Source organism: Solanum lycopersicum, chromosome 10 (genome assembly GCF_036512215.1).
Source record: "Solanum lycopersicum chromosome 10, SLM_r2.1".
In the NCBI taxonomy this organism is placed as follows: Eukaryota; Viridiplantae; Streptophyta; class Magnoliopsida; order Solanales; family Solanaceae; genus Solanum; species Solanum lycopersicum.
In genome coordinates, this window is record NC_090809.1 from 9,017,558 (window position 1) to 9,089,646 (window position 72,089).

The window sequence follows — 72,089 nt, forward strand, 5'->3', positions numbered from 1 at the left end:
ACTCTCTGTTACTTTTTACTTGTCCACTTTTGAATTGACACACCTACTAACAAAAATAATTAATGATAGTTGGATGATATTTTGATACTAAATGAAACATAAATGATACTCTCTGTTACTTTTTACTTGTCCACTTTTGAATTGACACACCTACTAAGAAAATAATTAATGATATTCTGAACTTATTATTTTACCACTATTATAATAATTAATGACATACCAAACTTATCATTTTATCACTATTAATTATGAATTATGAATTGGATGAAAAAGTTTTACATTCTTAAAATAATAGTCATTTAACTGTGGGTAACACGATTTGTGAAACTGAATCATGTGGCTCAGTCATTTAGCATTGGTTTGATCCTAATGTAAGCACTTATTGTTGACGATGATTAAGAGAGAATCCGAAATTCAAATATGAGTACTTGGGAACGCTCTGAATCTTCTTCCTCACCTTCGGCACCGTCATGGTTTTCTCACTTCTGGTCGTCGGCGCTACGGTCCAAACCACTAGCTTCGCCGTCGGAGACCGCAATCCATGCTTCCTCCGGCGAAGGTCTTGTCCGCCGTCTCAGTCTCTTTGATCTCCTTCTTCTCGGCATTGGAGCTTCTATCGGCGCCGGAATCTTTGTTGTTACCGGCACCGTCGCCCACGATACCGGTCCAGGTCAGCTTGCTATATAGAAAGTTAATTTGAATAACTGTGGCCCTAAAATGGACTAGATTAATGTATTTTTAATTAAAAATTAATATTGAATCGTGGAGATATGAAGGAAATTAGAATAATAAATGTATGATCAAGTATAACTAGTGCTTGAGTCCGCTGGATTAATTTTCTCTATAAGAAGAGCTGGAACTATAAAATTTAAATAATACAAAACTAACAAGTTAAATAACACTATGATGAGGTAATAATCACTCAAGTGATTGATATGTCTTATGAAAACATTATTTCTTCAATTTAAGAATGTGAGAGGCGGTGTAGAATTTAGAAAGTAAGAGCAAATGAGCATGTGTCATGACATATGATTAAATTTTATCAAAGGGAGTGTATACATTAGTAATGTGTAAATGACCTTCACTTCAGTATTATTTGCATGTCACTTGCAATTCGCAAAGTAGGATTCCTTGTGAAAAAACTGGAAAAATACCTTACGAGTTGTGGAATGATTATAAACCTAACTTTGAAATATTGGGAAGTGTGGCGTGAATTGTGGAAAAAATATTATAGGCCATTGCTTGGTTAGATCATATTATTTTGCTAAAAGTATTGCTTCAGGATGAATACGGCCTTTTCATTTTTTTTTAAAAGAAATATTCAGACGTTCTTGTAGCTATGTGATGAGTTGCTTCATATCAAGTATGTGGAGATAATTTTTTAGATCTTGTTTTGAATGGGAAGTTCAGTTTCATAGATAATTTTTACATTTATGACATAGAAGTTGCTAGTAAAAACTTTACTACTCCCGCCGTCTCATTTTATGTGATGGTTTTTGCCTGGGCACACCAACTTGTGAGTAAGAAAGAAAGATTTTTGAAAGTTGTGATTTGAAATAGCCAATAGACATTAATGTGGTTATAAAAATCATCTCCTTTATTTAAAATGAAAAGTTTTAAAGTTGAATTATTTTTAGATATAGAAAAGTTTGTTCTTTTGAGACAAACTAAAAGAGAAGACTGTCACATAAAATGGGACAAAAGGTACTACTACCTAGCTTGAGTAAGCATATTTTTAGTTAAGTTCTTCAATGAAATAAAAGCCCATCATGGCACTTGTATCCTTTCTATTTCAAGTATGCATATATTATTATAGTAACAACCACTATGCCTCAATTTTTAAGTAAGTTCGAGTCGAGTTTTTGAATTCTCAGGCTATGCCGTTCCATTTAATTTCATGTTAGACCCAACTACTACTGCTACTACAACAACTATACATCAATTCCAAGTAAGTTCGAGTTGACTATATGAATCCTCTGATTGTCGTTCCATTTAAGTACATCTTAAACTCATATTACAAAATACTTAAGGCTAAGAATTTTATCAGAAACAAAGCAGCACGAAAATTGTGCTTTTGAAAGAGCTTTACAGTTTGTGCAATGCACTAATGTTGATTATGTCAGCAACATCTTGTAAATAGATCTGATTACTCCAAAAATTTAGAAACGAAAAGAGCTATTCTCTAGGCTAATTACATTTCCTTTTTGTCTTAATAAAATCCTAAGGTTACTACCTTTGTTCACCATATGGCAGATGGAATAGAGTTCCAAAAGTTGGTTGCCTTTTTACAGAGTCTTTTCCAGCTCCTACTTTGCAAAAATTTCAGTTTTTTTTTTTGGCATATCCAGGTAGTTTCATAATGTTGAAAACGTGGTCCAAATTTGATGAGCGACTTTGCAATTAACCTATTACTGACAGTCCATATATTAGGACTACTACTACTAACTATTATAATGATAGTAAGTGCTAGATGTTTTTACATTTTCCATTGGCATATAATCTTAAATAGGGCTAAGAGGACTCCTAAAAGCATAAGATTTATGGTAAACATACCAACATCACTAAAACATAGTCCTAACTAATAGGTAGCCTATATAGATCCTTTTCTTCCATTTTCGCTATTTTTTTCCATAGTATGCATGTGTATTAATTTTTCATTAATGAGGGTTTATTTTTTTCTAGTACAGGAGTTACTGTCAGCTTCATAATTGCAGGAGGATCTTGCGTGCTCAATGCTCTCTGTTATGCTGAGTTAGCTTCACGCTTTCCAGCTGTTGTTGGGGGAGCATACTTATATGCTTATACAGCTTTCAATGAGATTATTGCTTTCCTTGTATTTTCACAGTTGATGCTTGATTATCATATTGGTGCAGCTAGCATAGCTCGCAGTTTAGCAAGTTATGTGATTACTGCACTAGAGCTCATTCCCTTCCTCAATAACAACATCCCAAGTTGGGTTGGACATGGCAGTGAAGAAATATATGGTGCATTTTCTTTTAATTTATTAGCTCCAATTCTCCTAGTGCTTCTGACAATTGTTCTATGTCGAGGTGTTGGAGAATCTTCAATATTAAATTCAGTGATGACAGTGACTAAGGTGATCTTTCCATCTACTCTTTGTTATTTGTCATAATAGGTAAGCTTGTTCTTCTTGGTGATTGAATACCATTTAGGGTAAAAGGTCCTTCTGATATCGAAGTGTAACTCCTTAAATTAGTGTAAACATTTTTGCGAATGCAATTTCAGAAATTAGTTAACTTAAGGTAAGGAGATTTAAGTTCTCCCATAATCTGAAGAAGAGGACAGCTACATATATCTGCTTGTGTTTTATGTATAGATTCTTAGAAAAAGATGTGGATCACTTCTTATTACACTGCGAAGTGACTTCATGCCTGTGGTGGTTTGTTTTGAACTAATTCAGTTTGTAGCTGGTGATGCTGCATTCAACTGAATGATGAGTTGCATAGTTGGTCCTTTAGAAGAAGGAAAAGGAAAAACAGGGCATGGGATGTTACCACGCTGGCCATCATGTGGGTCCTATGGAAAGGAAGAAATAGGAAAGCTTTCGAGGGGATGAAAAATGATTGTTTATAAAAAATAGATAGCTTTTATTGTAAGATAATTTTTACTGCCCGATAAAGTTTATCTCTGTATAGAAGGTTGGGTATCATTTGTAAAGGGCCATGTTTTTGTATAGGTCCTACCTTTATGTATACAGTTTGTATACAAGAGTTTTGCTTGGATTAATAAATTGTTTATCTTATGTAGAACTTATTTTTTGAATTCCACTACAATCAGATAAGTTGCTGTCATATAGGAGGAAATGGCATCAGAACTGATACTCTATGTTTCAGTTGTAGTTCTAATTTGTTGAGTCTTAGAGTAGCAATCAGTGTACTTCTTATATTAGGAAGAGAACTGTAGTATACTCGGCCACATGAAAATATGATTTTGGAGTGGGAGAGAGGGGAAGGGGGGATTTGATAGTAAGGAGAGTGGGCAGTCTTAAATAATCAACAATGATAGGAAGCCAGTCAACATTGATTTTCTGTCACGACCCAAGACTACCCCTTGTTTTAACGTGGTGCTTAGAGTCCCATGTGACCCCAAGCTAACCCAAAACCTGGCATGACACTGAGATTTATATAATTATCCACTGAAGATAACTAATGCAGAAGCTGAATCTAAATAGTTTAATAAATCCACAATGCTATATGGAACATCTGAGTAAAACATATGTGGAGCTACTATTTGAATGTGTGAAAGCCTCTACTAAGATGAGTTGCTGGGACAAGCCCCTAGCTTAATTCTAACTGTCTGAATATTGAAAGATATAAACAACTGAAATAAAACACAAGGGTTGTCCTCGCAAGTTGAGGTCTCTCCAAAGTGCTACTTAGCTAGTCGGGAGTCGTACTAATCGCGAACTGAATGCTGAATGTCCAAACCTATTATAAAACAATATAGTGTAGAGAGTATGTGGTCAGTGTTTTGAAATGTACTGAGTATGTGAGACATGCATCACTAGTATACTAAACTGAACCTGATAAATCTGGAAGACTTGATGTACATGAACAATTGCAATGACCAAGTAAAACAACATGCAACTAATAAGTACTGTGGGAGATGCTAAAATCGACATATAACCATGTGAGCTAGACATGGAGTTCGATGCATAATTCCCATAAAAAAAGATCCAATATACTTTGCCAAGGTATAGAGGCTGATTTGATCTAACATGGTACCACTAAGCTGATAATATGTGCCTACAGGGGCTACATAGACCTATGGTGGAACTTGAATCTGGGAATTAGGGGTTGCTACTAAAGGTTTCAGCTAACGATAGTGAGTTTCATCCAAATATCCACCTAGTGCTAAGTGACTCTCCCAACTGAGTTTATGCTGATATACTGAATAGCTCATGAATACTGATTACATGATACTAAAAACTTGATCCGAAAACATCTCATGCATTTTAACTGAAAAAATAGAGTATGTGCTGATAATGAGAACTTCTATATTTTGTTTGAATCATGCATTGTGCCTGCAATATGGACTTCCTTAATAAGGAATGCCATTGTCATGATATTATTTTCCTTTGTTTTGAAATAGTTGTTGAATGATTCCTTCTTTTAGGATTGACATGAAAATTACATGCTGATCTCTGATTGAGAGACAATTTTTCTGCAGGTAGTCATTGTTATTTTTATAATCATTGTTGGAGTTTTTGAGGTTGATGTTTCAAATTGGAGTCCTTTTGCTCCTAATGGATTTGAATCTGTACTGACTGGAGCAACTGTAGTATTCTTTGCGTATGTTGGGTTTGATGCAGTTGCTAATTCTGCGGAAGAGTCTAAAAGCCCACAAGTAAGACTGATTGATATGATGCCCTTTTTGCGACCCGTCTTTTAACAAGTATCTAGTGATTTTGATCATTCCCTTTTTTCTGTACTTAATGATATCTTTGATGATGAACCCGGTTACCAGAGAGACTTGCCGTTGGGCATAATCGGGAGCCTGCTTATTTGTATTGCATTATATGTTGGAGTCTGCTTGGTGCTCACTGGGATGCTTCCATACAAGTCACTTGGTGGGGATGCTCCCCTGGCTGATGCTTTTACATCAAAGGGCTTGCAATATGTGTCTGTATTAATTAGCATTGGCGCTATTGCTGGACTTACTACCACTCTCCTGGTTGGGCTTTATGTACAGGTATACTGCTTTTATGTCAAGATGCTGATGTCATTGAACAAGCTAAGAATTTGGTCCATAAGAGTTGAATTTTCTTTATGAGCAGTCCCGTCTATATCTTGGCCTTGGAAGAGACGGTTTGTTACCATCACTGTTTGGTGAAGTACATCAAACTCGACACACTCCTGTTCATTCACAAATTTGGGTTGGAATTGTTGCCAGTGTCTTAGCAGGATGCTTTAATGTGCACATTCTCTCGCACATTCTCTCAGTAGGAACCCTGGTATATTCTTTTTCTTCTTCTGCATGTTTTGTACTGGAGGTCCTCATGTGTATGTTAAATGACTATATGGGTCGAGGTGAATGAATCATATAATGATTACTAAGTTTATACTTAACAAGAGTTTCATTCCCAAAAATTTTTTTTTGCACTCTTGCTCACAGTTCTTTCGAAAAGGAAATGCGCAAGAATATACATGCTTTACTCAAGAGGGTGCTGTGATAAATGAATAGAGTACTTTACATATTAAATAAGAGAAAGCAAAAGCATAAAAAGGTGAGAAGGTTCCTTGGGCTTTTAGAAAGAAGCAAGAAACACACATTATGAAAAGAAGACCAAAATATAACATCACAGTACACTAAAATAAATAGGAAATCATCGTAAATTTGATAACTATGCTGACTCAGAACAGGTCTCAGGTTTGCATCACTTTTTCTAAAACTCCTATAATCAATCACAAAACTTAAAGCACCTAGACAAATTGGAAGAAGACTAAAATATAATATCACACACTAAAATAAATAGGAAATCATCGTAAATTTGATAACTATGGTGACTCAGAATAGGTCTCAGGTTTGCATCACTTTTTCTGTAGCTCCTATAAATCAGTCACAAAAATTAAAGCACCTAAACAGATTGGATGAAGACCTTGTTGCTGGATCAATTCTTGTAACGAGATCTCATTTAACTCCCAAATATTAGCGGCTATGTTTTCCTTTCCTTCTTGTCAATGGTAAAAAGAAGAAGAAAAGGAAGTGATGGAGCACTCACTTTCCTTACCTCATCTGTTAAAATAAGGCACCATTGTGTCACATTAAATGGTCTCTCTAAGTGATGCAGCAATGACTTTCAAATCTCTGTGTGTTGCATGGAGAGAGGGGAGAGAAAACTTACTCAAGTCAAAAAAACATTTCTGTTTTCACTCAGCAAACCCCCCAAAAAACCCTTTCAATGTATAATGAGTCATACTTTTTTCCTTTGGAGGTTACTTTAGGATGAATGATGTTATTAGGTTACACTTGATTTTAGAAGAAAAAAGGTAGTTCGATTAATAGATGGTTAGCATGACCTGTTTCTTGAATGTCTACATACTATATCTTGCTAATATAATATTTCATATTACTTATGTGGATGCTGGTCTGTTTCAGACAGGATATTCTGTTGTTTCAGCATGTGTTGTGACTCTTCGCTGGAAGGATAAGACTGCCTGTCAGGTGTTTGGCAAGTCTATTTCTAGCAGGGCAGAAGGCCTCATGTGCCTCATTACAGTTGTCTGTTGCGGGTTTGCTGCAGGAGTCTTTTACCGTTTTGGAGCTTCACTTATATTCGTGATCATAGCTGTATTTATTGCAATCTTGGCAGCTGCTGCTCTTCATTTCCGTCAAGTAAGTTGTTCCAGTCTTTTGCATTGAGAATCCTTAGACCATATACCAGGACGTTTACTTGCACCCGTAATTAAGGTATCCTTAAAGTAAGAAAACTGAAAGTGAACATTTTATGGCAGCATGAAATCATTCTCTGACGCAGATATCTCAGGATCTAATTAGTGGAAAGTTAGACATATACTCTGGATTAATTCTTGGCTAATGTCCAATTTTACAGCATGCTGCTTTTTATGATTTGAATCAACAATGACTTTTAAATGGATAAAATAAAATATTTTGGATTCAATCTTTGTTAAAAAGTTGCCGTGTAAAACCTTTTTTTGTCTATTGGATCCAGCAATGTTCAACTGCTGACTTCTGATCAGTAAATACATGCTGGTCTTCTATAAACATATGCTTAATATGTCTGGTGGGAGATAATATGACTTTTGAGTATGTTAGTCCAAGCTATTCCTTCTCAATCTGTTTGACGGAGCACTTATAGCTTATTCAGCACGATCTCAAAGTCGTCGAATTTTGAATAACTAAAATGTTAGTAGTCTCGTTATCAATATTTTCACAGCTGCAGTGTTCTTTTTATGGCGTTTTAAATTTTTATGCTCAAGTTGTGTTTCTAAATTTTGTTTGTTTACAGAAAATGCACATCAAGTTCCCCTCCAGAGTATCAAAGTTACTTTAAAATCGGCTATCTCACCAAATTCAAATCATTATAAATTCCCTGGGAAAACAGAATTGGAAGGAAATATGAAATGTATATGATTAAGCTCTCAGAAATGGGAGATGTAGATGCTTTGTATACATCACAAAAGGGATGTCAGTGGGGCGGAGTGGGTTAAGTCTTCCCCTGCTAAACTTTTCCCCTGCCCTACCCTGTTTAGTTGTCTTCCCTGTTTAGATTCAACTCCGCCCTGACCTGTTTAGCCTCTATTTACATATTCTTTGTTTTCCTTGTCAAAAATTAAATTTCTTGTGATTTATAATCATTTTAACATCATCTTCAATTTTATTTTTTGCTTTAGTAATTTTCTTATATGTTATTTGTCCTCGAGGAGGTAGTGGTAAGGTTTGCATACACTCTATCCTCCCCAGACTCAACTTTGTGGAATTTCACTAGGTTTGTTATTGTTGATTATTTTGTGATGGTACTTTTATAAAGTTAAAATTTTTGGATTATGCAAAATTCTCACATGGATTATTTTACTAAATGAGTCTTTGTTTTATTTAAGCTTCTTTTTTGTAAAAAAAGAAATTGGGGATAGGAGAAGGGGGAAAAATAGAAGAGGGGGGGGGGGGTGTTACAAGATGGGGAATCGAACCCTCACCAACTAGGTGAATGTTCAAGTGGTCAACCAACTGTAGTCATACTTAATGTGTAAATAGAACATAACTAGCAACCATTCCCTAACTTTTAGCTATGTTTGTAACTGCAATTGCAAAAAAGTTACATAAAACAACTAAAGAAGCATGAGCCATAGTCTCCGTGCTGTTAATGTTCTTAAATGCATAGATTATCCTATAGCAACCATTGACATTTATGTTTTAGCCAAGAAATTTGGTGACTTGCCATTTTAGATTGCAAACTATACTCTCCCTACCATCCACTTTGCCATCTTGAATGAACTCATATCTAAAACCATAATAATATCCTTTTAAGATTACTTTATTGTACTCTCAGTGTCACTTAAAATTAATACATCATTGGGGAACGAAGTTGGTTTTATCCATTTCAGGGCCTAATAGTAAAATAATGACATTGCAACCTAATACATATATCATACTGGGAAGAACAAAAACTACTTAAGCCCATCAATAGAAAATATTTACCTATATGCATTGCTTTCCAACTTTAGGCTATATTTTGTCAAACTGAATATACCATTGTTTCTAAATTTTAGGTTATATTTTTCCTAACAGTATATAGCATTGTTTTCTAAATTTGAGGTTCTCGTTTGTTCTTCACAGGTTAATACTAGTACACCAGGATTTTCTTGCCCAGGAGTCCCCATTCTGCCTACGGTTTGCATCTTCATCAATATTTTTCTGTTTGCCCAGGTTTGTTTCGTAAACATAGTACAAATACAAATCATCGGATACAATAAGCTAAAAAGATTGGAACTCGAGCTCATTTTTCCATTTCTTTTTCTTGCAGTTGCATTATGAAGCATGGGTGAGATTTGTTGTTCTCAGCATTGTTACAGTTGGGATGTATGCAGTATACGGGCAATATCATGCCAATCCTCTAAGTTCAAACACATTAATCATTTACCAAAAAGCACCTACAGAAGCTGATTAATGAAACCTCCTAATGGTTCTTACTGAACCTAGACTATAATTTTATCAACTGTAAGTATCTTGACGCTTTTCTTTCCAATAAAAGCTACACACAATTGTATTCGTCAGGAGTTGTTGTATCATGGTGCGTATATATGTAAAGTTATTTTGTAATCTTACAACTTAGTGTTGTAGTTGAAAGCCTGGTGCTGTTTTGAATAACTACACTGTAATTGTACAACACCATTTCCCTGGTGGATTTCAATAGAACTTTGTTGTTTACTCATAAAAAAAGTACATGTGATCTTATTGACATGGAACAATCACAACTTTGTGGACTCACATATAACTTGCTTATGGTTTTCATATCACATTTCTAGATCAGCAGCAATAATTTTTTGGATTAGTTGCAGATTTTGAGGACCATGGTCAGGAAGTTGCTTATTTATGTCCGTTCAACCATCTAATTTAGATTCCAATATGAAGTTTAGATTTGAAATTCGTGTTTGTTTATGTCATTTGAACAAAAATTGAACTTCAACTTGAAATTGTGATTTGAAATCCCAAATTCACCTAAAAGGAAGAATTTGAATTCTAAGTAAGTGATTTTTTTTTAGAAGTTGGCTTATAACTTTACACTTTATAAAACTTATAAGAAGGAATGATAAAATTAAGAGAAGAAAAGTAACCTTAAGATAAGAAGCCCTCTTATAGTTGCTTTATGCTCCACTATATATGTGATGACCCGCCATGTCATAACACTACAAAGTGCCACATAAGTTTCACATGGCACAAAGTTTTCCATGTGAAGGGCTTACATAGGAAGAATGCTGGTCCATAGTGGAAGGTTCTAGAGAAATATGAGAATTTATTATGTAGAACCTAGAATATCATAGAAGATCCTTACAAATTTCTAGATATGTAGAGAATTCTATAAAAAAAAAGACACCATTTTGCAAATATATAGGGATTTATGCAATAATTTTGATTTACACTTTACCTCCTAAGTTAGTAGTATAAATAGAGAGATATCCATTTATAAATTCATCAAGCAAAAAATAGTTAAAATTTTCTACACAAATTCTTCCCAATAATTCTCTTGTGTTCTCTCTCCCATTCTCTTAGCGATTGCTAGAGAATGTGAACAACTTGTCAAGTGCTGCATATTTGCTTAGTAGAATACTAAGGATGTGGCAACGTGGTACCAGAGCAAGATTGTGAGCAAGAACCTGAGCAAGTTGTCAAATGCTGCTCATGTACTTCGTATAAGACTAAGGAGGTGATAACTATTTCAATTATAACTCAAAAATGTTCAAGGATAGATTTTATTGTATGAAAAATAACTAAAAGGGCACGTTTGAACCAGTGAGCTATCATCTTTTATCCTTGATTTTAACCCCCGTCGTACCCTCTACAACGCTTCCTTTCGGGCCAGAACGGCCAAACCCGGCCCCAAAGCGGGATTTCCGAACCGGTGAGCAAATCACCTTTAACCCACGACATTCAGAAAATACCCTTTACGTTAAGTTTGATTTTGAGAGTTCTACTCACCCAAATCAATTCCGTAAGGTCTTACGGATTCCTTAACGAGTTATATAACACCTGATGTAATCAAATTCATAATTACTCTACCGGATTGTTACCAGATTTCCCTACATCTTGGTGACTCCGATTTCTCCGAATCTGAACAAGATTAGGAAAAATCCAAGTACTACAAAATAAAATTCCAACCCTTGATTTTCCTCCTTTGGCATTTCAATAACGACGAAATCCGATCGTTACCATATATCTTTTCTAAATCACAAAATAGAAAATATATTTACCCCTTGCCCATTTTAAAAAAGATGTTAATCAAATGACAGTTGCTATATTAATCTTTTAGTTGTGCTCAAACTCTTCTTAAAAGTAGAAATAATTATTATATCAAATTTAATAGTAATTAATAATCACATTAAAAAGAAGGATGACTATGAAAAACTAATATTAATAAAATTATTTTAGACTTTATGTTGAACCATAAAAGAATATCAACGACATATTTATATTAGACTATCAAAGAGAGTAATACTCCCTTTTCAATTGTCATGATTATTTTAAGAGTCAAATAAATAAAAACTTTGACTAACACTTTACGATATATTTTTAATCATATTGATATGTAAAAAGTAACAACTTATAATAATTTTTATATAATTTTTAAATATCTAATTTTTTTAATTTAAAATATCAAATTGATGTAGTTTAATTTAATTTTGAAAGTTAATTAAATTAACTTTTTTTAAAAGCATAACAGAGTGATTTAAGTGGACGAAGGGAGTATAAAATAATAAGAAAGATTTTGTTGGATATGTTGTAAATGTTTGATGGACAAAAATGGTCGTGATCGTTGTTGCCCAAGCAATTACTCATAATAATGTCGTAGACACTGGACACTAAGAATTGAACACAACTTTATCTCCCCTGAACGTTGAAATAAATAAAAAGATCATTTTAATCTTTTCTTAATATTTTATACATCCATTTTATGTTAATACACTTATTGTTTACGCAAGTTTTTTCATTCATATGACTTTATACATATTGTTGTAACACTACATTATTTTGATAATTTGATGAGACCGTCAAGTTCTAGTGAATCCAACAAAAATCAAATCTAATTTTTTAGCCGTTTAGTTTAGGAACGACAGAATGTAGACAAATTTTACGCTTATTAATTCTAGCGATGTATTTAGTTTCAAAATTTAAAATCGAGTCAATTCACCTAATTCTATGAACCAAATGACTTACACTCTTACCACTCCTCTACAAAACTCCCTAAATTACTTGAAATCATATTCCAAGCAGATAAACACAGTAGGTTACTCATCATTAGTATGAACAACCAAACATAAACATAAATCGTACAAATGAATTAACAAATATATGTTTATTAGATTCTTTGTAACATTAACAAATGTTTACGTACAATTTCATATTTTTTTCTTTTGTGCTATATATACTAAACTATCGTACATGTTTTCGGTACCTAGGATATGCAATGTGAGCTATGTCTGCTAGAAGAAGTTGGTGCATGAAATGTGGCGGACAATGTAATATTACTGTTAAAGAATGACAAAAGTCCCACATCAGTGATTAATGAGATGGGTGGACTCTTTATAAGGTATGAACAATCCTCCTTTTCACATGGTATCAGAGCAGGGTCCGTCTCACCCGATGTTGAGGTCCCCAAAATTAAAATTGCCCACGCACCAGATGCGAAGCACTGGACGTGAGGTGGGATGTTAAAGAATGACAAAAGTCCCACATCGATAAAAAATAAAAAACTAGGTGATCTGCACAACTATTCCCTTCCCTTAGAGTATCCATCATGGAGTTCCCAAGTTCGGACATAAGACGCTGACACTCTTCAATCACGTCACGGTCGGGGTGATTGTCGACAATGCATCCCTTTCTCATGAGCATCAATGCTTCATGAGAGTCAGTCTCGATGATGACGTTCTTTAGGTTGAACTTCTTCCCCAGGGTCAGCCCGTCATGTATGGCCCACAATTCTGCCGTGAGACACAACGTTGTTACCACACCTAATCGCCCCACAAATCATCGTAACCATCTACCCCTGTCATCTCTTGCAATGCCTTCATACCCCGCTAACCTAAATTCTGCATGAGCATTAGATACGTGTCCAATAATGGGGGGTCGAACACGATGAACATTATTGACGTATCCAAAAAGGGGAAAATGGAGGACATAGTGCCAATTATTGGGGGTAGGAACATATATAGTCATTTTTTTAAAAAAAAACTAATAGTATAATCACTTGTATGAGAAAGAAAAAAAAGTTAAAAGTAAGAATTTGAGAAAAGAAAAAAGTACTTAGAAGTAAGAACGTTTTAATTTTTGCATATTAGAAACCTAATGGTAGAGTAGTGTATATATAGGTTGTCTTTTTTAGTCTAATCCTTATCTAGTAGAAACAGAAATTCCATTTTGTTTGGTAGTTATAAGTTACCAAAATTAGTGTTAGATTGATCTGTGTTGTATTTATGGTAATATTGTGATTATTTATATTATATTTTGATAAGTATTATTCTAATTAATTACACACTATCTGAAATAATTAGCCCAAGAAAGTTTAGTTTAAGTATGAATTCATTTTAATTTTTAGAGTTGTAGTTGATTATGCCGTGTTGCCATTTTTATGGCAACTTTGTTAATAGTTATTATAATTAGTTATGATTTAATGTAGGTAGACAATTTCCTCACCGTTCCTCACCGCCAATTGAGTATGCCTTGGCACGATCCTGCAAAATAACAAACACAAAAAGAAAAAAACTCATTATTTTATCTAACTATAGCAAGTTCTAGCAATTGATTTATACAAAATTTATTAATTTTAACAATATGAATTAACCAAAAATTTAATAATAATAATAATAATAATAATAATAAACAAAAAAAAAAGTGTCCATCCTTTTTTGTCAAAAATAACAAACAACAGGAAAACCAAATTAGGAAATATTTAATAAATAAATAGAAACTAAGAAAGTATATTTCATGACCCAAATTCACTAGTTGTGATAGTACCTATGTTCCCAACCTATAACATATTTACCAAATTTAACTAACTAATGAGTAAAAAAGTTAAACACTTGGCAAAAATTTTCAATATTGAGTTTCTTATAAGTACGAAATGCGGAAAACTGAAATACCACCCAAGAATTTGGTGTCATAAGTACAAGAGATTCTAAAATACGATGCAAGTCTGAAACTAAAATGACAAATCCAACATAAGGCATATCTTGTCTGAATACTGAAATAACAAAATAAGTGAAAGATATAGGGAGGTGTGGGTCACCGAACAGCCAAGCAGCTTACCACAATTTCAAGACACTCCAAGCTCGAATTCAAATTGCTTCACGAGATGTGCTCGTACGCGAAATCGAATCTACATCACAAAGAGTGCGACAAGTGTAGTATGAGTATGAAACCACGTGTACTCAATATATCTCATTGACCGACAACAAAGAAGTAGTAACGGAAGTTTATATAAGAAAAATCAATTCTTTAATTATACAAGTATATATTACACTTACTGGTCAAGTTGCATCAAATATAGGTAATCAAATATCAAGTATTTTGCAATCACCAATACAAACACATATTTAATCAAGAAAGAAGGATGTCATGAGATGCAATGCAATAGGACACCATGAAATGATATGCCTCAAAATACCCAGTATTCTCTCAATCATATATACATGATACTCCTTGGAAATACATCGAGTGTTCATGACCCATTGGGAGCTCGCGAGGTCCATATACCGACACGAACGATCTCCACGTGTCTGTGTAGACGATCTCAACGCACCATCATAAAATCAAAATAATTTCCGCATGAACAATCTCCACGTACTTATATTATAATCTTAGCATCTGATCATCCCAGCACGGACGATCTTCACGTGCCCAACTTATACTCAATCTCATGTCAATGCATGTGCACAATATTATTTCAAATAAGGGAATGATAATGCATCTCAATCACTCAAATATTAACAAAAGACATAACCACCTCAATTATCACAACTATACAGGTGTAATAAAGAAAACACAATTACACAAGGAATTCTAGTCAATAATATATCAACTAATGCCCATATGCTTTGACATTCTCAAATTACAATCCACATTCTATAGTAATAACTTTCCTTTTATAACACCTGTACTCGTATCAATGCCCGTCACACCATTGGTACGGGACCCCCATCTTTCACCCTTATTTATTATCTATTTCTCTTTAGTCTTTAATTAGAAAAATGTCCTTCAACAAGTCTGAAAAACCTTAACATACCTAAAATGCCTAACTCGTTCCACGAATCCTCAAGATAGTTCTTTCCGTTTTTGCAATGTTTTGAAACGTTCCCAATCTACCATTGATGCAACATTCGTATGTAAGCGAGTTTGTAGACATTCAATTATTATACATCTATCATAGACCCTAAAACTCACTCATATCTCTAATCAAGCTTCAAATCTTGATATAATTTATATGCCAAAATTATCATATTTGCTAAATTTCAAGCCAAAAGTTGAACCTTATCTATCCAAATATACTAAAATTCAATGTTAAATCATATAATATACACCTAATAATTAATTATCTATCTCAAATATTAAACTTAAATCCTAATTTGATAATTAACTTAAGCAGGTCAACGTAATAACCTAAACTACAGACAAGCAGAAGGCACCGCAACATGATTCTTGACAAGTCATTTTGTAAAATGTCAAATCGCAAAGAATTATATACTCCTTTCGTTTCAGAAAGAATGACCTCTTTTTCATTTTAGTCTGTTTAAAAAAGAATGATCTCTTTCTTTTTTTGGTAACAACTTTCCATGTGGCATGTTTAAGGCCACAAGATTAAAGAGCAATTTTGTACATTTGACATATCTTTAATTTATGACCACATGATCAAAAGTCTTCTTTATTTTCTTAAACTCCATGTTAAGTTAAAATAGACCATTCTTTATGAAATGGAGAGAGTAACAAATGCCAATCATTGGCGTGATTGCCAAATGATTGGCTCATGATCTTATTTCCCCCCACCATTTTTTTATTAAATAAAATCAAATTGCAGCAAATTGGATTCCCAAATTCTTTCCAACAACAATCGAACAATTACTGATAATGACCTATGCCTTAAATAATAACAAAGATAATTAATGTAAGTTCCCAACATCTATATCACCGAACAAATAATTTTTTAATACTTTATTTTGACCAGACGAGAACATTACTACCACTTCATGCACATTGTTTTAATTCCTTGCACCAAACTATTTTATCACAATTAATGATACACATCAAACAATAACTTCACTTCTCGATGAGAATAATAACCGCCATTACCTGGAACAGGTTATTCCTCTTCCTTTTATGTTCGTCCGCCGCATAAGTCAGTTGTTGCACCCTTATTTTCTTTTCTAAAATAAATTCCACTAATCTATTTATCTTATATAGGTCAAGTGGTACTATTAATTGTTGATGTAATTCACATATTCAACTATAATACTCAATTAACAACAATTCTGTAACTAGATACTCATAATTATCGAATAGTTTAAAATACTCCTTTAGATTTTTCAAAAAAATTTAGAATAGTCCTATTTCTCAAAATGACCTAGCAGGTCGTTATAGTATATTTTTAATACCTACTTATAACTCTAGTTCGCTACTCCATCTATCGATAATAACTTGCCCACTTTTTTTTAGTTATGCCTAATTACTTGTTTATTTTAACAAATCAAGAAAGGGTAAATTATTTTTATATATTATACCCTCAATTAATTACTTTGGAAAATATATAACTTTTGAAAAATTTAAATTTTTAATTCACCCACTTCATAATTAATAGGAGTAAAATGATAAAGTCACTATGTGAATTATTGTTTTTCTTTAACAATATGTAAATCTAAAAATGAATAAGTAATTAAGGACATAGGGAATATGACATTACTCTTATATTTTACTTTAGCACATAAACAAATTCACAATTTAAATTTACTATTACTGAAACATAATTACTTTTGTTTGTGTGTAAAGTATTTGCTACTAATAATTTTGTAAATATAAATAGAGTTTAGCCCCAACAAACGGGAAAATGATCAAGTACCCCCTCAATCTATGTTCGAAATTCGAGAGATACACATACACTATACTAAGGTCCTAACCCCCTGAACTTATTTTATAAGTAATGCTCTACCCCTTTTCGGCCTACGTGACACTAACTTGAAAAAAAAGTCAACTAACGTTGGGCCCACAAGATAGTGCCACGTAAGGCGAAAAGGGACAGAAAATTATTGATAAAATAAGTTCAGGGGATAATAGGATCTTAATATAGTAAGTGTGTATCTGAGATTTCAGACATAGGTTGAGTGGGTACTTGGACATTATCCCCCCAACAAACAATTGAATTTTGTCTAACGGGCAATTGTCCCTGACTTAACATGAACGGAAGAAGATCCACAATGTTCACCATGTGGAGATGCAATAAAGGTGGTTGACTTTTTACAGAGACCTGCTTTGGAGTTTTTTTTGGCATTATCAAGGTACTTCCATAATGTCAAAAACATAGTCCAAATTTGATGAGTAACTTTAATTTAAAATGAACCTATTGCTACTGATAGTCCATATATTAGGACGACTACTACTACTACTACTAACAATAATAATGAGTGAATTGATTGAAATTATTTCTTTATATATTTTGTCTCTAGTATTTATAATTTTAATTCAATATAATAAACACTTACGACGATAATGGGCTTGATAATTTTGCAATCAAATACAGACCCTTTATCTTCATATTGATCAAGAAGTACATCCAAAAAAATCTTCGGCTACCTTCATCTTCTGACTAGACGCTCTATCTTCTACTCTCTTCACATTGTCATAATATTACATCAGAACAAGGTATAAACATGTAAGGACCCAAAATGAATTAGGTTCAAACAGAGACTAACATGTAGTGCCTTGAGCTTATATGTTCCTAAAATGATCAATTATGGTGTTTAGAGGAAGTATATAGAGTTTGAGAGAGTTTGGAGGTGAAACATCCAAGAACGTTCAGTGATGTTTGAAAGATAGCCTTGAAATGTACTAGCATGCCTTAGTATGTTTCATGAAGTTTTAGGTAGTGTTTGGAGCTCAAATTGATAGGGAGGGTTCCTAACATCTAGACGGACGTATTTGGGGTGGAAAAGTCCGGGCACGACTCTCCAAGGGCCCTGCAAAAAGGCCCTCAAGGATGACCCTAACCATGCAATCGACGCCTCGTGTGTTGATCGACACCCCATCGATGGAGAGGCATAGATTGACACTTAAACTCCTGACCAAGAGACCCCTTGGAGAAATCTATGAACAATAAGACGGTTTCTAGTCTGTCTCCTGGTCGACGCCCCGTAGGTGGCCTTCCATTGATGCAGCCTGTATTTCACACAGTTCATTGTTAAGTGAAGGGGTGAATTGGGAAATTCATCCCATTCCAAATATTTGCATGGGCGGTTAAATTAGGTGGTTTTAGGTATTTTAGGAGTATTTAAACAATAAAAGACCCTCCTAGACTATAGACTCCAAATCAAACCTCTCTCTCACAATAGAACTCTTAAGAACACCATTAGAGAAAAAGAAGAATTCAGAGCATTAACTTAGGATGGTTTCTCCAAGGATTCAAGATAAGATTAATGATCTAATATAAGGTATATGAAGCTTATTAATTTATGGATTATTTCATCCATGAAGTCCCCTAGTTTTTCTTCAATTGTGAATCCAAAGAACCTCAATCTAGTGGGTAACAATCAATGATGTTTATATGATGGTTATGTACTGTTTTCATGGTGAATTATGGTAATTGATTTTGAAGGTGATCATGGTGATTTTAGTACAGTAGAGGTTAATCTTCTTAATTCAATTGTATTCTATGTTATTTGATCATCATTGAATCACATAGATATAAATTGAACTATGATTCATTGATCTTGGTTGGTCTTGATTTACAAATCTTGATTGAACCTATGTGATTATGCATACCTAGAATTACTTTCTAATGATCTAATTAAATGAAGTAAACATGAAATTTAACGTAGTTCAAAATGAATTAAAGGTATTAATTGTTTATGGGATGTTATGCCATTGATGTTAGGGCTCTGGAGGTAAATCATGATGAGGATGATTGTGGTGATACTTCTTTTTCTCTTCTACACCTATACATGAACATGATTAGGATAAGCAAGTTCTTTCACATAGATGAACCCTAGGTTGACTTAAGAAACTAAAATGACTCAATGCATGGTTGACTAAGGTTATCTTGAAGATGAGTTGTATGATCACTTCATGAGTAAGAGACTTGGTGAGACAAGACCAAGGCATGATAGCTTGAGATGTGAATGTAATTATAGCTTGAGATATGAATTCTCATGATAGCTTGAGATGTGAATTCTCATTATAGCTTGAAATGTTGGTGTCATGATAGATTGAGATGGTAAGTCTCAAGGGTAGCTTGAGATAGTAAATCTCAAGGAGGCTTGAGTTGAAACACTTATGGTATCTTGAGATTTTAAGCCTCATGGAAACTTGAGTTGAATTACTCATGATAGCTTGAGGTGATGAACTTCATGATAGCTTGAGATGGAGGAAGAATCTCTCTCATGTTTAGCTTGGTCATGTATTGCAAGGATTCTTGATCATGGTTGCTTGGTAATGATGGTTCTCATGTTATCTTGGGATGGAGGAAGCAATATATCCCATGATTATCTTGTTCTTGCGTTGTAAGGATACTTGATCATGCTAGCTTGACTTGGTTAGGCCAAAACCATTTCATGGTAGCTTTAGGGGAAAGTCATATACTCTCATAATTTTAGCTTGACTGGCATGCAAGGTGCATTTAATGGTGTCTTGATTTGCATGAAAGGTGCATTTCATGGGAGCTTGATTTGCATGCAAGGTGAATTTCATGTCATAGCTTGATATTAGTTTCTCAGGTAGCTTAGGGTTGAGGATTCATGCTCCCTTATGATTATCTTGCATCTACATGATTGGTTGCATGGTGGTTGGGATGGTTGTATCATTCCTTTAGTAGCTTTGTTAGTATGTTGAGATGTTTTCCATGGTAGTAGGTCTATTTATGATAGTATGTTGAGCTTAATAGATAAGAATGCAAGACAAGTTAGCTTGGAGTAGGATAGCCGAGAGGAGTACTTAGTATGGATGGTAGTATGGGATGCTATCCATATGTGGTACAAGTATTACCTGAATCTACCTATGACATGACCATTACATGATGTTTGCTCAGATTGGATAGTGACTATAGTTGCATTTCATGACATGACATGATTGACTTAAGATGATAGTTCTTTGTCAATAATGAATTAGGTCAATGAGATGGCTCCTAAGATGACATGAATCAAGATAGGGTAACTTCAAGATATGTTTAGTGTGTGAGGTAGAACGGGATGTTTCACATGCATTGCACAAGTATGCTTAAGGTGGCCTAGGGGCATAGTGCTCATATGATATGATGAACTTAGGTATGAATTATGAAAGTGGACTATGATCAAGAATGACCAAAGAGATGTACTTAGATTTTGTAGTTGTATAAGATGCTAGCTTAGCCTTACACTAGTATACTTGGAGGTGACTTGTGAGTAGTTCATTTGAGTAACAAGGACAATGATTTAAGCATGAACTCTTATATGATTTATGATGTTCTTATATGCTTTATGATGTTGTAATATGCTTTGTTATTCATGTTATGCTTATATCTTTATCTCTTATGATTATGTATATTATTGACTAACCCTCTGAGATATCTTATGTTTGGATGATAGTTTCCATACTTAGTACATATAGTACTAATGTATATGACTACATGTTGTCCATGTAGGGTTTTGAGAAGATTGAGTTGCTTTGAAGGGTAGAGTTCCAATGTTTCCAAGAATAGAAGATTGGTGCGTCCTCATAGTATCCGAGAACACCACCACTATGATGTCTTTTGTATTCTTTCATATTTAGACTTTTATGGGCCGTCACCCAAGACTATTGTACTCATGATGTCATAAATGGTTTTTGATACGTATGTTAGACGTTTTATGAAATGCTTTCGTATTACATTTTGAAAGAGAACTTTTAGTTTTGTGTACTTTTCATATATATGCAACGAATGATGTTCAAGGGCTTGTGCAAGGCCTCCGAGAGGTCAAGTACTCCATTTTATGACCTAAGTATGCCCAAACTTCTAGAGTGTACATGCTGGTCATGAAAAACTTGGTATCGAAGCATAAGATTGTGAAAATGGTCTTAGGATGTCTCAAAACCACGTCTAGTAGAGTCTTATTCATCGGTTTGAGTTGCAACACATCTATGAGTAGGATTCTATGGGATTCTTACAAAAGTTTCACTTTTTCATTCTTGAAGTCATGCCATAGAGTTTGTCTTGAGTAAGACCTTATTCTAATGTTTGCCTATGATGTTGTAGGTTATGGCTATCACTAGGGCTAATGCTCAATGGGAACGAGATGGGAGTGGGGAGCAAGATATGCCTCCCCAATTGCAAGGGCATGTGCCTCCCCAAGTGCAAGAGCAAGTCCCTCCTCGAGTTCCTAATGACCTTCCAATAGGGAATGCTATGCTTGAAGAATTTAGAGCTTCTATGACTTTGTTGGCTCAAGCCTTAACAGCCCAAGATAATAAAGGAGAGGTTGCTCCAACCAATTGTATAGGAAGAATGAGTGCTGCAAGAGTAAGGGAGTTCTTCAAAATGAATCCACCAGAGTTCCATGGATCCAAAGTTGAGGAAGATTGGGATGGGTTTTTGATGAGCTGTATAAGGTGCTTACAATCATAGGAGTGTCTTCCATTGAAAAGGCGGAGTTGGCTGCCTATCAATTGAAAGATGTTTCCCAATTTTGGTTTGAGCAATGGAAAGATAGTAGACCTTTAAGAGCGGGCCCTATAGAGTGGGAGACTTTTAAGTTGGGTTTCCTTAATAGATTATTTCCCAGGGAATTGAGAGAGGATAAGTTAGAGGACTTCATAAACCTCAAGCAAGGCAGTTTGAGTGTCAGCTAGTATGCCTTGAACTCTTTTGTCTATGTATGCTCCAAGCTTGGTGGCAAATCCTAGAGACTTGATGAATAGGTTCACGACGGGGTGTCCAAGCTACCAGAAGAAGAATGTCGTATGACCATGCTTGTTAATGATATGGATATCTCCCGACTTATGGTGTTTTCTCAACAAATAGAAGAATCCAAGATTAGGAAAGAGAAAAATAGAATTAGGATGGATAAGGAGGAGTCCGATTGACATGGTTGTTCTAAGAATCGACAAAAGTTTTCCGGACAAGGTCATTCTAGTGCTTCTATGTATGAGGATGAAAGGGTGTCTAACCATAGACCTCAAGAGAGGAATGAGTATCCCGACCTACTTTCCCTAGGTGTGGTAAGAAGCATAAGGTAGGTGTTTATCCAGTAGAGATTGTTGCTATAGATACGGTGAGAGTGTTCATATGATGAGGGATTGACCTAAGGCAAAGGCTAATGTGAGAGAAGGCAACAAAGTTGCTACCAATAGTGAGGAAGGTGTTCCTAAAACCAAGGCTAGGTTCTTTGTTCTCATATCCAAGGGTGATCAAGAGTGATCTTCTCATGTCCTTTTCTAGTATGTTTTTCTTTATTGAATTATGAAATTTATGGAATTTCTATTAATATGATTTTATTTGTTGATTTTGATGTTTCCTTATGATGAGGAGTTGATGTTTAGAAAAGTATGCGTGGCTTGTTCCTAAGTGGGGGATATAGAGCTTTTTTCATAAGCCTTTATATGGTTAGGTGTAGTTATAATTAGCTTAGAATTGAATCGTTTCCTTGATTTGGGTATGTTCATTTAGGTATAATGCATATACGATGTGCTGCTAGTCTAGAATAGGTCCTTTAAAGAAGTGTTTAAGAATGTGTCATTTGAGGACGAATGTTTCCCAAGTGGGGGCTATTGTAAGGACCCAAAATGAATTAGGTCCAAATAGAGTCTGACATGTAGTTCCTTGAGCTTATGAGGTACTAAAATGATCAATTATGGTGTTTAGAGGCAGTATATAGAGTTTGAGAGAGTTTGGAGGTGCCCAGGCTCGACACCCTAGGGCCTCGCAAAAAGGCCCTCAAGGAGGACCCTAACCATGGCCTAGACATTGCCTGAGCAATGTCAATCGACAAGGCAATCAATGCCTCGTGTGTTGATCGACGCCCCATTTATGGTGAGGCGTAGGTTGACACTCAAACTCCTGAGGATAGGCCCATTCTCTGACCATGACGACGGTTGCCAGTACGGTCCGTCGCCTTGTCGATACCCCGTAGGTGGCCTTCCGTCGATGTAACCTTTATTTCGCATAGTTCATGATGAATTGGGAAATTCATTCCATGTCCAAATAAATTCATGGGCGGATAAATTAAGTTCTTTTAGGTATTTTAGGTGTATTTAAACAATAAAAGACCCTCCTAGACTCTAGACTCCAAATCAAAATCTCTCTCACAATAGAACTCTCAAGAACACCAGAAAAAGAAGAATTGGGAGCAGCAACTTAGGAAGATTTTTCCTAGGATTAAATCTAAGATTAAGGATCTAATTAAGGTATGTGAACCTTATTCATTCATGGATTCTTCCATCCATGAAGTACCCTAGTTTCCTTTCAATTGGGAATCTAGAGAATCCCAATCTAGTGAGGGTTATGATTGCATTATGGGTAAGGCTTGATTGTGATCCCAATCTAGTGGTTAACATTCAATGATGTTATATGAGTATTATGTACTATTTTCATGGTGAATTATGGTAGTTGAATCTGAAGGTGATCATGGTGATTTTAGGCCATTAGAGGCTAAATGAAGGTTTTATGTTAATCTACTAAATTCAATTGTATTATATGCTATTTGATCATGAATGAATCACCTAGATATTAATTGAACTAGGATTAATTGATATAGGTTGGTCTTGATTTGCAAAGCTTGAATTGAACCTATGTGATCATGTATACCTAGAATTACCTTCTAATGATCTAATTTAATGAAGTAAGCATGAAACTGAACACAGGTCATAATGAATTAAATGTAGTAATTGTTTATGGGTTGTTATACCATTGATTTTTAGGTTTTGGAGGTAAATTCATGATGAGGATGATTGTGGTGATGTGTCCTTTCTCTTCCACACCTAGACATGAACATAATTAGGATAAGAAAGTTCTTTCACATAGACGAATCCTAGGTTGACTTAAGAACCTAATATGAATCAATGCATGATTGAATAAGATTAGCTTGAAGATGAGTTGTATGATCACTTTATAAGTAAGAGTTGGTGATACTAGATCAAGGCATGATGGATTGAGATGTGAATCTCATGATAGCTTGAGATATGAATTCTAATGATATCTTGAGATGTGAATTTTCATGATAGGGTGAGATCAAGGTGCATTTCATGAACTTCATGAAAGATTGAGATGGAGGAAGCAAGCTCTCTAATGTTTAGCTTGGTCATGTGTTGCACGGATTCTTGATCATGGTATCTTGGGAATGGTGATTCTCATGTTAGCTTGGGATGGAGGAAGAAAGCTCTCCCTTGATTAGCTTGGTCTTGTGATGCAAGTATACTTGATCATGTTAGCTTGATTTGGTTAGGCAAAAATCATTTCATGGTAGTTTTGGGGAAAGGCCTATACTCTCCTAATGTTAGCTTGACTTACATGAGAGGTGCATTTCATGGTAGCTTGATTTGCATGCAAGGTGCATTTCATGTCATAGCTTGAGATTAGTTTCTTATGGTAGATTAGGGTTGAGGATTCATGATCCCCTATGATTAGTTTGCATTTACATGATTGGTTGCATGGTGGTTGGGATTATTGTATCCTTTCTTTAGTAGCTTGATTAGTATGTTGAAATGCTTTCCATGGTAGTAGGTCTATAATGATAGTAAGTTGATCTTAATAGATAAGAATGCAAGACAAGTTAGCCTTGATTATGATAGTCTAGAGGATTACTTAATATGGATGGTAGTATGGGATGCTATCCATACATGGCACAAATATGACATGACCACTACATGATGTATGTTTAGTTTGGATAGTTTACTATAGTTGCATTCAATGACATGACATTATTGACTTAGGATGATAGTTCTTTGTCTATAATAAAGTAGGTATATGATATGACTCCTAATATGATATGAATCAAGATAAGGTGACTTCAGGATATTATTAGTGTGTGAGGTAGAACGGGATGTTTCACATGCATTGCACAAGTATGCTTGAGGTGGCCTAGGGGCATAGTGATCATATGATATGATGAACTTAGTTCTTAATTATGAAAGTTGATTATTATCAAGAATTACCAAAGATATGTACTTAGATTTGGTAATTGTATATGATGCTACCTTAACCTTACACTAGTATACTTGGAGATGGCTTGTGAGTAGTTCATTTGAGTAAGAAGGACAATGATGTAAGTATGAACTCTTGCTTGATTTATGATGTTCTTATATGCTTTATGATGCTTTAGTATGCTTTTTTATTCATGTTATGCTTATGTGTTATCTCTTATGGGTGTATCTATTATTGACTAGCCCTTTCAGATATTTTATGTTTGGATGATAGTTTTCATACTTAGTACATATCGTACTAACGCATATTGCCTATATGTTGTCCATGTAGGGTCTTGAGAAGATTGAGTTGCTTTGAAGGGTAGAGTTCCAAGGTCTCCAAGAAGAGAAGATTGGTTAGTCTTCATAGTATTCGAGGACACCAGCACTATGATGTCTTTTATATTCTATCATGTTTAGACTTTTAAGGGCCGTGACCCAAGACTATTGTACTCATGATGTCATAGATGGTTTTTGATACGTATGTTAGGCGTTTTATGAAATGGCTTCCGCATTATGTTTTGAAAGAAAAGTTTTAGTTTCGTGCAATTTTCATATATATGAAACGAATGATGTTCAAGGGCTTGTACAAGACCTCCGAGAGGTCAAGTACACCATGTTATGACCTAAGAATGCCCTATCTTCTAGGATACATATACATATGCTAGTCATTAAGGGTAATAGTTAGTAAGTAATTAAAATTTCCATAAGATACAAGTGTGTAACACCCTGAAATTCAGGTTAGATTGGATTAAAAAACATTATGAATTTTGACTAGAAATCATATGAGAATATATGTTAAAGTTAATAGATCATCACTTCTTGGTTGTACAAAATGATACAAGTAGAAAAGAGAGATGGAGGCCACATCAATTTATAGCTAATAATGTTGTTGAAGGTTGTTTCATTAATATATATGCTCGTGTTTCTTATTTGATATACTACTAGACACAATTAGGCCCTACACTATAGTGATAATAGTGGTGGCATGTGTTATGGTAATCCTTTTCTCACCAAAATCATCAAGGAGAACCAAGAGAGATATCATGTGATTTCTAACATAGCCATTAGTGTAAATATTCTAATCAAGAGGTTTGTTGAAAGTGATATGCAAGAAGTTCGGGTTGTGTCTCAGGTATATTATGCACACTAGATGGTGCATTACCTAGATGCTCCTCCTATATAGTTAAAGGGGACATTATGTCAATAACTCTCAAGGGTCTATTATTAGAACTATCAGAACCAAGTGACCCAACCGCTAGGTCAGCATAATCAGGAGCAATGTATTAGACCCAAGGTAGTAGGAATAAGAATAGTTTGAGTAATGACAACAATATATTTTGACAATAAAGCTTAAATATGTACGTCTGTCCAAGGGGATAGAAAGATGCCGACAGTGGTGAGACGATCCTTCTTATGAGCAGAATAATTCAAGCTGGAAGGTATGCTTGAGAATGATTTGCAGAATTAGGAAAGGATTGAGGCTACAATTCACAGTATGTTAAAAGTGTTGGGGTTATGACGGAGGTGATTATGACGTCATGCGGAACCTTACAAATTGCAAATCGTATGATTGATAAGTCTATAAAAAAAAACTAACACTAAAAATAAAAAATACTATTATATCAAAACTAATATGAAGAATTAACATTAAAACTGTAGAGAGAATAAATTTCCTCATAAAAAAAGTCTATAAACGACTATGTTGTGGATGTTCTTGTTTTTATGTATTAGAAGAAACAAACTTATATTCATAGAGTCCTAAAACATTTCCCACTAGAAAAGAACTAGTTACTCAATAACCTTTTCCTACTCCAAAACCATTTTCTTACCTTTCCTACTAGAAAAGTACTAGCTACTCCATAACCTTTATACTCCAAAACTTTCTCCTAAAAGAAAAGAATACAAATATGAAAGAATATTATATTTTTCTTTCAAAAAAAGTAAAAATATCTATGGTAATGTTTTATATTTTCTTTAAGGAAAATTAAATCCTAAATTATGATTAGAAAACGAGGGCAAAACCCTAACAAATCTCCCCTTTTGGTTGGATTTTCTTGGCAAAGTTTGATCTGTTTTCTTTAACTGCATGATAATCTTCGTTCTTCACATAGTCTTCATCATTACTACTTGCTATGGTAAAAATAAAGTTTAATATATATGAGTTAAAATGGTTTTAAAATATTTTATTTTTATTTTCAACGATACAACAAAAAGAATGTTGAAAATATAATTGTAACTTCTTTTTCATATGTAGCTTGACAAAAATATTCATTATCATCAAAAATTGATTACAAATTGATTTGAAAACACTTGATTATGTATTCAACTCATTCAAGCATTAGATCATTGAACTATCAGATCTTTGAAACTTGTGCTTTGATACCACTTGTTGCGGTTATGAAGAAGGTGCTTATGACGTCATGCAAAAGCTTACAAATTGCAAATCATATGATTGATAAATCATATAACAAACACTAATATTTAAATAAAAAAATACTATTATATAAACTAATATGAAGAAAAAAAATTAAAAATGTTGATAGAATAGATCTCCTCATGACAAAAGTCTATAAAAGACTACATTGTGGATGTTCTTTTTGTTATGTGTTAGAAGAAACAAACCTATATTTATAGAGTCCTAAAGCCTTTCGTACTAGAATAGAACTAGCTACTCCAAAAGCTTTTCCTACTCTTAAAGCTTTTCTTACGTTTCCAACTAGAAAAGAACTAGCTACTCCAAAACCTTTTTCTACACCAAAACTTTTTCCTAAAAGAAAAAATAAACCAAATATGAAAGAATATTATATTTTCATTTCAAGAAAAGTAAAAACATTTATGATAATTTTTTATGTTTTCTATAAGGGAAAATAATAAATTATTATAAGAAAATTAGGTTAAAATTCTAACAAGAAGCAATGAGTTTTCACACCATTTATATTTCGAATCTTGAAATGAACATGAGAGAAATATACAGAGAGAAGAACCCTTTCTATAAAAGGAAATTTCCTAGCAATGCCATTGATTTCAAAGAGCAGTGGAAGTTGATCATTGTCTCACTATATGGTGTGGAAACACCTACCATTGTTGCTAATGAGAATATTGTTAAAGTTTGATGTTCAAATATTTAGAAATTTTATTGCTAAAGAGGAAGTAATGAAGGTGTTAAAACATCTATCACCTCTTCCTGGGCCTGTTTCTCCATTTCTTTACATGGTGATGAAAAGAGCAAAAGAAGTCGTAGTTGAGAAGTATGTTGATATTTTTAAGTGGTTAGTGATCCATTCCTTGATTCTATCCTTAAGTGGTTAAAATATATGATTACATAAGAAGGTGGTTCAAGTACAAGAGGTAAAGGTTGCTTATTGGGTTAGTTTTATCATGTCAACAGAAGACATAAAGAAGAAGGATGATCTAGGAGCTCCCATAATTACTTACACCATTGTCTATCATGATTTAACTAGATCTCTATGTGAAAATGGATCTAACATAAATATGACATCATTATCTATCATCAAGCAATTCACACTAAGCGTTTATAAAGAGATATATTGGGGTGGTTAATGATATGATTGTGAAGAAAAGCTTTCTTTACTAGTTGATTTTGTCATATTTATCTATGTGGTTGACAAGGAGATTCTTATCAGTATCAAGAGATCCATCCTGGTAATATGGAAAGATTTCATGGTTTCAAAAAATAATGAAACAAAATTTTGAGTCAAGGGTGAAGAGGTGTTCTTTTAATTCGTAAAGAAATGTAACTATCAAAATCAAATGCCATGATATCTATGATCAATGTCCTACATGAAGTGGAAGAAGCTTCAGAGCCTAAACATTTATTGTTATAGGTTACATGTGAGTTATTAAGTCATAATGATTAAAAATAGTGATCATCTGGACTTTGTTAGCCAACCCCAAGATAAGAATTCTGCTGAAACTGTTGATGAAGTATGAGAATGTGATAGATGGAAACAAGGGTAGAGATACGTTCCATGTGTCAGGTTATTCAATTCAAGATATTTTCCATAAATTGTGGGATAGATGTCCATATCTACCATCTTGATGTGGTATATGCTTCATGTAGTGAAATTAAATCAAATGCTACTTATGCGCGCAAACAAAGATTATAATTTTTTTTAGATAGATTGCAAATTATTTCTCTTGGTTTTGGAAATGTGTTGTGATGCAAGACCTCAACAAAAACGGGATACACTGCATGAGCGTAAGGTAGGGATACAATTTTTTTTGAAAAAAAACTAGTCTATGGATTTTTCTACCCTAGAATGTATGGACCGTACATAGATTCTATGGTATAATTTATGACAGTAGATTGACAATTCTGATGCACATTCAAAATAATGAATCCATAGACCATATATATATTTCACGGTCCAATGTACAATTGTGTATTCACTTTGAACTAAAAGGGGTCTGGGAACTCTATGATTTGAATAGTAAATTTCAATCCATCCTCATGGATTATTCCATAATATGGGGTTAGGGGCATAAACGCTAAATCCTCCACCTTTAACTCTCACGTTCAAAATTCCCTTTGTATCTTCTACTTCACACCCCCATGATCACACCCCCATGATTAAAACATGTATTTCTCCCTACAAAATTCTCTTTAACACCCCCCTCGACTTTAATTTGTTGCATGTGCGAACAAACAAACAAACACACAATAAGCTCTTTGACTTGAATTCTCCCCAATCATTCAATAAAAGGTATGTGATGCTCAATAGATGCTTGATCTTGTATCCCTGAGAGTTGGGTAATATAAAAAGCGGCCTAGAAACCATGATTTCTTATTCTTAGGGCTGAAAATTCAAAGAGCTTCACACCCATGGAAGCTTGATAATGATAAGGGTTTAAACCTCTAATTTCCATTATTACTTTTGTCGAAGTAGGGTTTGGGTAAGTTGTTGGGGTAATGATACTTGTTTTTATGATTAAAATTCCAAAACCTTGGGCATTGCATGTTGAATTCCTTGATAAGCTGATGAAGACATCTTGTACAGATCATATATTTCATATATAGTCACAAAAGGACCATCCTTCGTAAATTATCCTAAAAATTGAATGTTATATAATGGTGGTCACGTGTGGCATGTTCAAAGTTAACAACAAAAAAGACAGATCCCAAATGGGTTAAGGTTTTTGGTATCCCACTACATGTTTTGTCATGAGAAACCTTCAAATTAATTAGAGAGAAATGTGGATGATATATCAAAGAAGACGAGGACACCAAACACATAACTCACCTTCTATGACTCGAATTTATGTGGGAAGAATAATATGGTAATACTGAGGTCCACCTAGTTTCTAAGGAGGGTTGGATATTCGAAATCTCAATTATGAAGGAATTACTTACCTTGATCAAACTCGCCGAAGATACCCCTATGAATGACAAAAGGAAGGTAACAAAGGAAACTAGCACATTGAAACTAATAACATAACAGGTTGTTAAAAAAGGCAACTTTATTTTGAAAGTTCATAGAGGGATTTGTCCAAAAAACATAAATGAGAAGGCCACATGATTCTTTTTGAAAGATATAAGAGAGAAATGAGTAGAAACCAATAATAAATTGATATCGAATTGGTCAAATCCCGCTCATGACAATTTTGCCTAGAAGTTAACAAAAGAGTATTATAAATTTGACTCAAATATGAATACTAATAAGGAGAGAACCAAGGGTTCAAGAGAGGCCAATCTTTTTGAATACATGACTATCTGACAAGTTAAGATCCTAGTCCATCAAATAGATGCAATGCTATTTTGAATTATCTAGACTCTAGCAATTTGGATAACCCCATGCAAACTCTTCCATCGAAATCTGTAATGTGGAGAACAGAAGGAGGCCTATCAGATGCATAATTTTCTTTCTAATAATCTGGAATCCACAAACTACAATAACCCCATGCAAACTCTTCCATCAAAATCTATAAAGCGGAGAACAGAAGGAGTCCTCTCAAATTCAGACGGTGAAAGAATTCATTAAGTAAGAATACATACGCCACTTCTATCACAACTTACACGTAATGATTTCATTTCATTCTCTAAGTAAACGCAAAATTTTCTCTCCAGATAATAAGCGAAGCACTACCATTAGCATGGTATGAAGTTGATCCCATCCCTCAGGGAACATACAAGCAAACTGTTATTGAAACTTGAAAATGCGTAAAACTCACGATGGTCAAGGCTTGGAAAAATTTGAATTTAACTCTACAAGATTTGAACATGATAACTTATATTTGATTCTAAGGATTTATAAAATAATGTAGGAACAAATATTTGAGTAGAAGGATAAGAAAAACAAAGGGGAAGGGGAGAGGAAAATTGTAACGCCCCAAAACGAACTAAGGTGAACTAGAGCCTTATAATTGTTTCTTGAGTTTAATTTAGGTTAAAATGATTTAATTTAGTTTTCTTAGGATGTTTGTAAAGTTCGGTTAAGTTTGGAGTTCTATCTACCAAGACCGTCTATGACGTTCAGAAGGTGTGCCTTAGAATGTACTTGTGCGTCTTGATGTGTTTGGATGAGTTTTACGTGTTCGTTTTCCTTGAAATTAAGGTAGGATGTTACTAAGACCTATAAAACTTAGTTTAGGGGTTTAAATTTTGGGCACGACCCCATCTAGGACCCACAAGAGGACCTAGATGAAGGGCCCAAAACTTAGGATATACTGTCAAAAAGCAGTGGCCATCAGCGACCCTATGGACGATCCGTTAGTCCATCAATGGTACGTAGACCTAAAAAGTTGATTGGAAAATAAGTTATTGGTTTCCAGGATCCATTTGGATCTAATTTCAAAACCACGAGACTCTACCAACGGCCCATTGATGCACAGACGGTCCATTGCTGAAGGTCTCGTCTGTGAGGGCCTGCCAAGTCTGTGAAGTTGTTGCCAACTTGGGGTGTTTTATTTAAATACACCCCATGTATTTTAAGACCATAGGAGTACAATTTTAATGTTTTTTGGTTATATTAAATTAGTTTTAAACCCTAGACCTAGACAAGACCCCTCACTCCAAATATTCTAACTCCCTTTCTAAAGAAAACTCTCCCAAAGTCAGTATTGAAGCTAAGACTCAAGGAGGGTAAGAAGAGATTATTTGGACGTGTGTATTCACCAAATAAAGTGGGTTTATTTCTATTTGAGGTATGGTATCCATCCTTGAACCCCCCTTCCATTCAAGGAGTCATTTCCAAAAGATTTCCAAAAAGGTTTTCAAACTCAAAATTCTTCTATCTTTGATTTTAAGTACGGATCTTCTTGTAAAAGTGTTCTAATGTTTTAAATGTGTTTATTTTTTTATGAATTGATGATTTTCATGTTAAACACCTAATGAACTTATGTTTATGCATATTTCAACTTTTAGCTTAAGGAAAAATGGGTTATATGAGCATGTTTAGGTAAGGTATAAACTTGTGTTTTCTTGTTTTAATATGTCGATTTAGATAATGCCTAAGGATACTTATTTAATGAAATGTTGATAAAATGTTTATAGATTGTGATGGTTTGGTTAAATGGCAAGTTGCTTATAATGCATATTTTTCATTATAATTACTTTTGAGTGGTATGGTCCACCTTCTTGGTGGTGGTGTTTACTTGATGAATTTGATGTTATTTAGTAGGTATTGTGAATGTTATTTTTGAAGGTATAATAGATGAAATGGATTAATATTGAAGATAAGTCTTGTCTTGTGTTTTGTGAAGTTGAATAACACGTTTGACTTGTATTATGTCTAAGTGAAGTACATGAATATGTGAAGTATATAAGGTGTTTGAATTGATGAATGAAGGTTTAAAGCATGTATAGAAGTTAATAAGAATGAATTGATGTTTATGTGCAAGGTGTGCTCACATGTACACTAACACTCACACTTAAAAGAATGTATGATGCTAAGTTAAAAAACGAGGGGAAATTGGCCACATTAAAATTACCTTCTGGGGAGGTCCTTTTGATATCCAAAAGCTGCTCAGCAACATTCGTACAAGTCAGGAATGTTCGGGTGAACCAGAAAAGTTTGGGTAGAGTCGGATCTAAGCGTTGGCTAGGTAAACGTCCTGTAGTAAGAGGAGTAGTTATGAACCCTGTAGACTATCCCCATGGGGGTGGTGAAGGGAGAGCCCCAATTGGTAGAAAAACATCCACAACCCCTTGGGGTTATCCTACACTTGGAAGAAGAAGTAGAAAAAGGCAACATAACCTTTTTCAAAAAGGTCTAAAGGGTAAGATACATAAGAAATATATTGATCTTTTTCTCCAACAACGCGCTTGATACGGTAGCATCGCCCTTTGTAACGATCAAGACTGGTAAGTCCCGAGTTATTGTGAAGTAAAAAACCGATGAGATTATGGAAGTAAGTATTCTTGCATTTATTGCTACTGCACTATTTATTCTAGTTCCTACCGCTTTTCTACTTATCATTTATGTAAAAACAGTCAGCCAAAACGATTAATTATTAACTAACTTGAATGAAAAATATTAATCCTTCGCCGGTCCATTCCTTTCAAGCTTGATCCTTCTCTTAGACTCATTACCTTGTTCGACTGAACTCGTTGGTTTTGCGTTGGTCTAGTATAGGGGTGGACACTCTTCGTGAGTTGAGATGATGTGTCTAGTAGCATTCCCGTTATTCCTAATGAACTTTACAAGATAGTTTGGAGAATGAATTCCCTTCGTGAGTTGAGATGTGTTGTTCACTAGTTATCCTTAACCTATAGGTTTGAATGTTGAGAAATCCGTGGGGAGTTATGCCTAGCACCAAGAGGATATGAAGGACAGGTGGATTACATTTCGCGAGTTTAGATGTTGTAAGTACCTGTTGATATGAGTACTGTTCCTTAGTAGAGAATGAGTTACGTAGTAGAAACCTCGTTATCCCTTAACTATGTGTCCAAATAGGTGTAGCTATTGGGAAAGCCATGTAAAAGCTAAGAAGCATGACCTCATTCCATAGGGGTTAATATCGGGATTCCATGTCTAACTCTCATGGTCTATGTCGGTTAAGATAATTTCCCATAAAAAATTGATTGAACTAACTCTTCTAAAAGAACGTACTACTTAGGGTAGATGGTGGTATGGGACACTATCTACTCATTGCACTAGGTAGGACCTTACGAAAGGGAAGACTTGGTGCCAAACCTTCTAAAAGAATGTACTACTTAAGGTAGGTGGTGGTATGGGACGCTATCTACTTGTAACACCCAATTGCCAAAGTAGACCAAAAATCATTTTTTTAGAAAAATCTGTAGGTGCAACAAACGATGGCATCGACGGTCTGTAGGAAAGACGATGGTCCATCCTGTACAACCGATGATTGGATCAGAAACTCCAAAAAACACAGCTGGGAAAAAATTGGCTGAGTCTTAATCGACGGATAGACATATGGTCCATAGGTCAGACGACGGTCCATAGTCCGTAACCGTCGATTAAAACCCCCATTCACTCACTCTCTGACAAGAGTTACAGATGAACAGAACAGTCCGTAGGTGGAAAATTTGCAGACAGTTAAGGGAAATGCAGTTGGATCAACTTCAAATTATGCCATTGGAGAGTGTGGCGGTGAAAGATAGTCTTTCTTATGAGGATGTACCAGTTGAGATTCTTGACAGTAAAGGTAAGAAGGTTGAGAAACAAAGAAGTCACTTCAGTCAAGGTTTTGTGGAGGAGTCAGTCCGTAGAGGGAGCTACTTGGGAAGCAGAAGCAACCATGAAAGCCAAGTATCCTCACCTCTTTCCTTCCGATTCCACTCCAGCTTGAGGTAATAGTTCCTCTTCAATTTTCCAATCATTCATGGATAAATTAAGTCTTAGAATCATGTTCCCTCAGTTTGTACTTGCATTTTCAGCGTATTTGCATGTACTCGGAATGCAATTCAGTCAGAAACTCAGTTCTCAGTGTTTAATAGTGGGGTTTGCAACTCTCTCCCTCTATTAACCTAGTTTAGTCTTCATTCGAGGATGAATGTTCCCAAAGGGGAGATAATATAACACCCCGTAGCCAAAATAGACCAAAAATTAGTTTTTTCAGAAAAATCTGTAGGTGCAACCAACGATGGCATCGGCGATTCGTCCTGCACAACCGTCAATAGTATCAGAAACTCCCAAAAACTCAAACGGAAAAAAATGGCTAAGTCCTGATAGACGGACGGACCGACGGTCCGTAGGTCAGACGATGCTCCGTTGTCCGTGACTGTCGATTGACAGTTAAGGGGAAATGTAGTTGGGTCAACTTCAAATGGTCATAAATCTTTACACAAAATGAATTATGTGTCCCATGACCTACACACAGATAGATAATTGAATTATCTTTCCATAGACACTAACCTTGCTAAAGTCAGACCTACGAGTGAAAAGTAATGCTCATTTTAGTAAAGGCCTATCGAACATGCCCAATTGACGGACCCAACAACGGGGCATCGGTCAGACGACGGACCGTCAATCCTGGCCATCGTTTGGTCCGACAACAACTTTGTTAGGGGTATTTTGGACCTTTTCCACTTTGCTTAAACCCTAACTTACGTCGTTTTTACCCTAAATCATCATATTTTAGTCAGTTTAAGCCTAAAAACATAATTAAAACATATATAAGTCAAATCATTAAATCAAAACTAAGAAAATTAGTAGCTGGGGAAAGTGAAATAACAAATTTGAAAGCTGAGATACAACATTTGGAAAAATAAAGGAGATCATGGAGATAGAAATCAAGATGTCTTTGGATCAAGGAAGGTCATAGAAACATTAAATGTTTTTTTAAAGATTGATAACTCAAACAGGAGATCCAACAACACAGACAAACATCTAGTGGAAAAGTAAGACACTGGAATTCCTCGAAACATTATATACTGAGCAAGAAAATAGGAGTCCTTCTGCCAAGTTTGATGAAATTTCATCCATAATAACAGAAGAAAGATATATTGTGGAAACGAAGAAGTGTTAGCAACCATAAAATCAAGTGCCCCTTATAAAGCTCCGGGACCTGATGGATAACTATGAGTTTTGATCAGCAATCTTGGGGATTTAGCAAGACAGATCTGGTACCACAAGTACAACATTATCATCAACACTACTTGTTACGACCTAGGGTATCCCCTAGACATAACATGTCATACATGACCCCGAGAGGACTCATATAAGCCACTTAGCTTTCATAATATTATATAATTGAAATGAGCAAATATTTAAAACTTTTTCAACAGTATCAAAGTCTTTTATAAATTAAGTGAAAATCTAATACAGTTTGTCTTAAACCATCTAAAACATGAATATCTTGAGACACAACCTATATATTAGTGTTCAAAACATGAAATGAAAGGACAGAAGAGAAATGATTGCCATATCCTTGAATACTATGATAATTCAACAATCTTCAATTCTTTCTTTACTAAGATCCTAGCCACGAAGATGAAAGTCGATGTTCACGAACCCTACATTTGGATAAGAAACATATGCAAGAGTATGAGTATAATAAATATGATAGCTAACATAAACATCGATATAAGCATAAGAGATAACAACATAATTCATAAGCATAATCAATGCACATAAATCATCATAACATAGGAGGAATACTTCTTGAAGTAACCTCAACTTATCCCTAGTCAAGACTTGGGTCATCCACCTCTAGTCAAAATATCATGGAAGACAAACTAAGCAACAATCCAAGCTCATCATACATTATATCATAATCTAGCTTATCTTTTATAGACATGGGTAATCAACTTTTTGCCTTACTACAAATGAACATGGGTAGTCGCCTCTAGTCCTTGCTCGCCTCTAGTCTAACTTAGTATATGGACCATGGGTATTCACCTCTTGTCCAACATCATGTGACATGGGTATCGCCTCTTGTAGTTCTATAAGAATCGTCGGCACCTGCCTCTTGTCCAATCATATAATAAGAAAGGACGGAGTCGCCTCTTGTTCAACTTTAAGGAATAAGCGTAATTGCTTATTTATCCCACTTCATGGAATACATGTAATCGCCTCATATCCATCTAATTTGGAGGTCATGGCTAATCACCTCTAGCCTCAGTAATATTTTACTAATTAGCATTAGATTTATTTTAGGTGAACAATCCTTTGATCATAAAATCATTCAATGTGACAAAACCTTTCACACTCATAATATAAGCAATTCATATGGGAATTATGCTTTCTACAATCAATTACAACAATAGTCAACAATGGACAACATAAACTTTACTCACAAAGCGCTATATATCATAGTCATCCTATATGCTTAATCTTAAGCAATTCAATATCATATTCATATCATAAGTTTCAATATCAAAGCAATCTAATCATGATTCACCCTATAAACTTCGATCTTAATGTATTCCATCAATCCTAGATTGAATATATCTAACCCATGAATTCTCCTTTCTTAGCATAAAATTCATATTTCATCAATTTCATCTTTCTAGACATGGGTACATGAACTTTCTACCTAAAACATATAGTACTATCAATTCAATCATAAACAATCATACTCAATTCAATTGGAAAGAAACTCTAACTCAAATGGGGATTTCATCTTCTCAATTGGGGAAAAAAATAGGGACCCCATGGATGAAAGTATTCCATGAATGAAAAACTATCATAGCTTGATTACAAATCCCACAAATGCTTGAGGGATGGAGACTTGAAGTTGACCCTAGCCTGAGCTCTTCCTTCTTCTTCAACTTTCTAGAGAGAATTATTTGAGACTGAGGCTTTGGGTTTCTTTTGGTGAATTTGAGAGAATAAGTTGAATGAACTAAATTGAGGGTTGCATCATTTATATAGGGGTACTAAACATAAGCAAAACGATGTAGTATGGGAACTAATTAATTAGGAAACTACCCAATTGCCCTTGGACTTAACTACGAGTTGTCACCGATCTACCAACTACGGACCCCAATCGACGGACCGTGGTCTGACTTACGGTCGATCCTGGTGGACCATCATTGGTGGTAAAAAACCATGATTTTGGGGCTTCGAATCATGGTCCTTTGGGCAGGCCATGATTTTTTGCCCTTAGACCACTACTAAGCTATCCAGCCATGGACCATACCTACGGTCTGTGATTCCTTCCAAGGGTCGTGGGTGGCCGACGTGAATTGCACCTGCAACTTCTGGGTATTGGTTTCATTCCCCTATTTTGGATACGGGATGTTACACTACTGGATAGTTCACAGTTGTCCTCAAACTCTTCTTAAAATTCAAAATAATTATTTTATCAAATTTAAAATTAATTAAAAAACCAAACTGAAGGGACAATTCTGAAATTTAATACTGATATAATTATTTTTAAGTTATGTTGAACCATAAAAGAATACCAATGACATTTATATTTATTAAATAAAGAGAATATTACTCTCTTCGTTCATTTTGAATTGTTATGGTTTCCTTTTTTTAAAGTCAAATAATAAGAATTTTAACTAACATTTTACGGTGTATTTTTTTGAACATATTGATATATAAAAAAATATAATTTATAGTATTTTTCATATATTTTTTTTACAATTTAATTGTTTATGTAAAATATCATATTAATATAATATAATATAATTTTAAAAATTAGTCAAATTTACTTTTGAAAAATGTAACATGACAATTAAAATGGACGGAGGGAGTTAAAATAATAAGAAAGATTTTTGTTGGATATATTGAAATGTTTAATGGAAAAGAAATGGTGGTGACCATTGTTGCCTCAGCAATTACTCATATTACTGTCGTAGACACTAAACACTAAAGAATTGAAATGTGTGCTTCAAAGTTGACATTTTGAGGGATTTGTGAATTCAAAGTTGTCAACATCCACCATTTTCATCCACAAATTTTTTCCCATTAATTAATGCCTAATGAGTTAACAATTAGTAATTTAGTAGGTTGATTATTTTAATTTTTATCTTATTAATTAGAGTTCGATTCTCCACATTATAATCCTCTCCTTCATTTCTTTTTTCCTCACCCTCAATTTAAAAAATAAAGAACTTGGACTCGTTTGATAGTTGATTATGAGGAATATTATACTTGTATTAGCTTTTTATAAATAATACTATATTTAATAGTTTATTAGGTTTATGTATAAAATTAATGTGGTGATTGTTTTGCAATTTGAAAACCTGGCTAACGTATGCAGATTGTGATAATATCTCTTGCATAACTAGTTGCTGCATAATTTAAAACTAATTCATATTTACTTAGTCTTTTTTTACTAGTTAAATTTTGATTTGACAAACACTTCAAGAAAATGATGAATTATATAACAAGTTAATCATATTATCCTTATTAATTATTATGGTCTCAATTCTCAAACACATTTACTCACCGTATTTTTAAAAGAAATTTGCTTAGTGTTAACAAACTAAGGATATGATAGAAAATAAAATGTCTACCTTTGTTTGTCAAAAATGACAATAAAAGGAAAAATACAAATTACGAAATATTTGATAAATAAATAGGAACAAAGAAAGTATATTTTTAATACATATATTACCCTAATCAATTATAAATTACTATCATATTTTATTTCATACAAAAACAAATTCACAATTTATATTTTTAGTTTTTCAAACATAATTCTTTTTATTTATTGAATTATATTCTGTATAAAGTAATTAATAGTAATAATTTTGTAAATAAAAATATTTTAGTTTTTCAAACATAATTCTTTTTATTTATTAAATTATATTCTGTATAAAGTAATTGGTAGCAATAATTTTGTAAATAAAAGTAGAGTTTAAACCACCCCAACCCCATTCCCAAAAAAAGAATTTGAATTTTGTCTAACCGTAATTGTAATAGAGGTTCACTATTCCTGACTTAACACGAACCGAAGAAGATACACAATTGATCATTTTTGATTTAGTAATGTGTATATATATAATCTCTTTTATATATATATATATATATATATATATAACAAGTTAATCATTTTACCCTTATTAATTATATAATCTCTTTTATATATATATATATATATATATATATATATATATATATATATATATATATATATATATATATATATATATATATATATAGTAGGGTTAGACATGGTAGATTTTTATGTCATTTTAGGTATGGACTAGCTTCATGACTATTATGCGTCAATCAAATGTAGAACTCGAGCTGTCAAGTTCCATATTCCTAATGAGCCAATCTCAGAGTGGAGTAGTATCTCAGCATTGCCTAGGGGTCATTTCATTTCGTATCTTAAGGAGATAAAGTTTCAAAGGGGTGTATCTATCACTTAGTTCAAGTTGATGACTCAAGTGCTGAGGCACCTTCCCTTCAATAAGATTCTAGAGTGAAACAGTTTCCAGAAGTTTTCCTTGATGATCTACCTATAGTCCCTCCTGAAAAAAAAGATAGACTTCAGCATAGACGTCATCACAGATACTCGTCCTATCTCTATTCCTCCATACAAAATGGCACCATTAGAGTAAAAACAACTAAAGAAAAATTGAAAGATCTGTTAGATAAAGGTTTTATCTGACCAAGTGTCTCACCTTGGGGGTGCTCCAGCCTTATTTGTGCGAAAGAAGGTTTGTTCCCTTAGGAAGTGTATAGACTACCGCCAATTGGACAAGATTACCATAAATAATAAATAATCATTCCAAGGATAGATCATCTTTTCTAGCAACTTTACAGTGCTTCCTACTTCTCAAAAATGGATCCTAGAATAGGCTACCAACAATTGAAAGCTAGGGAATGTGATATCCACAAACAACTTTTAGAACCAGATATGGGCATTATGATTTTTTTGTTATATCCTTTGGTTTGACCAATGCTCCTGCAAAATTCATGGATATGATGAACAGAGTCTTCAAACCTTATTAAGATATATTTGTCATCATCTTCATTGATGACATACTGGTTTATTCATGGAATGAAGAAGATCAGGCTAGTCACGTTATGATTGTTTTGTAGACTTTGAAATATAAGGAGCTAAATGCCAAGCTCTCCAAATGTGATTTTTCATTTAAGTCTGCGGAAATCTTGGGCCACATCATTTTTGGTGATGGCATTAGAGTTAATACCCAAGAGATAGAAGTAGTTTACAATTGGCCCACAAGCACGTCTCCAACAGATATAAGGAGTTTCTTGGGTTTGTCTGGATATTATCGGAGATTTTTTAAAAGGGTTTTCATCTACTTCATCTGCTTTAACCAAGATAACTCAGAAGACATTCAAGTTTTAATGGTCTGAAACTTGTGAGATAAGCTTTCAGGAGTTGAAGAAGAGATTGACTACTGCTCCAATTTTTACCTTACGAGAGGGTACTCAAATTTTTGTCATCAAGAGTTAGCTTGGTCTGTGTGTTGATGCATAATAACAAAGTTATAACTTATGCCTCCAGACAGTTGAAGGTTCATAAGAAGAATTATCCAACTCATGACTTAGAATTGGCTGCAATAGTTTTTGATTTAAATATATGGCATCACTACTTATATGGTGTTCACGTGGACATATTTACTGATAACAATAGCTTCCAATATGTGTTCACTAAGAGGGAGCTAAATATCAGACAGAGGATGTGGTTAGAATAACTCAAGGATTATGACATGATTATTCTTTACCACCCAGGTAAAGCTAATGTAGTTGATGATGCTTTAAGCAGGTTATACATGGGGAGAACCGTCCATGTTGAAGAAGAAAAGTGGGTGTTAGATAAAGATGTGCACAGACTCGCACGTCTCGAAGTCAGACCTATGGATTCCAAAGATGGAGGAATCTTGGTGACTAATGGGGCTGAATCATCACTAGTATCAGAGGTGAAAGAGAAATAAGGCCAATATCAAATTTCGCTTGATTTGAATTCGAATGTCCATAAACAAAGGGTAATGGCTTTTGAAAAAGGGGGAGATGGTGTGATGAAGTACCAAGGTAGATTATGTGTACCTAGGGTGGATAAAATCGAAGAGAGGATCCTGGAGGAGGCTCATAGCTCCAACTTTTCCATTCATCCGGATTCCATCAATATGTACTACGATTTGAGAGAGATATATAGGTGGGAAGGAATAAAGAAAGGCATTGCTGAGTTTGTTGCCAAGTGCTCCAATTGAAAACAAGTTAAAGTGGAACACCAAAGGCTGGGAGGTTTGTTAAGACTATAAAACTTCGGAAATCAAAGTGGGAGATGATTAATATGGACTTTATCACAGGATTTCCAAGATCTCATAGACAATATGATTCTATTTGGGTGATTGTCTATAGAATGACAAAGTCAGCCTATTTCATGCCTGTAAAGATTACCTATTCGGCCAAATATTATGCTAAATTTTACCTTCAATAGGTGGTGAAAGTGCATGGACTTTCAGTCTTCATTATTTAAGATAGAGGTGCACAATTTTTTGCACAATTCATGAAATCTTTCCACAAATGTTTGGGTTGAAAGGTGAACTTGAGCACTGATTTTCCTCCTCACACAGATGGACAAGTAGAGCAAAATATCTACACTTTGGAATACATGTTGAGAGATTGTGTGATTGAATTCAAAGGGAAATGGGATGATCATACCTCTCATTGAGTTCGCTTACAACAATTGTTACCATTCGAGCATCCAAATGCCTCCATATGAGATTCTTTATCGGAGAAGATTTAAATCTCCTATTGGGTGGTTCGAAGTTGGTGAAGCAGGGTTGATAGGACCAGATCTAGTTCACCAAGCTATGGAGAAGGTGAAAGTGATTCAAGAAAGGTTGAAGACGACATAGATCACCAAAAGTCCTAAATAGACGTTAGGAGAAGGCCATTAGACTTTGAGGTGGATGATTCGTATGAATGAAGTTTTTCCCATGAAGGGTGTTTTGAAGTTTAGGGAGAACGTAATACCAGTATATTGGTCCTTATAAAGTCTCCAAGGGAGTTGTAAATGTGGCATATGAGTTGGAGGGAAAACGTAGTACCAGTATATTGGTCCTTATATAGTCGCCAAAAGAGTTTGCAATGTGGCATATGAGTTGGAGTTACCCCAAGATTTAGCAGCGGTTTATCCGATATTCCATGTGTCTATGTTGAATAAATGCTTGGGCGATCCTTTATTGATTATACCAATATAGAATTTTGGGATTAAGGATAGCTTATCCTATGAAGAGGTCCCCGCTCAAATTTTAGATCGTCAAGTTTGCAAATTGAGGACTAAGGAAGTTGCATAAGTTAAGGTCCAACCAATTCGTTGAAGAAGCGACTTGGGAAGCTGAGGAGGATATGAAGAAGAGATATCCACATGTCTTTGAATTCGTAGAGAATGTAGATTAAGGTATTAAATTCTCTTCTTTAGCGCTTTATAATGACTATGTGTAAGAGTGTTGTTATTTGCTTTTGTTGTTGAGAACAAAAATAATATTACTACCCTAGTCTTTGTAAAAGAGTTCTCATTCAAGGATTAATGTTCCCAAGGGGGATATATTGTAACATCTTGTAACTTGAAATAACTAAGAATAAGCTTAGATACCAAGAATAATCATTTTTGGAAATAAATATGGAAATCTGGAAAATTTCAAGATTTTAAAAGTGAGTTTTTTGTCATTTTCAAATAGCTATAACTTCAATCTCTTGAAAAGTTAGGGTGATTTATTTAAATAGTTGGAAAGCCCTTGGGAAGATCTTTCCAACGGCGTTTTCACATTTTCGATGTCGTATAAGGGAGATATGCCTTCCAGAAGTTGGCTGTGTGAGTGACAAAAATCCAATCCAGATTTTAATAAGGATAAAGTATTCTTTTCACCCTAGTATTTCATAATTTGTTTTAAGGGTTTATTAGGAGTATAACCTCCCAATTTAGTTTTAGAAAAGTTGAGAATGCTTAGGGCTTTGGAGAAAAAGAGGAAGGAAGAGGAAGATCAAGAATTCTTCAAGAACGCCAAAAATCATTGCATGATTTCGTTGAGGGTGATCCCATTAAGGTATGTGAGATCTTTTTGTAATGGGTTTTTCCACCCACACAACAATATACTTAATTCAGCGCAATTAGAATAGGTTGAATGATGAACATTGAAGTCTTGATGAAAAACCATTGAATTCTTGTTGGTTGAGTTGTAGTATACCTTTGGTTGTTTCATTCATGTTTTTGGGCTGTTTTACGAGTCTAATATATTAGGTATTGAGGATTTTACTGATCCTAAGTGTCTGGGGTGATTTCTATTGGAGTTAAGAAGGTTTAGAATTGTAAATCGGAGAACAAAAGTCAAAAATCGCATTTGACAAGCCCTAGGGCGTCGCGCATGCCTGATCCTCTCAGGACTGTTTCTGTCCATCAGACTGTGGCGCCCCGTGCCTCTCAGAGCACCAAGGTCACCTAGAGATCCCATCCCCCCATCATGTTTTCTTACAAATTCTTAAGTTATATACCTATCAAAACCTAGTTGATCCCAACAATCTAAAGTATATCGAAAGATCATGTAATAATTCATAAACATGAGATCATGATCTTTGAATCTATAATTCAATGAAAGAAAAGTTAAGATTAAAGTCAAATAAGTTAAGAGTCAATTCTAAAAGTTGAGAAGCAAGTCAGAGTGAGTTCTTAAAGCTTTCATGAGTCTTAAACAAACATTTTTACTTTGTTTTAAGGCTCAATATACAAGTTGAGCAAAGAGTAAAGAGTTGACTCTATATCTCAAAATTTATAAGGGAACTAAGTATTCCTTAAGAGCTAAGTTTCAAGTTAAGCAAAGAGTAACAAGTTGAGTTCACTTATCAAGAGTTATAAGGAAACTAAGTAGCCCCTATGAGTTTAAACAAACTATTTTTTTACTTTTGAGAAATAAAGGAAGCTAGACTTCCATAGAGCCTATGACTAGCTTTAGTAAGAGAAAAAGGCAACTATGATTTCCAAGAAAGCTTTTGAAGCTAAGTTTCAGCAACTATCTCAAACTAGAGAAGAAATTGTTTTAAAAAACACATATGACCAAAGTATTTTGGGACTAGTATTAAGCATCATGTGGTGACATGAGTTCACGTTAACTCAAACTCCGTAAACCATGTAGCCAACATGGATAGATAAAGTATCATACTTTTTTGGATGATTCCTTAGAAGTTTATAGCATAGACTAGTGGATCCACGTAGTAGTTCAAGTTCTATACCGACGACAAGGTATAGAGGGGTCCTCTTGCAATGTGAGGTAATTCATTGTACCATCACAAAGGCTCATAGTGATGGTTGCTAGTTAGAGTATCTCCCATATAAATTATATTTCTTTCATATATAAGCAAAGTTGAGTTATTATTTTTTATCTTTAATGAACTAAGTATTCACACTATTCTACAAGCTTTCTTTATATCTCATGTGTCCTTATTGCTTTGTATTGAGTTGTTATTTCTTGAGTTGGGCAGAGCCCAGGTAAGTTAATTATTAATCCTTTAAATATTACTAGTGTTGTTTAGCATCTACTCGCATACTCGTACATTCAATGTACTGATGCTAGTTAGCCTGCATAGTTTTATGATGCAGATACAGGTAACCAGGATCAGCACACAATGCTTCGTTAATCCAGATTGAACATCCTGAGTTAGTGGTGAGACTCCTTGAATTCAGAGGACTCCTTCAATTGCTTTCCATATTTACTTTATAGAATGTTGAGGGGTCTGTGCCAACATTCGTCAAAGCAGTTTTAGAGTCTTCGTAGATGGATGGTAGTTCAATTACGTCTCTTTATTTTAGATTCTATATTTGAGACTTAAGTGTCATTTTGTCCAAGACATTATGTAAACTTATCTTATGAGAATATTTCTGATTCAATAACTGATTTTAAGTTAGGTCTTCCCTGAGTTACGAAAGCGAGATAAAGGGTTCGCTCAAGGCTAGCAATTGTCGTTAGGTGACGTCCATGTCCAAGGTGTAGGCTTCTGTCGTGATAGACTAATTTAATCGTACAAAGTTTAAAACTGAATAAAATTTCATGAAAATATAAATACAAGATTTAAATCCAAAGAAAATATGAATTAAAATAAATTATTTAACTCACCATAAAATAGGCAACTTAAGTGTTTAAAACGTTTAATAAATGAAACATACAAACATCTCAACTATACCGACTATTTATGAAGTCTTTAACTAATAAAGATGGAAGTTGGGAGAAAATCCACTACATCCTATAACTAATATAACTAAAAGTTAAATGAAATCCTCCGGAAGCAAGGATGCTCACTATAGATAACTCAAACTCTCGGATGTATCAACAAAGTTCCTATTGGTAATCTTGAATACCTGTGTCTGCATATGAGAAGATGCAGGCCCAATTTCTCAGTAAATGGAATGCACGGAAATGTAAGGGGAATTCTAATCATAAACGTATGCTTGAACATGATAAAAATATAAATATCATTACCTTTTTTTCAAACCTACACAACTCAAGGAATACACAAGGATACCCAAAACTAATCAAACTTACTCAACTCAGATGTATTCAAGGATAAGCTTTTCAACTCAGAGATTAGACACTCAACTTCAAATATATGATACTCGACATGAAATACTCAGCTCCTGATACTCAAGGATAATGCAATGGTAAAAGACGTTATATAACGAAATCGTTATAAAATAGTTAAAACAACTTAGTTTTTTTTATAAAGAAAATGCAATAAAAAACTCAACTCTACTTTTATAATAAAGTAACATAGTTTCAGTTGGAGTTTCTCTAACTCAAAAACACCACTACGAGACTAAGTGGTGATACATCGTCTTGACCACGCGAACTTTCATATACTTTTCCATCACATATAATGCTTAATCTAGTGGATTCACTAGGTTATGCTAAAATCATCTCAAGGAGTTATCTTAAAAGTAAGATCCTTTACTACCCATGATTGCTACATGGTTTATGGAGAGTTGAGTTATCTGAACTCGCATCCTTATATTGGTTCTCAATACTACTCCCAGATTTTACTCAGCTCATATTTTTTTAAAAAAACTTCTTTCTTTGGTTTGGTATAATTACTCAAAACTTAGCTTAAAAGCTCTCCAGGAATCGATGCTTCCTTTCTTGCTCAAATGTGAAAACATGTTAAAACTCTTTTGAAAATATCAGTTTCCTCTAATCTCAAATCTAAAAACCATTTACAATTGGAAATACTTATTTACCATATAATCTATGAATACATGAGCTTTACTCTTAATTTTTAATCAACTCAAAGATTTTAAATCTTAAAAAAAATTTAGAACGTTAGTGAAAGACTTTTGAAAACTTTATAAACTTCTCTTTTACTTGCTCATTAACTTCTAGACATGACTATTAAGTTTCCTTGAATTGAACTATGAATTCAAGGTTCATGATCTCATTTTTATGGGTGATTTCATGGTGTTCAACTAGGAGGGTTCATGTGTAATTATGAGAATGAACTACTCAACTTAAAGACTCGACACTTCTCATCTCAACACTGTTCAATTTATAGGGTTCATGCAGAATTATGAGCATGAACAATTCAACTCAAGGACTTCATGGGTAACATGTTATAGTCCTATGATTAGAATTACAAACTCAAATGTGTTAAAAACTTATTACTCATGACTTATAACTTCAAGATACTACTCTTCTCAAAGATTCTCAATATGTGGAGTCCATAAAGAATTTATGGGCAGAAATGACTTGACTCTAGGGTCTACAAACTACATGGAACTCATGTATATGACTATTCTCATTATCTAATTTACTTCCCCAAAACTTAGTTCAAATAAATGTTGGATCTCAAAAAATTCACAATCAAACTTAAGGCTTTCTTGAACTCTACTCTTAACTCTCTCCTGAATGTGAATTATGAATTCAAGAGTTTTAATTCATGACATGGAGGATCTCATTATGACAAGGTAGACTCATAAATACATTCTCTTTATTCTCATAATCACTTTCTTGAGTCTTGAAAGAAGCTGTAGAAGACTCCATCAAAGGAATCAAAGGGACTTTATGAGGATGTTAGGAAGAATTATCAAAACATATCTCTCAACTCTACCTTGAATTTGAACTAAAAATTCAAGGTTAGTGTCACATCCGGGTTTACGCCCTAGACGTAACCGGCGTCGTCGTCCTCCTTGAGGACTGAGACTAGACTTTTGGTTTACATCTTCACATTCATAAGTTGAATTTAGCGGAAAATTTAAAACTTTTACTACTTCTACTTGGAGGTTTACATAGACCTCTACATACACATAATATATATATCGAGTATTCATAGACCCTTCATATAGGAAGGTTACATAGCCTTCTACTATTATTGCACATAAATATATACATAATATACAACATAGTCCTAAGGATTGTATCATCTCATACCATTTAAAGATCATAGAAATTTGGGCATAGCCTTACTTCAATATAAAGAAGCCACATATAGGCTTATAAAAATTATACTCAAAAGAAAGGGAATGAACATAAAAGTCTTACAAAAAAAGCAACTTCATAAGCAAGATATTGACACCTCCCTTGGAAAGTGAGGACTTACCCATTTAGATGATAGAGAATATCCAAGCCTTCTTCAAGTTTTCTCGAATGATCCTTCATCGATCGAAACCTAAAATATTTGGGAAATAGGAAGAAAAATGGGGTTAGTACTCCGCATGTACTAAGTATGAAACCATATGCACATATATTTATAAAACATTCTTAGAAGAGGACATTTTTATAAGCATGCATTTCTCCTTCAAACTTATGTGCATATTAAAAAATACCATACCAAACAATAATTCACATTTATTGAGTCATAGGCATAATCATCATAATACCACAAAATCAAGTCTAGTCCAACTAAATGTTCCCACTATACAAGTAGAAGCATTTTCAAGTGACTCTACATTCAAGTCATATTAAACAATAAACATGAATAAGAGTACATTTCATTTGCAAAGCAAGACAATTACCCATGAACCTCTATCAAGTCAACAAGTGCAATGACTAAGTAAAGCCCCATATCCTTCCTTAATCAAGTAACCAGAAAAGAATCATGACTAACACCCTACGTCATATAACATGACATTTAGACATACATTTAATCTTAATTTAACAATATAAACCAACACATACTCATTGAACTAGTAAACATATAGTATCAATAAAGTACAATTCCTTAATGTACATATCATGAATCATCATAGGCATAAACATACATAAGAACATCCTCCTAAGACTCCTATCAAGGATAACTAGTTCCATGCTTAGGTAGAGTCCAATACCCCTACCTAGACTAATCTAGACCCCTTAGGTTATCCTAGTTAGAGTTCAATTATTTAATTCATTGTACCTTTTGGGAACATCTTGCCCTAACCGACAGAGACTACATGAGCTAGTGTGGAATCCGGTGTCATAAAACCCTATACCAAAAGAAGGAGGACTACTTGCCAAGGTAGTACCAAAACATAAAAACATAGCAACTATGTGAATCCACTAGCTAGTATTCCTATGGCGGCAACATACTTCAAGAACTAAGAGATATAGTTGGGATCCTCTTTATGATCCATGCATTGTAGTTTCCAATCTCAAGAGTACTTTAGTGATTCTACTTTCCCTATATGGTAAGGGACACTCCTTTATCTAGTTCACTCTAAGCTAGAGTCCCATTTTAAGATGTCTTTAAGCCTTTAATTATCAATCATAGCTTAATTTAGGTCATAGCGTCTACCCCTTGTATAATTATAATCATCAATAGCTTATTAAGATTTTACGAGTATAAGTCCTTGTATTTTTTTAGTCCTTGTATTACAATTCATATAACTGAGGTTAGCACATTAGCATTTCATATCATAATAATGCACATTGATAGTCATCACCATACTTATCACACATACACCTTCATAAACGTCATAACATACTCAATACATTTCAATTCAACATCATACTATCCTATCAACTCTAATACAAGGCTTTCTCCAATTTAACATCATGACCTTACCACAATTAATCACAAGTGGAAGTAAATATAGAGATCATAAAACTTACCAAGTTTCCTTTATAGTACATCAATTAGTACTTACCATAAACCCTCAATTAAATCCAATTTCGATGATCCACATCATAATTCAATAATCACTATAATAACAATACTTGAAGAGTTACTATATCATAATTCAATACTAACTCAAAGCTTAAACCAAGACACTTAGGTCAATTCCCATAACCTAGATCATTTCTCAAGAAAAAGTATGGAAGACTACAATTCATCTTAATTTTTTCATGATTGGTGTAAAAACATCATCTAATAGTGATTTTATAAATAATCAAGTCAAATGAATCAACCACAACCCAATTCACATCAAGATTAAACCTAGGGTTAAGGGTTAAGGATCATGTTTTCTATGTAGATAAAAAAAATCACAAATTATCCTAATCAAGTTAAAATAAATGTCAATATATTCATATTACCCATTAGAAAAAACAAACAATTCAATTAATAACCCTTATTTTGAGATTTAGAAGACCCACATGAAAACCCTACTTCTGAAAATATTTTGAAGGAACCTTTTGAGGAAAGAGGGTTTAAAGGTAAATAGATCCCATACCTTAATGTTTGATGAAGATTTGTTGGTGAAATAGTCCCTTTCCAGCCCCCAAAACTTGCCCCTAGCTTGTCTTCAATGGTGTCTTCAAATAGAAAGAGAAAGAAGAGAGAAGGAAGAGAGTTTATTTTTGTGAGTTGTGTTGAGGCTATTGAGGGTTGGGGTCTGTATATGGGGGGGGTTAAATTAGTTAATTAATCTTCCTTTAATCCCTAAATAACCCCTAAGTCCCTTAATTATATTATGTGTACTTAACTTAAATTGTGTAGAAAAATGGACCCTCACTGACGGAACCCCGTCGATGGGCCGTCTGTGAGTTGACAGTATGTAACCCCTCTGTCCAGCAAAACCGTCGTCTTGGTCAGAGACTTGTGTAGGTGAGGGCTCCATAAATATTGCTAATTGCGGTACGACGGTGGGCATCGATGGCCTGTCGATCCACACACGAGCTATTGATGGCTTCTCGTGGTTGCACACTGCCTAGGTAGTGTTGCATCCTACGTGCTAGGGTCCTCCTCAAGGGCCATTGGGTTGTCCTTGGGGAGTCGTACCCGGATGTTTTGAGCACGAACCATATTTAACACTTATTATACACCCTTCCACCTAATTTAATGGATTTATGACTCCTAATATCTAGTAAAATAGGCTAAGGCACGCTAGTACCCCTTGAAAACTAGTTTTCGAATGTCATGGACGTTCTTCGACATTTTGGTTCCTAAACTTTCTAAATGACCTATATTCATCAACATAGGTCTTAAAACAGTGTTTAGACCCCATGGAACCTATTTTAGTCTTTAAGACTTGTCTTGGATTTTCAAATTTACACTATCCCCCAGAAATATTTTTCCCCGAATGACCCTAAATTCTTTTGAACGAAGAAATAGACTCCAGACTAGAATCCCAACCAATAAAAAATATCAATTTAACATAATTCATATCATTTCAACAAGGCAAATTTAAAAACTCTAATTATCACCCATAAGGCTCAAACACTTCATCATGAGGCATTTCCTTCTCACAACACACATGACCTCAACATACATTACATGAGTCAATTAGAACAAAGTTCAACTTATTAATAGGTCACAATACTTTTCACTAAGACTCACCATGTCAACATGCACAATATAACTCAAACAAACCAAAAAGGCAAAATTTCAAGTTTCAAATGTTACTACTTCACTGTAATGCAACCCAAAATGCACAATTTTGCAAAACTTCACCAAAAATCATGAAACTTCAACTTCTATCATATTTATATTATTAAAAAGAATGACTAACCTTAATTATCAAATAGATGAGGATAACGGGACTTCATGTCAGCCTCGGCCTCCCATGTTGCACCCTCAACTAGGTGATTCTTCCATAACACTTTTATGGAAACCACCTCTTCATTCCGTAACTTCTTTACTTGCCTATCATGAATTTGAACCAGAACTTCCTCATAGGAGAGGTTATCCTTGAAACCAAGACACTCAATAGAAAGAATAGACTCGGGATCACCAATAAACTTTTTATGCATGGAAACATGGAAACCAGATGAACCAAAGCCAATTCACTAGGAAGTTTCAATTCATAGGAAACCTTACCAACTCTTTGCAAGATTTCATAAGAACCTACATAACGAGGACTCAACTTCCCTTTCTGGCCAAATCTAACCACCCCGTTCATTGGTGAAATTTTTAAATACACCTTATTACTTTTTTCAAACTCCAAAATCGTTCTCACATGATCGGCATAAGAATTTTGCCGACTACATGCCATTTGCAACCTGTTACTTATGATATGAATTTTCCCCAAAGTTTTATAAACCAAATCGGGACAAAGAAGCTAAGTATCACCCACTTTAAGCCATCCAATAAGAGACCACACCTCCTACAAAACAAGGCTTCATAAAGAGCCATGGAAATGGAATAAGAAAACTCCACCAAAGGCAAATGCTTATCCAAATCCCTATAAATAAATAATGCAAGCCATAAGCATACTATCAAGGGTTTGAATAGTGCGTTCTGCTTGACCATCTGTTTGGGATGAAAAGCGGTACTCAACTTCACCTTAGTACCCAAACAATTTTAGAATGACCTCCAAAACCTAGATGTGAATTGTGAACCCCGATCTGATATGATGGATAAAGGAACACCATGGCGACACACAGTATCGTCTATGAAGATCCTAGCATAATCTTCCGCCGAATAAGAAGACTTGATGGGAATAAAGCGAGCAAACTTTGTCAACCTATCCACAACCATCCATATGGAATCATATGACCTTTCTGTCTGAGGTAAACCCACTAAAAATTCCATATTGATGTCATCGCACTTCCAGTTAGGAATTTTGATCTCTTGTAGTAAACCACCCAACTTTTGATGTTCGGCTTTTACTTGTTGGAAATTTTGGCACTTAGTGACAAACTCCGCTATGTCCTTCTTCATACCTTCCCACCAATAAACTTCCCTTAGATCATGGTACATTTTCATCGGACCCAGATGAATGGAGTAGCGGGACCCATGTGCCTCTTTAAGGATCCGGTCCCTCAACCTATTTACATCGGCAACACACAATATCCCTTGGTACCTAAACATACCATCCCCTCAAGGAGAATGACTCATTTAACTTGCAGAGAACAAATTCTTTCAACTCCATTAATGGTTGATCAAGGTGTTGTTTGGACTTCACCTCAACCACTAAAGATGACTCGGAGTTATGATGGACCATACACCACTATTCGGAGAACCTTCAAACCTCACCCCCAAACTAGCTAACCTATGAACTTCTTTCACAAGGTCTTTCTTGGATTTATCAATGTGAGATACCCTACCCATAGTTATATGACTTAGGGAATCCGCAACCACATTAGCCTTGCCGGGGTGATAGAGAATACTCGTAAGTAATCTTTCAACAACTATAACCACCTTCTTTGTCAGAAGTTCAACTCCTATTGGATAAACACATATTGGAGACTCTTATGGTTGGTAAAGACATCAATATTTAGACCGTACAAGTAATACCTCCATATTTTCAAAGCAAACACCACAACCGCTAACTCAAGGTCATGAGTTTGATAGTTCATCTGATGTACCTTAAGTTGCCTAGAAGCATATGCTATCACCTTCTCATGTTGCATAAGAACAAAGCCAAAAATCACACGGGATGCATCACAATATAGAATATATCCCTTTGTACCCTCCGGTAAGGTCAACATCGGAGCGGAAGTAAGCCTAGCTTTCAACTATTGGAAACTTTTCTCACATGGCCCCGACCTTTAAAATTTCATACATTTTTGGGTCAAAGTAGTCAAAGGAGATGCAATGGACGCAAAACAATCCATGAACCTCCTACAATAACACGCTAAACCCAAGAAACTCCGCATGTCGGTTGTAGTCAATTGTCTAGGCCAATTTTTCACCACCTTCATTTTTCTTGGGTCTAACTCAACTCCTTTACTTAAGATGATACGCCCAAGAAATGCCACTAGCATCAACAAAAACTCACACTTGCTATATTTTGCAAACAATTGATGTTCCTTAGGGGTTTGTAATACTACCCTCAAATGACCCATATGGTCACTCTAATTCTTCGAATATACCAACATATTGTCAATAAAGACAATGAAAAATGAATCTAGGTAACTTCGAAATACCCTATTCATTAGGTACATAATTGCTGCCGGAGCATTAGCGAGACAGAAGGACATTACCAAGAACTCATAATGCCCATACCAAGTTCGAAATGCCGTCTTTAGTACATCCTCATCTCTCACCCTAAGTTGTTACAACCCCGACCTCAAGTCAATTTTTGAAAAGTAGCTCGCTCCTTATAGTTGATCAAACAAATTGTCAATCCGAGGGAAAGGACACTTATTCTTAATAGTGACCTTGTTGAGTTGGCGATAATAGATACACATTCTCAAGGATCCATCCTTCTTCTTTACAAACAACACTGGAGCACCCCACTGAGAAATACTAGTCCTCATAAAACCCTTGTCTAGTAAATCCTTGAGTTGAGCCTTCAACTCCTTCAATTTGGACGGAGCCATCCGATAGGGAAGAATTGAAATGAGATTGGTATCCGGTAGAAAATCAATACCAAAATCAATTTCCCGTTCGGGAGAAATACCGGGAAGGTCATTTGGAAAAACATCCGGTAATTCACTTACTACGGGGACCGACTCAATGAGAGGAATTTCGGAGTCTAGATCTTGGACTCTTACAATATGGTATATATAACCTTTAGAGATCATTTTTCATGCTTTTAGAGAAGAGATCATACAACCTTTAGTAATAGAGTTTACCCTCTTACACTCTACAACGGGTTTATTTGGAAAGTTAAACTTCACCACCCTTGTCCTACAATCAGTAGAAGCAAATCAAGAAAGCAACCAATTCATACCCAATATTACATCAAAATCAAGCATATCGAGTTCCAACAATTCAACATGAGAATATCTATTGGGCAACATTATAGGATAATTTTTGTACACCCTTTTTGCAACAACCGACTCACCCACCGGTGTAGACACTATTAAAGGTTCGTGCAAAATATTAGGTAAAATATCAATTTTTTTGGCTACTAGAGGAGTAACAAAAGATAAAGTAGCACCAGGATCAAGTAAGGCATATAAATCAATATAGAAGACTTTCAACATACCGGTCACCACATCGAGAGAAGTCTCTTGCTCACCCCTAGAGGGGAGAGCATCAAAGCGGTTCTTCTTTGAAGCCTCATTAGAACAACTTGCTTGAGCTTGACCACTACCCTTGTCTTGACTCCTAGCGTTAGGGCAATCCATTACCTTGTGCCCACTCTTGCCACAACCAAAACAATTATCCATCCCCTTAAGGCAATCACCATAGTGCTTCTTGCTACACCTTCCACAAGTTGGATTCTTGGTTGGTGACTTACTACCTTTTCCCTTCTTGAACTTTGGGTTAGACATCCTATCACCACTAGCCTTTAGGAACATGGAAGGAACAAGACTTGACCCGCTTTGTAAACCTAGGCTTGTCTTGTATCTCAAGCCTATTCTTTGAAGAACCTCCATCAAAAGATCTTGCCCTCCTAGATTCCCTACTCTTCCTCTTAGACCCTTCGTCCTCCACATGCTTGGCCTACACTATAAGATGAGAACTGTTCATGTTGTCATGTAGCATAGCCGAATGACACTCCTCTTGCGAATCATCCGATACCCCCATTGCAAAGCGGCTCATTTCATCTCTAGGGTAGAAACCAAAGAAGGAGCATATTTCGACAACTTAGTGAATTTCAAAGAGTATTCATGAAAAATCATACATCCTTGGAGAAGGTTGATGAACTCCACCACTCTAGCCTCCCTCATATCTCAATGATTGAACCGATCAAGAAAATCCTTTTTCAAGATCTTCCAAGTCAAAGGTTCATCTTTCAAGGGCCTACTATCCCTCCATTACACAAACCATGCTTGAGCCATATAGTTGAGTTTTTAAGTGGCCAACTCGGCCTTTTCACTTGTGGACAACACCATAGCCAATAGTATCTTATAGTCTTCATCGATGAATTCTTCTGGGTCTTCCTCAACCTTAGACCCGTAGAAAGTAGGAGGGTTCATTCGAGTGAAGTCCCTTAGACGGGAAGCCATAGTAGTGACTTGTTGATGAGGACAGGGTACAACCTCCCTGTTTTCTCAAGCCGTCATAGCTTGGGTTTGAGCCTTGGCTGCTTGTGATTAAGTGGTGATAGCTTAGGACATTTGAAGAAGAGAGTTCCTTATAATCTCATTCATCAAAGGAGGAGGATTGGGCGGTTCTTGCTCCATGTTAGCATCTTCTTCAAGTGGAGAAACTTTATCACCATGGGGAGGATCTCCGGCATTGAAAATTTCCTCTTCAAGTCTTCATGCTACGTTCTTTCTTGTGTTCATTCTTCTTATAAGGATAAAAATAGAATTAGATGAAAAAGCACACCATAAGTATGCTCTAATGGCACGATATAAGATTTCCAAGAAAATGAGAGTTTCCTAGGCATCATGTAGCGCACTTACAAATTATGAACACAAACTTACATAGACGTTGTAGAGAGAGACATAAACACTAAGATAATTCAACCTCATGCTCTGATACCAAGTTTGTCACATCAGGATTTACTCCCTAAACATAACCAGCGTAATCTAAGACTATCCTTTTAGTTTACATCATCACATTCATAAGTCAAATTTAGCAGAAAATTTAAAACATTTACTATTTTTACTTGGAGGTTTACATAGACCTCTACACACACATAATATATATATATATATATATATATATATATATATATATATATATATATATATATATATATATATCGATTATAAATAGACCCTTTATATAGGAAGGTTACATAGCCTTCTACTTTTATTGCACATAAATATATACATAAGATAGAACATAGTCTTAAGGATTGTCTCATCTCATACTATCTAAATATCATAGAAATTTGGGCATAGCCCTACATCAATGTAAAGAAGCCATATATAGGCATATACAAATCGTACTCAAAAGAAAGTTGAATGAACAAAAAAGTCTTAGAAAAACAAAGCAACCACAAAAGCAAGATATTGGCATCACTCTCGAAAAGTGAGGACCTACCCACTTGGATGATAGAAATATCAAAGACTTCTTCAAGTCGTCTCGAATGAGCCTTCAACGACCAGAAACAAAAATGTTTGGGAAATAGGAAGAAAAATGGGGTTAGTACTCCGCATGTACTAAGTATGAGACCATATGCACATATATTTATAAAACATTCTAAGAAAAGGATATTTCTATGAGTATGCATTTCTCTTTAAAACTTGTATCCATATTCAACAATACCACACTAAACAGCAAATCACATTTTTAGTTCATAGACATAATCATCATAATACCATAACATCAAGTCTAGTCCAACCAAATGTTCCCACAGTACAAGTAGAAGCATTTTCAAGTGACTCTAATCCAAGTCATATTAAAAAATAAGCATGAATAAGAGTACTTCTCATTATAGTAAAGCAAGACAATTACCCATGAACCCCTATAAAGTCAACAAGTGCAATTACTAAGTAAAGCCCCATATCCTTAGTTAATCAAGTAACTAGAAAAGAATCATGACTAACACCCTACTTCATATAACATGACATTTAGACATACATTTCATCTTAATTTAACAATATAAACCAACACATACTCATAACTGAACTAATCAACATATAGTATCAATAATGTACAAGTCCTTCATATACATATCATAAATCATCATAGACATAAACATACATAATAACATCCTTCTAAGACTCCCCTCAAGGCTAACTAGTGCAATGCTTAGGTAGAGTCCCATACCCCTACCTAGACTAAGCTAGACCTCTTAGGCTATCCTAGTTAGAGTTCAATTCTTTAATTCATTTCAGCTTTTGGGAACATCTTTCCCTAACCAACATAGACCACATAAGCTAGTGTGGAATCCGGTGTCAAAAAATCCTACACTAAAAGAAGGCGGGCTGCTTGCAAGGGTAGTACCAAAACATAAAAACATAGCAACTACGTGGATCCACTAGCTAGTATTACTGTGGTGGCAACATAGTTGAAGAACTAGGAGATATACTTGAGACCCTCTTTATACTCCATACACTGTAGTCTCCAATCTCAAGAGTACTTTAGTGATCCTACCTTTCATATGTGGGAAGGGACACTCCTCAATCTAGTTTACTTTGTGCTAAGCTAGAATCTATTTTTCAAATGTCTTTGAACCTTTAGTTATCAATCATATCTTAGTATAGTTCATAGGGTATACCCCTTATATAATCTTCATCATCATTATCTCAATAAGGACTGCATGAGTATAAGTCCTTTCATTAAAATTCATATAAGTGAGGTTAGCACATTTGGATTTCATATCATACTCATGCACATGATAGTCATCACCATCTTTATCACACATACACCTTAATAAACCCCACAACATAGTCAAGACATTTCAACTCAACATCATACCATCGTATCAACCCTGATATAAGGCTTACTCCAATTTAACATCATGACTTAACCACAACATAGTCAAGACATTTTACTTCAACATCATACCATCGAATAAACCCTAATACAAGGCTTACTCCAATTTAACATCATGACTTAACCACAATTAATTGGATGTAAAGATAGAGATCATAAAACTTACCAAGTATCCTTCATAGTTCATCAATTAGGCCTTACCATAAAACCTCAATTCAATCCAATTTAGATGATCCACATCATAATTCAATAATCAATATGATAACAATACTAGAAGAGTTACTATACAATAATTCAATACTAAATCAAAGCTTGAACCAAGATACTTATGTCAATTGCCATAACCTAGATCACTTCTCAAGAACTACTATGGAATACTACAGCTCATATTAATTCGTTAATGATTGGTGTAAAAATGTCATCTAATAGTGATTTAACTAATAATCAAGTCAATTGAATCAATCAACACCTAATTCATATCAAAATTAAACCTAGGGTTAAGGGTTAAGGATCATGTTCTTCTATGTAGATCAAAACATCACAAATTATCCTAATTAATTTAAAAATCATGTGTATCTATTCATATTATACATTAGAAAACATAAATTATTCAATTCATAACCCTAATTTTGAGTCTTAGAAGAACCCACATGAAAACCCAACTTTTGAAATCATTTTGAAGGAACTCTTTGAGGAAAGATTTATCAAAGGTGAATTAGATCCCATAACTTAATGTTTGATGAAGATTTGTTGGTAAAATCTTCCTGTTCCATCCCATAACCTACCTCTAGCTTTTCTTCAATGGTCTCTTTAAATAGAGAGAGTAAGAAGAGACAAGGAAGAGAGTTTATTTTTGTGAGTTGTCTTTAGGATAATGAGGGTTGGGGTGTTTATATTGGGGTTGAGTTAGTTAATTAATATTAATTTAATCCCTAAATAACCCCCAAACCCCTTAATTATTTTAATTGGACTTAACGTAAATTGTGCAGAAAAATGGACCCTCACAGACGGAACCCCGTCAACGGGCCGTCTGTGAGTCGACGGTTGGTCACCCCTCCGTCCTGCACAGCTGTCGTCTTTGTCAGAGACTTTTGGAAGCGACGATCCTTCAATATATATAAGTGTGGGATGGCGGTGGGCATCGATACCCCGTCGATCCACACACGAGCAATTGATGGCTTCTTGTGGTTGAACACTGCTTAGGTAATGTTGCCTCCTACGTGCTAGGGTCCTTCTCAAGGGACCTTGATTTGTCCTTGGGGAGTCTTACCCAAACTTTTTGACCAAAAATCATTGTTAGCACTTATTATACACTCTTCCACCTAATTTAATGGATTTCTGACTCCTAAAATCTAGTGAAATAGGCTAAGACACGCTAGTACCCTTAAAATTAGTTTCTAAACGTCATGGACGTTCTTGGATGTTTTGGTTCCTAAACTTTCTAAATGACCTATATTCATTAAGTTAGGTCTTAAAACAATGTTTAGACCCAATGTCACCTATGTTAGCTTCAAGACTTGTCTTGGATTTTAGAATTGTTACAGATAGTATCATGTTAGGAATGATTTAAGGTATTTAGAAGTGGCTTAGAGTATTTTGAATCGAAAGGGAGAGGAAATACACTTAAAAAAAATTCAAATGAAGCAACTGAATTAAAATTGTGAAGACAATCCAAGCGCACCGAGTGACACGGGGCGCCATCCCTTAAACTTTAAATGAGGGTTTAAAGCACTCTTGCTAGTGCATCGCGCCAGGCACAAGCAAGAAAATCTGATGAATTTCCTTGCTCTTTTTCTCACCCTAACTCGCCTAGAATAGAACAATTTCTTCCTCAATCACTTGGATTTGATTACTTAACCTAAGTACACTATAATCTACTCATTACAACCCTCAAAATGTTCACTTACATCTCAAGAAATTATCAAAATCCCAAGACAACAAGATTTAGGATGAACTTCAAAAACATTTATCAAGAACTCAAATCTTTTAACTTCAAGAATAATATTTGCGCTAAAAATAACATGATTGTTGTTCGCAACAGTTTTCCGTAAGGACTAAAAATCGTCGACATGCAAAATAAATAGAAAAAATGTTATTTTTATTAATTAATCATTGTGAGTACAATTTTGTTGTTCTCTTGATTCTCTCTTGTTAGTTTCTCGGTGATTCGATGGCCTTCAGTAGCGTATTTCTTGAATGTAGGATGATGTAGACCTCCTTGCGATGTATATGATCTGAAGGAATATCGGAAAGCGCTTCGTCATTGCAAGTTGATCTACGGGAAGGACTCAAATAATCAATCCTTTGTAGATCTATGTAGTTGATGTTGTAGCTTATGTAGACCTCCTTGAGACATATTTGATCTCTGAGAACGTCGGATGCAGTTCGTCATTGCAAGTTGATCTCCAAGATGAAAATAGTTGATCACTCCTTCGAAGAGCTATGCCATTGATGTTTTAGTTTTCTTCAATTGCAGAATGCTTATTGAAGTGTTATTTTCCATCCAATTTGAATGTCATGTCTATCCCCTATTTATAGTTGTAGGGAGTGGACAAGTTTGCTTGTGATTGGCCAAAGGATGACATTTTGAACTTGGCACATTTTTATTCATTCTTGCATTTTACTGGGACTACCAACTCATTTGGACACGTGGCATCACCTTGTTGGTCTTGGATGCCTAGTCACTATGACACGTGGCATGGGTTTGGTCTTCAAGGTGAATGAACCTTGGATTTGCATTTAATTAGATGAACTTATTTATTTGTAAATCCCAAATTAATCATTCATCCCAATGAACATGGATTTAATACAAATTTTGTATGAATTTTATACAATACAATTTATGTGTCTACAAATGCCCCTTACTTCAAGTCTTGTCGACGTAGAGGTTTGCCGAAGCTTGGCAACAAGAATTGAAGTAGTCATGAATGTGTTTTTGTTTTTTTAGAACTTCTCTGCATGTAGGTTTGCTGAATTTTAACAACAAAAGATGAATTCTTCATGAGAAATGACCACGTCGATATGTTGATATCAACCTTTACCAAAGTCTTCATGAAAACATTCACTAATTTGTAAAAGGTCTTCTGACTTTCGATTGTTTATCAACTCATTCTTGACTTGAAGTGTTTCAATCTCTTGGAAATTTATCGCTTGACATTTCTTCATAGTGTGGTAATTTCATTTAGGTCATCATTATGAAATGACCGCCAGTTCAATGAGTAAGGATTGTGTCCACAAGGTTGACTTGGTGATAGAGATCTTGTGGTTTAGACGCAAATTTTAGAATTTCACTTCAATAGAATGCAAGAAATTCAAATTCTCATGAAAGAGAGTTGATTCTCCTTCGTAAATACTTTTTCATGTAGTTTACTAGAAAACTTTACAATAATTTGGTTTTTATGGAATTTCCATAATTTAATTCCCATGGAAAATTTCTATAATTTAATTCTTATGAAAACTTACCATAATTTGGTTTCTGTGGGATTCCCATAATTTGATTCTCATGAAAAATTTTCATAATTTAATTCTTAGAAAAAGTTACCATAATTTGGTTTCTATGGGATTCCTTTAATTTGATTCCCATTGAAAATTTTCATAATTTAATTCCTGAGAAAACTTTCCATAATTTTCATACTTTGTAGGACATAAACTTTCCATCGTTTTAATTTTCTATAATTTGTAGGAATCAAATAGGTGTCTCCTTGTTCTGAAAGCTATATATATACCCGTATTTGCATTGTCGTATCATCAAGTTAAATTGAGTCCTCTCAAATTCTTTTTTTCACTCTAATTCTGTCACCCCTTTACAGCTCAGCACGACATTGTAGGAATACTTAAATTGCGACCCGTTTGAATTTTATGAAACTAGACTTGCAAAGATACAACATATCCAAAAATCATGGTCAAAAGATTCTCGGATTCACTCAGGTGAATTTTTGAACTCAACCTCAAATTCAGATGAACTGAACGCATCAGCTTTGCGCGACTTCTCGAAAAAATTCATACCTCACCTAGGAATAATGAAATCACAAGCCGTTTGCGGTGTTGTAAAGAAAATTCATAGGGCTACATCATATAAGAAAACCACGCTTAGATCACCTTTGTGATGACTCAGTTTCCTATTTAAAATCAGCCTTCTGCCAGTCGCAAAAATTTGAGGTTACCCCCTTTACTTTGGACTTATTTTTAATCTAAATTTTTCCTTTTTGTTAAATGTTTTTGCAGATACTTGAAAGAGAACTACAAATTCTATCCCACAACAAGATTCACTTCTGCGACCGAGATTCGGGGCGATCCTCTTTTTTAAGTAGTGGTGAGGACCAACAAAATTCAAATGCCAAAGTTCTAATTCTGGAAGTTCAGCCTCCTGCTATCGGCGTCTTCTATCTTGTTAGTGGGGCATATGAAGAATCTCTTCTACTTATAGAATGGTCAAAATATATACCAACAAATCTATGATAAACTTCTTGATCAAGGCTACTAGCATGAAACTTTCTTTACTGAAATCCTCAATTCATCATAACACATCATCTTCCAAATCTTCTCGTTCTAATGGAAATTTCAATAATTGGCATGTTACCTCTTCTAACTTTGGCGTTCGTCTACGAACACACTTCCTACTTTCATTGGAGAGATGTCCATATCAATTTCTTGCAAGCCATTGAAGGTATCACCATAGAAGGGCATTTTTATGATGAAGTCGTTCCCTCGGCGAAAGAATTGACACAGATAGATACTTAAAACGAATTGTTTTTTCTTAAAAATTGTCAATATTTGTTTTTGTTCTTTTACAAATTAGCAAATATGATCTCCAAGAGGTGTCCGTCCATGATTGGGTGAAGTTTTTGTGTAGAGGACCTCATAGATATGCCGAACCTCCGCAAAAGCTATCAAAGGTAAGATCCACAAAGCCAAGAATGAACCACAATCTTTCCAGACACATTGATTCAAACTTCCAACCGCAGACTAACGAGGAGAATGCCCCCTTTATCGATTTAGATATGGAAGAATCTCATAGAGATGAGACTAACTTGGCAGAGTTCTTTACTTGTTGGCTTTGCAAATTTGTGCTTCCGAATAAGAAAGTGAATCGTGCGCACGCTAGTGTTTTCAAAGTTGCGAGCTTGATGGATCATGGAAAGAAATTCTTCTTAGCAGTCCCCGTTATTGCAAGCATACATCGCAGCTTGTGAGAAATCTCTACTTATTCAAACTTGAGTGTGGAAAATATAATTTTCCCTATAAACTATGTATATTATTGGCTTGTGGAATACTTTGGACTCATCATCGCGCCAATCATTCACATCTCTCGATACCTCTCTGCAAAATTTCTTGCAAGAAGATGACCAAGGGCTTTCATTTTACTGATGCCCAAAATTTAATTCAACAGGATGATGCCCCTCGAATCTATCATTTTGCAATGTTGCAAGGGAGGGATTTGCACCTTACCGATAATTTCAAGCTTCAAATTCATGGAATGAATATGTCATAAGCCTCTGTTAAGGTTATGTAACCCTTAGGCATGATTCAAATATCGTCGTAGAATCCTACAACCCTATAAGATTTAGTCGACAATTTGGTTTTTGTCAAGATGTCCCTAAATATCTTATGGAGTGTCCTTATGATGGTACACTGTTAACATTGGTGCAACGTTGGAATTCATCTTTTTGACTCAATACCTTCTCTAAAGTAATGATTCTAACATGACCATTGGAGGGTGCTCCTGTAATGACCCGCGAGTATGTTAACTGGTGGCCATCCCAAAAGATAAATACCTCCCAAGGAAACCTCCGCATCATTTTGAAGAAGAGGTAGCAAGACTCCGCATCCACTTCATCTAAAAAGTCTTTTGATCAGCCAAAGGAAAAGTCACATCTTTCTTCTAAATCTCAAGAGAAGTTAATTGATTCTTTGCATGTCGCTAAGACCTCATCCAAGTCCAATACCTTGAAAGATAGGGATGTGTCTGCGAAATCAAAATTGAGGCGCCTCACATCAGCCTCAAAGACGACTTCACTTGCTTCCAAAGTTGCTCATGGTTCTTTTACAACAAATGAACTTCATGTATCATCAGACAATGATAATGGATAAAGGTCAAACCTTGAGACGCCTTATGATGAAAGTTCTCTTATGTATGCTTCACCGGATGGTGTTGGATGACTCAATGCGTCTTCTAGTCCAACGGATCGTCACTGGATTCGTCCAAAAATAAAGGCCCAATAGATAATTGATGCTTGTCGTGGTATCGATATATTAGATACCATTGTCATTGATGATAACGACTTTGTTGATGAGGATTCGAACTCGGCATCTTATTTTGAATTAGCAAAACAAGTAAGACCCTCTCCTTGTTATTTTTTTTTGAATTCGATCATCTTTTTATTTCTTAATTTTTTTTAGTTGGACCTTTAAGAACTATATGGTGACGACTTTAACAATGGCGCGATTTCAGATTTCACTGTAGATCTAATGATATTGATGCGGCTACAAAAGACTTTAATTCTTCCGTTAATAATGTGATGCCTTCATCAAAAATAGCTCCACCAAGAAAATCACCTTGTAGTGACATGATGCTTTCATTGCGACGTGGTGCTCCTACTTTTGAGCCATAAGAATCCATTTACCGTGCCAAATCAGGCTTTGTTTCTGAGATGTGGAACCCATTGTGCGGATGGATTACACATTTTTTATTACATTCTTTGGATGTCTTTACAACATTGGAGTCAAGTATCGCTTCAACTCTTGGGGAGATTAGAAAGGTAAACATTATTGATGTCACTTCTTTGGAGGATCATGTACAGATTTTCTTCAAGTCGTACGCAGAATATGATACTTTACAATCATCAAAAATAACTAAAGAATCACATGAAAAGGCCCTCTATGATGCGCAACGTTATCTTGATGATGCAAAGTTCGCACATTAAAAGTTGGATATATCCATGAACAAACTCCAAGAAACTCTAGCAGATGTGGAGAAAGACTTAAAAGCCTTATCTTCCAAGAAAAAGAAGGTTACCGAGCTCATTAACAAATATCAAGAGAAGTTGTCCAAAAGTCGAGAGAATGTCACCACTATGGAGGGCGACATTTATGCCATTGATGCAAATAATGTGATGTCTAACGATGATATTGCGAGACTAGCCAAGGCAGAAAAGGCAATTGAGAAAAGTCGCCAAGAAATCATAAGTTTCAAGCTTTTTCCGTAGTTAGACTTTTTAAATTTATTTGGTTAGGATTTTCTTACTCGCTTATTATGGTGTAGTGGTTCTTTGTTTCAATAAAAAAGTGACAAATTTTCTTCTCTTGAATTTTGAATTTTTGATTGTTTCTTTCACGAGCCCGTCTTTTTTTTTTGGAAAAAAAAGTTGCGTGTGCTAGCGTTTATTTGAAGATTGCAACAAAACGTTACTTTTTTCAGCTTTCTTCAACTTTGCGCACCTGTGGAAGAAAATTCATAACCTGAAATAGGAGCATCAAAATAACAAGATTCTTTTTTCATTGGAAAGACAACCCAGAGATCTTCAATCTTTATAAAAATCAAATCGATATGGTTTCGTACAGATTTGAGTTCGAAGTTGGCTCACAATTTGCATGCTTGAATCTTCAGCTTTATTCAGCTTTGCGCACATGTGGAAGAAAATTAATAACATGGAGTAGGAGCATCAGAATGAGGAGCTTATTATTGTTGGAAAGATAACTTCAATACAATCTGTATAAAAATCAAATCCATGGGATTGATGGTTCAGTACAAATTTGAGTTTGAAGTTGGCTCAAAAATTGTGTGCTTGCATCTTCAGCTTTCTTCACCTTTGCACACACGTGGGAGAAAATTCATAACGCGGAGTAAGAGAATCAAAATAATGAGATTCATTTTTTTAAAAGATAACTTTGATATCTTATAACCATACAAGAATCACATCCACTGGATTTATGGTTTACTACATATTTGAGTTTGAAGTAGGCTCAAAATCTGCATGGTTAAATCTTCAGCTTTCTTCAGCTTTGCGCACATGTGGAAGAAAATTCATAACGTGGCGTGGGAGCATCAGAATGATGAGCTTATTTTTTGTTGAAAACATAAATTCAATAGTTTCAACTGTATAAAAATGACATCCATGGGATTTATGATTTTATATAGATTTGAGTTCTAAGTTGGCTCAAAATCTGCGTGCTTGAATCTTCAACTTTGCGAATCTTCGGGAAAAACCAATAACTCGGCGGAGGAGCCTCAAAATTATATGATTCTCGTTCCGTTGGAAGAATAACTCATAGACGTGCAACATATATAAAAATCACATCCAAAAGATTCTCAGACTAGCGCATATATCTTTTCAAAGTCATCTCAAAATTCTATTTTGCTAAACTTTTCAGCTTTGCACAACTTTGGGAGGAAATCAATTACGCGGAGTAGGAGTCTACAATTTTTTTCACATTGACTATATTCCTAGAATGCCATTTCCTGAACTTTTTGCGTTTTTGACGACAACAAAAGACTATCACTTGAACATGGAGTCTTCAGATCATGATTTTCTTTTTCGGCTATACCATTTTAACATAGAGCTTTGATCCGAAGGGTATTCTGATTTGATGTTGTAGGTAAAGATGCCCCTAATTTTGAGTAACTTATAGAAGCATCAGTGAGTTACACCAAATTATGTACACCGTAAGCAATAACACGAGGAGAATCACAAGTCCCTCATCCAATAACAATGAATTAATCAGGCTGCCGCATATAAAAAAATCAAATCAAAATCCCTTTTCAGTTGATTAAATTAATACCCGAAGTTGACTCCAAAACAAACATGTTTGATATGGAACATTGAACTATCATAGTTGAAGATTTATGACTCAATGTAGGAGTTTCTGTTTACGAGTTTTTTCTTATGTTGCGGATATGACTTCAAAAATCTTCTATTTTGCTCGTTTGCGCCGCATTTGAAAGAATTTGCTAGCTACATGATTTTTTTAAAAGATCTAATGTGATGATCACACAAGACCACCAAACTCCCTTTTATTCCAAGTTCCTATGTACCTCGGTGAAGAGGATGAAGTCATATCGTAGTTCAAGAGGATGAGTTTTTCATTGGGAGTCGTACACAATTTATACTCTTGCGGTCCAGGAGTATCATGAAGTTTATGCTTATACCTTAAGGAGCGTAGTCAACCTTCATGGAAAAATATTGCTTCACTTCTTCTGGTGTGAGAAATACACTAATGAAGATTCGACTTGGATCTTCCAGAGTGCCTAGATTTAATTCCTTGAGGTCGTCTATTGTTTATTGGATACCATCCTCCAATTGAGGAGGAGCCTTTTGAACATCATCATTTGTATCATCAACATCTGGACCTTCTTCCACTCGTATGTGATAGGATGATTTTGTCAAGTTTGAATGTTCCACCTCGCTTCCCATGAAGACTGTGATGGCTTTATCTTCGTCCTTCTTGGTTTCTCCAAGAAATTGGTTGTTGATAGTAATTGTGCTTATTTTCACCTTCAAAGAACCATAAGTGGTTATTGACAATACAACCTTTCTCTTCATACGTGAGGGGAAAACATTGTTAATATCCTTATCGTCAACTATATCACAAGAATCTTGATTTTCATGCTCCATCAACCTCCTTTTGGATAATGATTTTCTTTTGGTTCCCAAGTGATGAAATATTGAAGTATTTGAGATGATGGCATGTTCGTCCACTTATTTAGAAGATCGTCTTTCATCATTGCCACCCAATATTTCAAATGCAAAAAATGAGGTGTCAATTTTCCAGTTTGTTCAACAATTGAAGTTTGTCGTGGTGTTTTACCCTCCTTAATTTCCTTTGTATTTTTTGTAGAGGTATAGTGGGATGAATTTAATTCTTTCCCTTCTTAGATGAAATTAGAAGAGGCTTCGGCAAGTTGAATCCTAACCCAACCTTAGGAGTGGCGACATTGATATCCTTTTTTTCTCAATTGCATTTGAGACTTTGTAAGCCTGTGTATCTTTTAACCAGTGACTTCATCCCTGAGTTCTCATAACTTCGCTGGATTTGAGAAATCATAGCCTGATTTTTCAAACAATGTGAAGACGTTTAGATCAAAGTTCCCTTTTATCATATCAACTTGGATATTGCCTTTGTAGGGCTTCATCGTGATATATGGGACTTGTGCAATTGGGATATTAATTTTCTCCTACAAATCTTGGAATGTTATGTAATTAAGTTCCTTTCTAAGTGATTGGACTTGATGAGTGCATTCCTCTAGTAGCGGTTGCTCTTTTTTCGACGTTCATATAGAATATAGCAAGAACTTGGTTGCTCGTCGTCCATATTAGTGTCAAGTATCCTTTAGTTGGTGGAAGATTAATGGAAACCTCTTGCATTCTCTTCTTATATATCTTGATAGCAGGCCATTGAACTTTACTATTTTTGGGATCAATTGGGTCGGCTTCTACATGTTCCTCCATATATGCTTTTCCAGAAACTAAATAGAATCTTGCATCTACAAAGTATGACTCTGTCTTAGTGAAGGGATTGATGTCTGCATCTATTTTGACAACTCATCATCTTTCATATACTGATGCAAAGTAGATGGCACCACTTCATTTTCATGAACCCAAGAACGCCCTAGCAACAACTTGTATGATGTTTTGGCGTCTATGACATGAATCAAAGTATTTGACTTCACGTCACCAATGGATAATTCTACACGAATCTTCTTCCATATGGATCGTTATCCTCCTTGGTTGAACCGTTGAATCGTCAAATTGCTTTTGGACAATTCATGAACAAAGATCCCATGTTTTTTCAAGATAACTTTTGGTATAATATTCACTGCTGAACCATCATCGATAAGAATGCGATTGATATGTTTTTCTTTATTGATTCCACAACAAATAAGAGTCTATTATGTAATTTAGACCCTAACAACAAGTCTTCATCTGTAAAGGCAATTGTATCACAACACAGGGCAACTTTTTTATTAGCTCGATGTTCTTTTGTTATTGCTTCAGTATACTGTCCTTTTATTTCCTTTGTTTTGCTTATGCTTGAAACAACATGTGTTTCACCAATTTTACTACAACAATGAATTTTTGAGGAAAGAATTCATCCAACGTAATGGCCTTTCGAAACTTCTTTAATGAAGAACCATTGATCATTTAGCTAGTACAACTCTTGGCAGTTGTTGATGGTTGTAGTTGATTCAGGTCACTCTTTTGTTGCTCTTGTCATAGGAAGTTGTATCCTAAGGACTGCTTGATGTCTCTATTTCTTATATGTAACCAAAGTCCAACTATCAACTTCATTTTCTTTGTGATTTTTTATCTCTAGTGGACCCTCAAGACTTTTCCTTTGAAAATCAACTTCAATAGGCGCTAAACTTCCGAATCACAAGAAGGTGGTGTTTGGCATAGATGACGACCTTGACCATTTATTTTGATTTGGTGCTACACTTGCATGATTTGCCTCCGTCAATTCATCTTGATCAATGATGATTTTTCCTTCACTTACCAACATCATGATCTTTTTCTTCAAGATAAAACATTTACTTGTCGGGTGGCCAAGGACACGATGGAACTTGCAATCTAGGATCATCAACCTTGTTGATCTCTTCAGGCCTCTTTTACTCAGGAAGATCACTAACCTTCTTATCCAGCAATTCCTCAGTAATCATAGGTACATCTGAATCTAGAAATGGGCAAACCTTTGCTAGTTGGACGTTGCCTTTCCTCTCTTGGATATTCGCTTGGGGCTTCCTCGTCTTTTAGTTTACTCTTGGTGGTGATTTTTACAGAACTTGCTTTCACCGGCGTAGATTCCTTAGTCTGGATCTTTAAGGTCATACTTTTCTTGAACTCTTCCTTTGTCAGATCAGAAAAAAGAGATGTCTAACCATGACTTGCGATGCTCAACTCTGTGATGTGCTATTGTAGAAAGTTCCTCAAAACTTCGCAGTTTGATTTCTTATAGTATGTATAGAAGTCCCCAATGCATACCCTGAATGCACATTTCAACAGTAGATATTTCAGAAAGACGATCTTTGCGGTCCAAACTCAATGATCTCCATCGATTGATGTAATCCACAACATGGTCATCCTTTCTTTCATTAGTTCCAGTCAATTCTATCATGCTTACGGTTCAGCGAGTAATGAAGAAAAAAATTGAGGAATTCTTTCTTGAGTTACTCCCAACTATCAATGGAATCATATTCCAAGTTGATATACCAGTCGAATCCATTTCCTTTCAGCAAACGAACAAACTGTTTTACCAAAAGCTCACCATGTGTTCCACCATTGCTACAACTTTCAACAAAGTGGGCGATATGTTGCCTTGGGTTCCCCTTGCCATCAAACTGTTGTATCTTTGGTGGTTGATACCTTGTAGGCATTGGTAGACAATCAATTTGTCTAGTATACGGCTTGGAGTAATGCAAGGAACTTTGTGGTGTTTTGCCATATTAAGCCCTGATAGTGTTTATTATCATGTTTTGCAACTGTTGGACAAATAGTGCAGCAACTGAAGCAGATTGTTTCTCCTTTGGAGATTTGGAATTTGCGAGAGATTCCTCAATGTCCTTGTTTCGTTGATCAAAACCAGATGGATAAGTGAGAACGTGACTTGACTCTCCATGTGTTAAGGCCTCCAACTTGTTCATAAGTTGAGCAATATGAAGATTTTTGTCACAACAAATTTCTTCAAAGCCTCAATGGTTTTCTCCATCATCACAAACTTCTCGTCCATGTCAGTTGAGTCAGCCATTGAATCTTCAGAATCACCAAAGTTGGAGCCAATTTGAGAACATCCTCCGCAGAATACCGATGCAAGATTACCCCTAGGTATTGCACTTACGACTATCGTATGAGAGTTGTTGCTTCTTATCACCTCCAAAGAAGTGAAGTATTCAGGTCTCTCTAGCACACTGTTTTTGAACTTACGCCGAGTAATCGGGCAAACATGAATGAGACTAGTAGACACGACATCAGTAGATTCTTTGTTAGAAAAATCACAATTCTTTCTGAACGCCATTGTTGTAGTTGCCTT

The 72,089-nt window shown here is 35.0% G+C and overlaps 2 protein-coding genes across 2 annotated transcripts; both read left to right on the forward strand.

Annotated features, from left to right (window-relative positions):
* The first annotated feature begins 235 nt into the window (after positions 1-235).
* LOC101268038 (cationic amino acid transporter 9, chloroplastic) lies at positions 236-9,755 on the forward strand. The gene is made up of 8 exons (XM_004248503.5): positions 236-670; positions 2,688-3,097; positions 5,191-5,367; positions 5,488-5,712; positions 5,798-5,974; positions 7,120-7,356; positions 9,319-9,408; positions 9,506-9,755. The coding sequence occupies exons 1-8, from the start codon at positions 421-423 to the stop codon at positions 9,647-9,649; spliced, it is 1,710 nt and encodes a 569-aa protein (XP_004248551.1). The 5' UTR covers positions 236-420; the 3' UTR covers positions 9,650-9,755.
* Positions 9,756-21,664: 11,909 nt separating this feature from the next.
* Positions 21,665-42,373, forward strand: LOC138338694 (uncharacterized). The gene is made up of 3 exons (XM_069289774.1): positions 21,665-22,014; positions 35,099-35,211; positions 42,171-42,373. Exons 1-3 carry the CDS (start codon positions 21,665-21,667, stop codon positions 42,371-42,373), a joined length of 666 nt encoding a protein of 221 aa, XP_069145875.1.
* The last annotated feature ends 29,716 nt before the right edge of the window (positions 42,374-72,089 follow it).

Bases quoted from the DNA above. Each gene is read 5' to 3' on its own strand.
- LOC138338694 (XM_069289774.1), top strand. From the start codon at position 21,665: ATGGCTATCACTAGGGCTAATGCTCAATGGGAACGAGATGGGAGTGGG. The intron at 22,015-35,098 runs GTGCTTACAATC...GAAAATTTGCAG, and splicing joins TTTTTGATGAGCTGTATAAG to ACAGTTAAGGGAAATGCAGT. The intron at 35,212-42,170 runs GTAAGAAGGTTG...TTTACCACCCAG, and splicing joins TGAGATTCTTGACAGTAAAG to GTAAAGCTAATGTAGTTGAT.
- LOC101268038 (XM_004248503.5), top strand. From the start codon at position 421: ATGAGTACTTGGGAACGCTCTGAATCTTCTTCCTCACCTTCGGCACCG. The intron at 7,357-9,318 runs GTAAGTTGTTCC...TGTTCTTCACAG, and splicing joins CTGCTCTTCATTTCCGTCAA to GTTAATACTAGTACACCAGG. The intron at 9,409-9,505 runs GTTTGTTTCGTA...TTTTTCTTGCAG, and splicing joins ATATTTTTCTGTTTGCCCAG to TTGCATTATGAAGCATGGGT.